This window comes from Felis catus, chromosome C1, assembly GCF_018350175.1.
Source record: "Felis catus isolate Fca126 chromosome C1, F.catus_Fca126_mat1.0, whole genome shotgun sequence".
In the NCBI taxonomy this organism is placed as follows: domain Eukaryota; kingdom Metazoa; phylum Chordata; class Mammalia; order Carnivora; family Felidae; genus Felis; species Felis catus.
Window position 1 is genome coordinate 12,884,238 of NC_058375.1, and position 70,559 is coordinate 12,954,796.

At 54.2% G+C, this 70,559-nt stretch overlaps 1 protein-coding gene across 1 annotated transcript; it reads left to right on the plus strand.

Annotated features, from left to right (window-relative positions):
- The first annotated feature begins 15,162 nt into the window (after positions 1-15,162).
- On the plus strand, positions 15,163-39,160 carry LOC123379430. Its single transcript, XM_045034871.1, has 4 exons — positions 15,163-15,249; positions 17,815-17,975; positions 20,156-20,209; positions 37,830-39,160. Exons 1-4 carry the CDS (start codon positions 15,163-15,165, stop codon positions 38,248-38,250), a joined length of 723 nt encoding a protein of 240 aa, XP_044890806.1. The 3' UTR covers positions 38,251-39,160.
- Positions 39,161-70,559: the final 31,399 nt, after the last annotated feature.

Consider the following 70,559-nt stretch of genomic DNA (forward strand, 5'->3'; position numbering starts at 1 on the left):
GGTGATTATTGGTGGGGGCGGGTTTACTTTTTTTTTTTCTTATTCTCGACACCCAACGTGGGGCTTGAACCCACAACCCCGAGATCAAGAGTCGCACGCTCCGTTCACTGAGCCAGCCAGGTGCCCCCAGGTTTGCTTTTAACAGTGGTAATAGTTGCCCTGACTTAGAAATTACTGGGTGCCCACTCCTGTCCATAGGCTTATCCTTCTATTCATTCAATAAGTCTCCTTTGAGTGCCTACTATTTGCTAGGCTCGCTTTTTAGTGCTGGAGACCACGGCCGGTTTGGGAAGCTTACATTCTAGAAGGGGGTCTCATATGCTATCTCTTTCTGCTATGTTCTAGCGGAAGGAGTTATATATATCATTGTCGACTATATATTTATACTCACGATACTACATCGATCTAATTATATTAAACTTTGTTACATGGTATAGAATTTATATGATGTTATGCTATATTGCACACCACGTATGACATACGACATCATGTATCACATAGTACGTATCCCATTTATTCTTCAGAACAACCCTGCCGGAAGGGGGGAGGGTCTCAGCATATCCGTGCTGTAGCTGAGACAACAAGGTTGAAGAGAGAAGGGATGGGCTGAGTGCCCACAGCTCAGTGAGCAAGTGGGCGATGCTCGAAGAGCCGGAGGGAGGAAGGTGGCTTTTGGAGTGGGACAGGCCTGGATCCGATCCCAAGAGGGAGCGCTCATAGGCTGCCAGCCTCTGTTTCCCTGCCGGGATGGCCGGGACCCTCCCCTGGGATGATGTGGTTGCTCAGCTCCTGGCTCAGCCCCCGCCCAGGTAGGGGCCAGCCTTCCCCATGGCGGTGACTGTGGGCAGTACGTGGCCCGGACCACAGAGCGGCTCGGTGGCAAGCCCCAGACGTCCGCTCCCCTGTGGTGTCCCCTAGCGGGAAAGACCGAGCAAGACTCAACAAGCACTGCCCCGCCCCCCACTCCGACCCGAGGTGAGGCAGGCAGCCCCTCCAGCTCATTGGCTGTCACTTGCCCCTGATGAGCAGCAGGTGTGAGGGTTAAGAGGACAGACTTGGGGCCCAGGCTGCTGCGTTCCAATCCTGGTTCTGCCCCCTGCTCACGGGGCGAACTTTTCCCTTGTGTGACTGGAGGGAGGACCGGGGATGGATCAAGGCTCAGGACGGAGGGTGTCCCGTGGATGGTCAGCACCTGGTGAGAAGGTGGGCTGGTGCCCGACCAAGACAAGACACAGATCCCCCGCCACGGGGAATTTCCAAGGAGTCTCGAAAAGGAAGCTCCGGGGGGGCTGGCGACTTTTGTCAACGATGTCAGGAGTCAGGAAAACGTTAGTCTGGGAAACACAGTCCTCCGCCCAGTGCTCTGGGAGCAGAGAGCCCAGGAAGCCCACCCTTGACCCTGACCCCCTCTTGCCTCCAAAGGCCCCAGTGGCTCATGTGTATGAAGCAGGTACCTACGGGGTACAGTTTCCGGGACCACCACTCTAATCACCCGTTCCTGGCTCTGTGGGGGAATACCTTAAGTCAGATTTACTTTCCTTTTTGTTTTTTTAACAACTCCTTGGGTTTTAGTATATTCACAGAGTTGAGAAACTATCACCATGACAAGATTTAGGACGTTTCATCTTTCCAAAAAGAGTTTCCGCCCCATTTAACCATCACCCCTCCCCTCCCCTCCACCTCCCCAGCCCCGACAACCATTAATCTGTTTTGTGTACAGTGGCCTGATCTAGGCATTTCGTCCAAAGGGAATCATACAACACGTGGTCTTCTGTGACTGGCTTCTCCGGCTTTATTTATGGACTCCTACGTGTACGGTTAGGAGAATCTCCTAGATCATCCAGCCCAAATCCTTCTATTTCAGATGGGAAAGTGAGGCCCAAAGAGGGGGGAGGTCACTTCTCTACGGCTGGGAGGAGAACTAGAACGGGTAACTCCTAATGCCCACTGTGACCCTCTTTTCCTCATCTGCCTCTCCCCCCCCCCCCAGGAAGTGTGTGCCAGGGGCAACTTAAAGGTATGATCCCTGAGAAATAAGGACTCCCCTTTTGAGGGCAATAGGTAAGTAGGTGTGTTCATTCATTCATCCATGCATTCATTCACCAGCAAATATTTGTTGAATACCAATATCCTGCCGGGTCCAAGTCCAGGCAGTGGAGAGACAGAAGGGAAGGACATAGAGAAGCCTAGTGCTTGAGACTATAGACACGTAACCTGGAAACAGACATACAGAAAAGGAGCGTCAGGTGTGGCCAGCGCTGTGGACACCATAGAAGGGAAGTGAGAGAGAGTAGCTGGCCTGGGGGAGGGTTGCCACATCCTCCCGGGCGGGCGGAGAAGCCTCTGGGAGGAGGGGACGTCTGGTGCAGTGGGGTCAGCTGTGCAAACGTCTAGGGGGGGAAGAGAATTCTAACAGGAGGGAACAGAGTTTGGGAACTGAGCGTGGAGAGGCGGGGCTGCAGAGAAGGCCAGGGTGGCTGGAGCGTCCTCGTGGGGACAGTGGCGGGAGGTAAGGTTCACTTTCCCCCTGACCCTCCCAACACCACGTATCTGTCACAGTGGCCGTTGCATGTTTATGGCAGTGTCTCCTGTGTTGGCCTGGATGGCTAGGTCTTTGAGCCCGGCGCCCCTGTGCCTGGTTGACCCGTGGCTGGGTCAGCGTTGTTTGAATTGATATCTTCGCAGGAATTCCCAATATAGGCCTTTCGGAGAGCAGGTCTGCATGAATGAAGGTGGGGTGGGAGGCAGACCCCTGCAGGGTGTCAAGGGAGGGGAGGGGGGCAGAACTGGGTCGCCAAAGACCCGCTCGGCCCATCGGCCCTCGCCTGCTTGCTGCATCTCGACTTTCTTGCTTGCCCTTGTCCTTGAGAACCAAGTTGTTTGGGAAAGAGAAAACCAGTTGCGTAACTGTGTCCGTTGGCAGGCATGTTCTAATTTTAAAAAATGTGTCACTCTCCAAACTGCGCTTCCCTTAATCAGGCAATTACTTTATGATGTAGTATAGTTAAGGAGAGGGGAAAAACAAAAAAAAAAAAAAAAAAACAAACCACAAACCACCAACCCTTGAAATCCCAAACATTTTCTTGCAGAGAATTAATTTGGTACATGTTTGACTTGAGCTCAAGAGTGTCTTTTGTTTCCATTTCTAAATGACAAAAGGGACACAAAAGAAAGGTGATAATTTGGTATTAATCAATCTTCTTCATTAAAATTAGCTCCTCAAACCAAGGGTGTCATGGAAAACAATGTATGTCGGGAGAAGGGCTTGGGGGTCCGGCGAGAGGTGGGGCATGAGGACATCTGCAGGGCCCCAGGGTTATCACGTGGGCATGGCCCCAGGGGGCACAGGACGGGACAGGACGGGTAGCTGGCTCTGAAATGGTAACCATCATGGATTGAGTGCTTCCCCCATTCCAGCCCTCCATCCAAGCCCTTTTCAATAGCCTACTGTTTCCACCCGGAGCAACCCTGTGATGTAGGTATCACTACGCCCATTTCACAGCTGAAGGCACTGAGCTTTGGGAAGGTAAGAGCGTCTGCCCAACCCTTGCAGCTGGAAGTACGGAACTGAGTCTGGAACCAGACTCCGTCCCTGTTCTGTCTTCCCAGCCCTGCGTGCTCTCTCCTCTGCCAAGTCCAGGGCCAGGGGCAGGCAGATCCCACAGGTCAGGAAGGGCAACGAGGAGGGCCTAGAGGTAAATCAGAGACTTGTCCACTTCTGCCACGGAAGGTTCTGCCGGGGATGACCTGAGTGGAGAGGCAGATTCGAGGCATCTACGAAGCTTCCGTCCATCACCCAAGGGTACCCGTTCTCCCCCTGCCTGCCCTCCTGGGAGGCCTCATTCTAAATGTTTCTTGTGCCCCTCACTTCATCAAAATACCCGGGTCTCTCTGTCCTTCCCCTTGGCCTCCTGGGTCACAGTGAGTCAACGTGCCCCTTGTCCTGTGCGATCTATGTGTTGTGAAACCCACGAAATCTCAGAAGCTAGAGATTTCCGCTTCCGTACAGGCTTGCGTTGGAAGCATTCTGACCTAGAATGGTGGGGGTGGGGGGGTGGAGGGGGTCTGTTTTCCATAATTTGGATCTATCCCTCCTCTCTCTCTCCAAACCCCAGCACTGAGACTTTTTCTCTTTCTCCCCACGCCCCCTCCCCAACTCTTTATTGTGTAGAGCAGTGGAGAGAGCCAGTTTGGCTACATCTCCCTACTTTCTTCTTCCGGCTTGGTCTAATCTGCTGCACGGGGCCAACTGCACATGACGGGCCATCACTGGAGAGGGCGGGGAGACTGGGAGATGAGCCGGCAGGGAGACAGCATTTTCACCGGGAGGAGAGGGTGGTGGGGAATCCTCACTTGGTAACACATCTTGTCCCTGTCATGAGATCCCATATGTTTCAACGGTAACACTGCCACCACCAGGAAGGCGCACAGCACCCTTTATCTGCTACAGCGCAGACATCCAAAGGGCCCACTGAAACATTCCCCGTCAATGGATGGTTGGCTGCCGGTGGCCCGAAAGGCTCGTGAGTGGGAGCAATGGGGTGCCCTAGCCCAGGAAGGACCCCAAGGCCTCTGATGAGTTGAAATGGGAACCTAACCCTTAAACAGGCAGTATTTACGGTGCCCCTACTGTGTGCCAGTTGCTGTGATAGATGCTGTCATTGTGAGCACAGCTCATCGGGCTTTGCCGGCATGCAGTTTTGCGGTCTTGTTGGGAAAACTGCACTTGACCAAGCAATTAAAACATTGTCAGGGTGCAGTAATGTATTTCAAGAAGGCAGGGGCTTAATATAGGGGATTATGTATTTCCAAAACCACCGGAAGATCTGAAGAAGCAGGCCCTTGGCTGGGCCTCTGGGGTTGACTCTCAGAACCATGCAGGCCTGGACCATGAAGGGGGCTGGGACCTCTGAGACCACCCTGGAGGCCCCGCCATCTGGGTTTGGAACCACCAGCACCACCAACGACTCCCCTGCACACCAGGAGGTGGTAAAGGACAAGTCCACGCTGCGGTCCAATGATTAGGGAGTCAGCTCAGGGAGTGTCACGACCACACGCTTCCATGAACCCCAGGAGGCTGGCAAATCAACCTGGGAATTTCGTGCAGGAGAGTCACAGCTCTCCTCACCAGCAGAGAGGGTCAGAAGCTACAGAGACAGGCCACTCACCTCCTGTCTGCCTTCCGAATGTCATGCAAACACACATTACTGGTAGAAACTTCATTTGTATCTGAATCCAAGCCACAAAGGAATCTGGGAGATGAGGATCTTAGCCTTCCAGACCAGAAGATGCAGGGGGTACAGAGAAGGGCTGGGAATACATGTCATGTGTCCATAGCTGATATCCAGGACCCATCATGAGGGTTGAGAGACAAGGCCCCCAGGGTGCTGTGGGCGATCATGCTGGAGTGAATCCACGCTGTGGGGTCAGAGGCAGCTCCTCTCATGAAGGTGACTTCATGAGAAGTCATGAGACTTCATGAGAAGCCGAGATCTGAATGGTGCATTTGAGGTGAACAGCTTGAGCAAAGGTCCTGGGACCAGGGATGGAGGGAAGGCATGGCACGTCTGTAATAGTTTGGATGATTGGTCAACCAATATCCACTTCCTTTTTCCTTCCATGTAGGTAATATGCACTTTCCTGCCCCACTGATGTCGGACTTGGCCACGTGATTGCTTGCTTGGGTCAGATATGATATGAGCGGAGGCCTGGCTTGGCTTGGTTTATCATGTTCTGGTGATCCACTATGAGAAGAACCTCCCCAAACTCCAGAAGGAAAACTTGTGAAGCAGAAATTAGCCCACAGCCTGAAGCAGAGCAACTCAGCTGAGCCCAGCCTAGCCACCCTGCAGACCCACGGACTTGAGAATAAATGCTTACGACTGTATGCCACTGAGCTTTGGGGTGGTTTGTTACGCAGCATTAGTGTGGTCATAGCTGACTGATACAAAATACGTGCTATTAGTAGAGAGCCATCCAGTGTAGCTGGAATGGGGAGGGGAGCAGGAAGCGAGTGTAGGTGCAGCTCTGGAGCTGGCAGAGGCACTGTAGACCCCGTTAAACATACAGGGAGTTTCCCCAGTTCCCACAGGGTCAAGCCAAGGCCAAGAGAGGTGAAGGGCCAATGGTAAGTTAGGAACAGAGCTGGGGCTGGAGCGCAGGACTCCTGGATCCCACCTATACCTTGTCCTCTATTCCTCGCATCTTACCGATGACAGCAGGAACGACTCAACCCCACCAAAATTCAGTATGACCCAGTCAGGTCTCATTTATCCAGCACTTCCTGATTTAACCCTGTTAATATCTCCATTTGCACATAGGAAACTGGGGATCAGAGAGGTTCCACATTCTGCCCCAGGCCGCACCCTACTTCGATCCAGCGCCCATGATCCTGACCCCTGGACACCAATGCCCTCCATCAGCCCAGTCTCTGTGGGCCCCACGGGGCACAGGCTCCTCCGTCCGGCTGTGCTGAACTGGACTTCCTGCTCCATGGTCACCGGCTGCTGCCTCTGTGTCCCTCTGCAACCCCACTCTGACTCAGGCGGGCGTGGGGGACTGCTTGCTGTGAAGGAGGGGTTCGGATCCCGCGGTGGCTTCCTGGTAATTACAGGTTTCTTGGCCAGCGGGCAATCACGGGAGGCCTGTGGCAAGATCTCCTTCTCAGAAGGGGCCCATGAAGAGGGCTTAGCCTGTGTCTAACGGGAAGTGACAAGGACGAGGGCCACTGAGGAGAGAGTGGAGGAAGGGAGGACACAGGCAACTATTATTCTCGGGGCGTCAGTGGAAGGAGAGAGGAAAACTCCAGAAATCCAAGTGGAGGGCTGCCTCTGGTCCAGCCTGGGCACCGGGTAACCCGGGTGTGCCTTCCCAAACTGGGCGCTGCAGAGCCATGGGGCCCACAGAGTGTTGGCACATGGTCTGCAGACCAGACAGCCCCTGGGTGTGGTGCTCCCCTGTGCTTTCTAGCCCTGTGCTTCCTGGGCATGTGGTAGCAATGCACCTGCCCGCCCCCTTGTCCTTGGCTGAGCCATGTGACTCGTCCCGGCCAATGAGCCACAAGTGAAAGGGACATGTGTCACTCCCACACTGGAACATTTAACCGCTGGAGCAGACCCTCCAGAGTTCTCAGCTTCCTCTGGGAACGGCCTGTGGAGAAGAGGTTGTGAGTGATTTCCGTGAGCCAACGCCCCCGTCAACCTGCAGGGGACACACAGTATGGGGGAGACATCCATCCCTTTGTGGTCACGAGCCAGGAGCGCTGGAGGGATTTTTGTCACTGCGGCACAGCCGAGTCCAGCCTCACAGACAAAAATGATCCAGCGAGAAAGAGAGATTCTGCAAACCCGATCCATTTCTCAGAGATTTACAGGATACGTTATCATCGTGAAGGATCTGAGATGTCCTGAAAGAAAAAAGAAAGAAGAAAGAAAGAAAGAAAGAAAGAAAGAAAGAAAGAAAGAAAGAAATTTGTTTACCTTGGATAAATTCAAGGTTTTCCAGACTTAAGAGTAGTGGCCCCCAACCCCACTCTTGTGGGGCCCCACAAATGTCCAGTGAACTCATCTTTGGGAAAGGCCAGTCTGGGAAGCCCGGAACACACGGCAGCTAAAAAACCTTCCAAGGTGCTGTCCCAGACTCAGACGTGCACCTCTGGGAGACTGTCATCCCCGACATCCTCCTGGGCAGTGCCGAGGGGGCATAGCAGGGAGGGGTGTGAACCCTCAGACAGGAATCAGAAGAAGCTGCCGCCAGCTCCCTACGGACGGACACGGGAAGTGTCATCCTTCCTCTCTGAACCCTAACTGTGCTTCTTCCGCATCCAGGCTTCTGGAGAGGATGAAATGGCCATGTCTAGTGCCTGGCACATCGGACGTGCCTGCTCGGCCCACTGCAGCTGTCCCAGATGTGCAGACAGCTGTCTGAAGGGTGGACCACAGCCACGCAGGGAGCACAGAGCCGGGATGCATTGCACCTGCCAGGGAGATGGAAAGATTGGGAGAGCTTGACTCTGGCGGTCCGTAGGCACATCCGTAACATCGCAGACCCCACTCATTGCCCCAGGACGCCCCTCTCTCCCTGCCAGGGTGTCTGTTTCTACCATAGTTTTCCGGCTGAGATTCCCAGACAATCCCTAGAGCCTACCCACTCCCTGCAACCCCGGGGATGCGGGGTTCTGCCAATGGGAGCCTCTTGCTGGGACTTGCACTGGCCAGAACCCATGGAAATGAACCCTGTTCTTCCTGCCTCCAGCGAGGCCACTGGGGGTCCTCAGGGCTCAGCTCTCCTGGTCCCAGCCACCTCTGGCTCCCTGGAGGTCTCCCCCAAGACCTTTCTCTGGCCTCAGCCCTGGCGAGGATTCAAGCTTGGATGTCTGTTCCTTTGTCCTGTTGGACTCAACGTAACACCAGCTCAGAAAGGGTTGCTCTTTTCTCTGGATCTCAGTTAAACGTCTGCCATGGGGGAGCATGGGCCATACTGGTGCTTTGCAAATCTTGTTCTTAGCCATGGACTCTTTCCTTTGAATGACATCTTTGATGGGGCCCTGGGGTATATGACCCTTGAGAGCACAGCGCCCCGGGGGGAAGGCTGTCACCTGCTTCCCACTCACCCTTCTCACCTCCACCGCCACCCACCAGCCATCCTGTCTTGGCCTGAAAGTCTCCTGGAGATCCCCCCAGCTCACGGGCCGTCCACAGGTCAACGAGACAGACCCCCCCGCTGCCTCACCCTCCCTTCTCTCCCGAGACCTTGCGCCCTCGAATCACCTGAGGGCTCCCCTTGGGTCTGCCCACGCCCCAGAGGCTGACACGGCTGCCCAGGGGTGCCGGGGAGCTCACACGATGGTTGTGGAGCCTGGGGTCCGCCCCCCATGCCCTGCAGGCTAGCCCCCTCCGCCGAAAGAACAGAGTCCGCACAGTTAGCTCCTGGAGGTGGGGGCAAGATGCGGTCTGCTGAGGATCCCTGGTTGTCTCACCACCTTACCCAGCCGAGACAGGGCATCCCAAAGTGCCTGCGGGCAGGGGCTGGGCCACGCTCTCCGCCTGCCCCGGGAACCAGGCTTGCAGATCTCCACATCTCCAGAAGCCCTCCTGCACCAACCCCTTCCTGACCTGCTAGCTGAAGAGAGGAGCTCGTTAGATACAAATTAGCATTATTATTCAACTCAAGTGCCCTGTCAGGGGCTTACACGAGGGAGCCATCAGGGGCCAGGTCTATGGGTCTGCTTGTCCTTGCTGGAGATTTTAATAATCTCCGAAGGTGGGTTTTTTTTAATGTAATAACGATGATGCTGATGTTGATGGTCAATGAAACAGCAACATCCCCTCCCAAGCGGCTTCAGCAACGTGACTCATGGTGCCCAGTGGGGTGGCCAGAGGTGGGGGCAGGGTGCAAAAAATCACCCTCCCCCCCGGGAGCGCCTGGGTGGCTCAGTCGGTTAAGCGTCCAGCTCCAGGTCAGGTCACGATCTCACAGTTCATGAGTTCGAGCCCCGCGTCGGGCTCTGTGCTGACAGCTCAGAGCCGGGAGCCCGCTTCCGATTCTGTGTCTCCTTCTCTCTCTGCCCCTCCCCCACGCACACTCTGTCTCTGTCTCTCTCTCAAATCTAAATAAACATGAAAAATAATTTAAAAAAACACCCCCTTAATAACCGTGAACAAGCGTGATAACGCACCTTGTGGGTGCATTTTGGTCTGCTCCTTGCTTCTAGAATCGTGCCAGCGTGATTATTCTACTCCCTGCACGCCCCCCGCCCAGCATTTCTTCAGGAGCAGGGGTATGTCCAAGAGTTTGACACTAATCTCTTTGGGGGAGCTCCGTGAGATGCTAACTGATCCCCTCTTGCTCCTTTTGAAATGGTTCCCCTCCCATCAGGTCATCTGAGCTTGGCCAGAGAGGGAACAGCCGTATTATACTTAACAGAGCACCCCCCACCCCGCATCAGGGAGAACTCTTTTGGGAGCAAGTGACAGAAAAAATGAATTCAAATAGACTCAAACAGCAGCCAGAATAAATGATGTTTTAGGCCACAGAACATCAATGTTTGGAGGAGAGCTTCAGGTCTGGTTGGATCCAGGTGACTCTAAAAATATGATCAGGATAGTATCAAAAATATAAATATTTTTATTTATACAAAATATAGTAAGTCCCACTATAAAAATGTTGATCTTTCTCTTGTCATCGCCTGGCCCTGCTTTCCTTTGTGTTGACTGTGCTCTCAGGCACTTCCCTCACCGTGCCAAAAGGGCTGCCAGTAGCTGGCTCCAGGTTTCCGTCCTATCCTCTTAGGGGGGAAGAGTATTCCTCTTTTTCACCAATCCCTACTAACGTCCAGTATTGATTCTCGCTGGCTCCCACTGGCCCCAGCTTGAGTCACATACACATCCCTGAATCAATCATTACGGTCAGGAGAGAGAGAGATGCTCTGTTTGGACAGTCCTGGATCACATGTCCATCCCTGGAATAAAAAGGGAGACAGCCCCGGTCCAGCCACCCACACCAAGAAGGGCAGGGGGCGGGTTAAGTACCCCCCTAGGGAAGTCAGGTCGCTGTTGCCAGGAGTAAGGGGCCTGTATTCCTGACAAGCAAAACCTGGAAAGATATTTGTGTATATGTATACCTCGATGGATGTATATTTTTTTTTCTTTTCTTTTTTTTTTTTATTAATTTTTTTTTTCAACGTTTATTTATTTTTGGGACAGAGAGAGACAGAGCATGAACGGGGGAGGGGCAGAGAGAGAGGGAGACACAGAATCGGAAACAGGCTCCAGGCTCTGAGCCATCAGCCCAGAGCCCGACGCGGGGCTCAAACTCACGGACCGCGAGATCGTGACCTGGCTGAAGTCGGACGCTTAACCGACTGCGCCACCCAGGCGCCCCTCGATGGATGTATATTTAACCAAAATTCAGTTTGGGGGGATTTCTACCCTCTGGTTAGGACCACTCAGAAAAGCTTTACTATTTTCAAAGGACTACGTGTCAGACATTTGAGACTACCCAGTATCTGTCACCTATACTCCATCCATTCTCTCCCCAGGCTACACAGGATTAGTTTCTTCAGTGACCTTCCATGTGACATGGTTTGGAGTCCCTCTCCCCAGGCTCTCTCTAGACCTAATTCCCTTGGCCGTTATCTTGTTCAAAGTATGGTGCCATTTGTCCAGGTGTGGGAGTGTTATAGTATAGTATAATAAGATAATCACCTCCTACATTCTACATACTCTATCTTTATTAATATGGCCAACATGCCATTATTGTTTGAGTCCCTATATTTTATTGGTGATTCACAAGATATTTACCATCTTCTAATACCCTTGCGCTTTTCACATATCGTAACTGTCTCATCCTTTCTCATACAGTTGATTTCTTCTGTGGTTCCTAATACTCAACTAGAAGCTGAAAATGAAGAAAAGTAACACTTTTGGAGCACCTCCTACGTGCCAAGTACTTTCAACTATTTACTCCAACTATGTGTACTTCATACACATGCCACTATTCACTTCTAACAATCCTACAAAGTAGGCATGGCGGTCTCCAGTTTACAAAAGTTGAAACCGAGGCTCGGACAGGACCCTCATCTGCAGAGAGGCAGATTCAGGAATTCGGGATTCAAACCCAGAATAGTCTGGCCCCTGAGCCCGTGATCTTACAGCAACACCATGAGTTACTCCCAATGGCACGCGTCTGACTCGAAGGCCAGGCAGGCGGGCAGGCCACCCCCGGGGTAGACTTCACTGGGCACATAAGTTCTGCTCGTGGTCCCAGCTGTGCCCCAAACCCATCCCATTGGACCGCCTCTGACCGCCCTTCCGGATGCTCCTTCCCATACGCTGCGAGAACTTTCATAACCTGAAAGTTCCCTGTGTCCATCTGCTTGCTTGGCACGGCCGTGTCTGCAGGGCACCGTGGGCAGCAGATGGGGGTCGGCGAGTCTGGGGCCAGCGAGCCGTCTTGGACAAGGCACTCGGAAGAGAAAAGGCCAGTGAAGTCCACTGCTTTCCTATTTTAAGTGGCTGTTTAGGGCTTTCAAAACCACTAATCAAACCTGCCAAAATCTTTAAAAAGGGCTTTTAAAAAATTTTCTCCTCATTTATTTTTTTAAGCGTGTTAAAAGGTTCATTAAAGATCCGCAAAGGATGAAGAAGCCCTCCTCCCGCCGCCCTCCTCCCTCGCTCAGTAATTAAGCACGCGGCTCCCCCCACATTAGCTTTCAAGCCTCCCCCATCGGCAGCGGAAAACGCGGACAGGAGTTCAGAAGCGTCTTGTTAGTGTGTCTGCCTCGCAAGAATCGCTCACTAATGGGAGATGCTGGGAGCTGGTAATTTGGTAAAAAATGTGTTGTTATTGTCAGCAGCCGGCTTCTCCGGCTCTCGCCTGGGCCCTGCCTGTTCCTTCTCTTGCGTTTGGAGCTCGGCTGGGAAGCAATCAAAGAGAGGACGGCCCTCTGGGAGTTTTGCCACCCGAGAGGGAAGTCCCCAGAGATCTCGGCAGGCCGGTCATCGGGCCCCAGGGGCCGGGAAGTGGGTGCTAGACGGACCGAGCGGACAATTGTCAGAGGGCGGGCGGAGCGCGGGAGTCTCTTGTCGTGTGTGCTAAAGGTGAGCACCTCGAGGGGATGTGAGGGAACCACAGGGCTCTGGGCTTTTACAGCGAGTTCACGGGCTTCCCCAAGGCGTTTGGGAAACCGCGTTCCCCGGAGGGAACCGCCTTCCAGCCCTGGTGGCAGCGAGGGGCCTCCCGGGAAGGGCGCGACCCCAGCGTCAGAAATCCTAGCCCGAGACCCCGTTGCTGTCTCGGAGCCCCCCGGGGCAGGCGGTTTCGTCCTTTGGCCTCGATTTCCCCACGTGTGAAGTGGAGCTAATGATGCCTTTCTCGCGCGATCCCCGTGAAGTCACATGGCCCCGGCGGAAATCAGGCTGACGGATGCTGGTGGAGCCTGGGCTAAGAGCAGGACGCTCCGCTAAGGTTCTCGAAGCACCCGTTGCGTGGGCAAGAGAGCCGAGACGCGGAGAGGTCGAGGGTCGCGGAGAGGTCGAGGGTCGCGACAGAAGTCACGCGGCTCAGGAGGGGCGTGCGATCTGAAGCCAGGCACGTGTGTTTCCGGAGCCCCGGACGTGCTGCCCGCTTCTTGCGGTGACTGTGACCGCCGTCTGTGCAGAGAAGCTCCGTCCCTGCCCGACTTGGCCGAAGCTTCCGTACCGACATTCTGCGAGCGGTCGGGCTGCAGGAACAGGAGAAGCAGAAGGGGCCAGTTTTCCGGGCTGGAGCAAGGAGGGAGGAGGCGGGGAGGGAGGGAGAGAGAGAGAGAGACTGGCTGCGGCCCCCACCGGCCCCCGCCCCCCCAGCCCCCGCTCCTCGTCCTTAGAGGGAGGGGTCTCAGAGGCTCTGATGAGTAGACAGGCCCCGCCCCTGCCCAGCGTCAAAATCCACCTTCTCGTGGGAAGCACTAGCTGACCCTGCACCCCGCCCCCATCCCTGGTCCCTCCTGTTGTCCGCTCTCCATCAGCCGCCTAGCGCTGCTGCCCCCGTGCCCCCCCACCCCATGTTGCCCTGATGAACTTCTCTCCATTCTTGGGGTTTCACGTCAAATGTCCCTGCCTTAGGGACGCACCCCCCCCCCCCAGACGTATCCCTAATCTTCCCTCCCTCAGGGTCTCTGGCCTCACATCCCTTGGTCTCCGTCATAACCGTTAGCGCCTTTCACAGTTTGTTTTTTGTGGGCTTCCTCTACCTCCTTCTGTCCAACTAGCGGGACAATCCTGGAGGACCGTGGCCGCGTCTGTCTCGTTTTGCCGGGGGCGTGTCTCCGGGGTCAGACGGGGAGCAGGTGCTTGGAAAGTACTGGGTGCAAGAGTGAGGCCCTCCGGGAGGGTAGGGACTTAGAAAGTAGTCCTAGGCTGCCCTGGCAGGTGGCAGGAAGGGAGATCATCCTGGGGGGCTGGCGGAGGGGCGGGGAGGGGATGGCTTGGGCACAGGTGGAGGGGAAGCTGGGTGCAGGGCAGGAAGCCGGGTTTGTGCAAATCGCTGTGCCCCGGGCCCCAGAGGAGGGGGCCAGCTGTGCTCTGGTGGCCTGGGTGACAGGGTGGTGGAGGGTAGGGGTGGTGACAGCCGTATGGGTGGCAGCGGTGTGGCCGTGGGCCCACCTGCAAACCCTGATCCCAGTTTCCTGCCTGTGTAATAGCAGCTGCAGCCGTGCTCCTCTGCCAGACAGAAAGAGGAGGGAAAAAACGAGAAAGAGAGAGAGAGAGAGAGAAAAAAAAAAAAAAAAAACCCACACCGATTCCCTGGGAAACACATTTGAAAACAACATCTCATTGAACAAGGAATGTGTGCAAGGCCCAGGCGGTGGCGGGCGGGCTGGCGGGCGACCTCATTTCCGAGCTGACACGAGGCCCTCCCGCCGCCAGGAGCTGCGGAACCGGCCCCCGCACCGGCCTCGCCAAGCCCGGCGTCCGCCCGGCAAGATGTTTCTCCTGGAAGGAAGCCCTGATGCCCTGCCAGACCCACAGGGGTCTGATGAGCAAACGTTCTCTCCTGTTCACCACCCCAGGTCAACAGGCCTCCCTGCTGGGGGCGAGGCTCCTGGCTCCGAGCCCCACGCTGGGAGCAGACGAAAAACACACAGACCCGCCCTCCAGAGTGTGGTAGTCAGGGGGGAAGCAGACGGTGGAATCCGTGCGGAGCTGATGGGGACAGAGACTGGCCACAGAGCCGACGGGCCCCGGGACCCCATCCCCCATGTGCTGAGGGGGGAGCCTGAAGGTCAAGGATCTTAGGGGTGGCATCCAGGGTGGAGGAGAAGGCCACGGGCACCAGGAAGGACCAGCACCCCATGGTCATACCCGACTTACCCAGTGCCTCCGGGACCACAGACAGGCCAACGTGTCCATAGATGACAGGGGGTCAGCACAGATCCAGGGCTCCCCAGCCCCAGAGGCATCGCAGGGAGAAGGAGGGAATCCAGGGCTTTGCATGTGGTTGGCACGGGCTGCCTTCTGGGCTAACGGTGGCGAGGAGGTGGGGAGGGGCCGTCCCTGAGGCTGTGGACGTGGTGTAGACTCGGGGTGGTGGTGGCCGTGGGGACCGTGTGGTGATGGAGACCCTGAGGGAGAGTGAACATTATGGGGACAGTGTATTGAGGGACACACGGGGAGAGTGATGATGGTGGGGACAAAGGAGGTGGTGCAGGAGAGGGGGAAGAAGTCTGGATCTTTCTCAGACAGGCCCGCGCTCCGGAGCGGCAGTGTGGTCAGCTGCGAACCTCCCTTGTCCGCCTCCCATCAGCGCGGGCCGAGCTCCCTTCGTAGCAGGAGCAACGGAGTTCTTCCCAGGCTTCCCAAGCCGCCGCGGCTCTGTCCGCCGTCTTCGGCCAGTGCCTGGCACCCACGCAGAGACTTCCCAAAGTCCCTTGGATTTCAGGATGGTCCTCCAGAGACACAGTCATGGCCTGGCCGTTTGGGTGGGGGGGGGGGGTCTCGAGAAGGCGGTTCTTCCCTGGCAGGTTCATCCACAGAGGAGACATCGCCATCTGGGGAAGAAGAGGTCACCTTGCACATTGGGAGAGAGGCCAGCTTGGGAGGCAGAGGCTGATATCGAAGATCAGGACAGGATCCTGAGCAACTCAACCACCAGCCTCCGGTCCTAAGGTCACCTCCTCCGAGGAGATCTCCCTGATGGCCCCTTGGCTCCGTAGTCCCCTGCTGGCCTTCTCTGCAATCCCATAGTACCTTCTGAGCCCACGATTATGGCACAGTGTTTTGTAATAATTGGCCATATGTCTGCCTCCCACAAAGACTAGGTTCTCTTCAAGGGCAGGGATCAAATCTTCCTGCAGATAGAATCCGGGGTCTGGCATACACTCTGATACACAGTGGTGGTCGGTGAGTCGAGATCAAGGGTTATAGGGTAGAGTTTGCCTCCTCCCATCTCCTCTCTGATTCTCTTGGTCATTCTGGGCTGCTCTAAGAGATTACCGGAGACTGGGGGGCTTCAACAGCAGGCATTCATTTCTCCCAGGTCTGGAGGCTCAATGTCCAAGAGCAAGGCACTGCTGATTGGGTTCCTGGCGAAGGCCCTCTCCCAACATGCTCTCTGTGTCCTCATGTGGCTGAGAGGGAAAGGGCTCTGTTCTCTCTCCCTCTTCTTACAAGGACATGAAAGAGAAGACCTAGGCCGGCTGACTAGTGACTATGTCCCCGACATGGCCTCAGAAAGAAGTTCCCGCTCCAACCTCAGACCACGCCTCCTCCCCTTGAGTAACTTATGTTTTCTAAGAAAGCAGGCTATCAATTGATGCACTCTTCCGAAGTCTAAGGTGGGACGAAGGGGAGTGTGAGAGGCGTGGAAAGCGTGAGTAGAAGAGGGAGGGCGTCTCTCAGGTAGGGGCCAGAGGCAGGAGCCCTCAACCCCTGGGAGCATTTTACCCCTCCCCAAACCAATTAAATCAGAGTCTCTGGGGATGGTGTTTGGTGCTAGGTATTTATCTAGCACAGCAAGGCTGACAGCCAATGGTTCATAGGTGACCAGTGAGAAACGTTCTGTGTACACTGAGGCCAAACACGTTAGAGACCCTCAGACACAGTGGTTCTTAAACTTCAGGTGCATCAGAATCTCCTGGAAGACTTGTTCAAACACAGGTTGCTGAGCCCCACCCCCAGAGTTTCTGACTCAGTGGGTCTGTGACCACCAGGCCCAACATTTGCATTTTTAACAAGTTCCAGGTGATGCTGATAATGGCTGATCTGGGACCACACCTTGGCAGCCATTGGTCTATCCTTCCCCAGCCAATCGGCTGAGGCCACGACCCTTCCCCAGCCAATCGGCTAAGGCCATGATCCCTATAAAACCTTTGTGCTCTTAAAACCCGCTCTCTCTCTCCGGTATCTCATCGCTGTCAGTGCAGGTAGGGGATTGAGCTCGAGCTAGCTCGAATAAAAGCTCTTTGCTTTTGCTTCAGACTCGGCTCCCCGGTGGGGTGGTCTTTGGGGATCACGGATTCTGGGCATAACAGGCACTAATCCCATCATGAGCCCCACCCTCTTGACCTCATCGGAACCTAATCACCTAATCCAGCTTCAACTGGATAAGCCAAGGCCAGAGCAGGGTGGGTGTGGATGTCCCCTAAGACTCTCCGCCCAGTGCTCATTCATGTTCTGGACTGCTTGACGTCCTCATTAGCATGACCTTTCTTTGCCTTTAACAAGATCCAAACTGTTCTAATTGTTGGCTACAGACAGTCTGGACCCTGGGGAGGGAGCACCAGGCTCCAGGCAGGTAGGAAGAGGGTAGCCACTGGGACAGTGCCGATGAGGGCCATATCCCACGATGCCTTGGAGAATGGGCTCCCTAGAGGAATTTAGAAAAAGGCAGACTGGGTTGTTATCTGTTCCTGTATAGTTGGAATCCACCTTTGGCTCCTTGAAGGAGTCGGGGGGGTGGGGTTGGTTCCTTCTCCCTCCTTCCCTTCCACACACAGTTACAGTGAGCTTACTGTCTATCAGCACCCATGGGGCACCATCATTCACTCACCCACTCACGCATCCATGTTTACTGAGCATCTACTATATGCCAGAGACTGTCCTCATGAGGAGGATGCAGCGATGAGTAAGACAGATGCTGTCCCTGCCCCGGGAGCTCGTAGGCTAGTCGACACAGAGAAAATCTGAGCCAAGAGCTTCCCAAAAGAGGGGGAGGCAGGAGGCACCCACAAATAACCAAAGCAGAAGGAAGAGAGGAACAAAGGACACGGGGGGCTTCAGAGGGAGATGGACGTGAGTCGTGGGTCCAAATCTAGAGAGGTATCTTACCGTGTAGGTCTCGGCTTCCTCATCTGCGAAATGGAGATGCCTGCTCATCCTGGCCACCAGTAAAAGACAGCTCCGAAATTCCGGAAGAGGAATACAAAGCGGGGGTGGGATTCCAGGCAGGACCGATGCACTCCAGCTGGGGGAATCGCGGGAGTCTTTCTCCAGGAGGTGAGTGCCTGGAGAAGCTCCCCTTGGCCAACAATCCAAAGGGGCTGGCTGGGAAGGGGGAGGCCCGTCAGAGCGCCTGGTAATGAACCCACGATTAATAAGGCCAGTAGGACGGACAGCCACACTCCATCACCAGCCTGTTGGTGTTCAGGACCTGCATCTCTGTTTGAAATTATCATGTTTGTCTGCCTTCTTATTGCCATCTCCCCTAGCCAGGTCGTAAGCCCCCGGAGGGCAGCCCCCGGGTCCCCGGCACAGAGTGGGCAATGGGTCCGACGCCTGTTAGTTGCACCGTGAATGAAGTTGTAAACGAAGCCATTCTGTGAACCCCAAGGGCAGCCTTATGCTGAGGTCATGGATCTCCTTGCTCGTGACCTTCCACAAACTGAGCTGCTGGCTCTTTAGGAACACTTGACCTTAACGATACTAACGTATGTTGAGCTGGTGCCTTTCCAAACCCCCTTCCTTTGAGGGGCACACAACAGGCTCCTTCCTGTCATGTCGAAAGTGGCTCTGTTAGTTCACCTGTCCTGGCAGGGAGGGCAGGAAGAGGGATCACACTTCCAGACCCAGGAAAGGAGGCTCGGGAAGGTGAAGCACCTCGCAGGTTCATGGGGCTGCTGGGCGGTTGGGGGTGGGGCGGGACAGGCCACATCAGTCCCCAAAGCCAGGGCTCTGTCTCCAAGCCCAGAGCTCCTTCCGGGAGCCCCACTTACCTCCAAGGTCCTAGACACTGACCCCTTACGCCTGTGGAGGGGCCCCTCCGTTTCTGGAATTTCTCTTCCGCCAAGTGCGATTTTACCCGCTGTGGGGGGGGGGGTTGGGGGTTGTGCAAGCCATTCTCTTCCCCAAGCCTCGGTTTCCCTACCTGTGCGGCATGCATGACTGTTTCCACTTTACCTGCTTCGTGGGAAGATAATCACGCAGGCCCCAAGGCCGACGCCGTGCGGTGCAAAAGGCAGGTGCCAACTTGTTCCCTTTCCTGTCTGGGCCGCCACCTGCCAGTCACGGGGAGCAGAGGCTGCCTGGATGGCGTCCTGCAGATGAGGGTGTGGAGGCCAGGCAGGGAGACCAGGGTGGAGGGAGGGCCACGGGGTTGGGGCAGCAGGGAGGGGAGCCCGAGGGGAGAAGGGGGAGGTGGCAGCCCCCAGAGCCGAGCGGGGCTGATCTTAAACAGGAATGAGAATAGCACATCCTTGTTATGTCATACAAATGATAAACGATAATAATAATAACACTGGTCTGCGTGTAATGAGAAGGACTCCAGAGACTGCATTACCTTGGTAATGGGTTATGAGTGTCAAAGACCCATTTGTTTCTCGAGGGACGAGCTGAGGATCGCATTGTCTCTGGCTCCGTGTATCTCTGTCTCCGTCCCTGTCTGTCTCTCTCCCACGCACCCACCAAGGATCCTGCTCCAGGTGGGGGTGGTGATGGAGAGCGGGCAGGGCTGGGGGGAGGAGGCGTGGGGCTCAGAGAAGGGGTGTGGTGGGCATTGTTGCCACTCATCCAATGCGTCCCTTCTCACCATATGGGTACCAGCAGGGGTGCGTTTCCTGCCCCCCCCACCCCCACCGCCTTCTGGTTGTTGGAGCCACTGAGCTGTCAGGAGGAGGGATGTGGGTCATCTCGGGGTGGGAGCCCTTACGAGCTGGCACAAGACCGTCCAGAATCGCCTTCTCTCTGCTGCAGTGATGGTGGAGGGGTGGGTAGACTGGAGCCGTCAGCCTGGTGCAACGTGGAGCCTCCACTGCAGTGGACGCACAGCGGGAGAGAGCAATGACACTTAGTGGACGTGAGCCATTGAGGCTGAAGGTCACTGCTACTGGACCCTCCCCCACCCCGCCGTGACCAACACGGGCTCTGCCTGGGGGCCACGGTCTAACAAGAGAAGCCCCAGACCACAGAGCTGTGCAGCTGTCCCGAACCACAGCCACGTAACGACCAACTTCCTGTCCCCAAACCTGTACCCCAAACCTCCCAGACTAGGAGATGGGTCTCGGACCTAGAACCGTAGGATGGTCTCATCCTCACATCCCTTCGTGGGCTGCTGGTACCATCGTTCCAGGAGTTAAGAGTGCTTATTCGGTTCAGGAAATAAGAATCAGGCGGGATGTCCAGTATCATGGAAACAGAAGGCAATCTATCAACTGAATTTTGCCTTTTCAATTACTTTTTAGGTCACGAGGCGTCAGAGACTGGAGTCAGAGCCTGGTGCGTTGGCCAGGTGCTCAGTAAGTACGGTTTTCTTTCTTTCTTTTTTTGATTTTTTAATGTTTGTGTATTTTCTGAAAGAGAGAGAGAGCGAGCAGGGGAGGGGAAGAGAGAGAGGGAGACACAGAATCCGAAGCAGGCTCCAGGCTCTGAGCTGTCAGCACAGAGCCCGACGCGGGGCTCGAACTCACAAGCCGGGAGATCACGGCCTGAGGCGAAGTCGGACGCTTAACTGACTGAGCCACCCAGGCGCCCCATCGCTTTTCATGCCGTCCGCTTACTCTGAGTGGGGACACTGGGGCTCGCGTGTTCAAGGTCATACAAGACAAACGGTGTTGTTTTAAACTTCCCTGGAATCTCCCTGGCGTTTCTTGCTACATCTCCCCCAGACAGGCGGTCTCTGAGAACCCGAACGTTGCCTTCCTGTCTCGTTTAGGGAGGCACGGGGGGTGGGGAAGAGGATCCCGCGAGACCAAACTTCACATCTGGGTGTAAATCTTAGCGGCTAGGTAATGATGCGCACCCTTCTGCCGGGTGGGCAAAGATTCGATCAGCTCTCCTGCCTTCCTAGTTAATCATCCAGAAGCTTAGCTGGTGTCTCACCCGCAAAGTTTCCCCCTGCGAGGGGAGAGCTGGTGCCCGGGAATTCTTCCCCGTAACCTCTCCACCTCTGCTGTAGTAAATAACCCACTCTCTGTCTTGCTGGCCGGGAGGTGCCATCCTTCAGACCTTTAATCTTGTCCCCAGCTCTTTGCTGGATCCGTTCCCGTTGCCACACGGCTCGGCATCTCCACATAGATTGTGCTCTTACTGCTTCCCCCTTCCCATATATCACACCCTCACGTAGTCAGCCTAATAGCCCTCGCAGCCTAAAAGCATAAATCACGTTTAAAAAAGGAGCAAAGTGGTTTAGCATCTTAAGCTGGAATAATAATAACAGGAAGTAACACGGACGGAGGGTTTATTCTGCGCCGGGGACTGTTCTAAATGCTCCAGACGTGTTAACTTATTTCTTCCTGGAAGCCACCTGCGGAGATGGTCTCACGCTTTTTCTGCGGAGGGAACTGAGGCACAGAGCACGTAAGTGGCTCTCTGAGGTCACACAGCAGGGGTTCATGCATCGGGGCCCGTATCTGAGCTCCGTACGCTGGGCCCTGAAGTCTTCCCTCTTGATCGTGCTCTGTGTTCTCCCCCGAAAGGAAATGGAGGGGGTCCTCAAACCCAGCCCTATATGGAGACTAGACACAGAGAGGCAAAGCGGCCTTCGGTGGCTCCCATGGAAAGTTAGTGGCGGGCACGCTGATGATCCGCTCCCTGGTAGGCAGTCCTTCCCCAGGCTTCCCGCATCCCTCCTGTGGGGCAGCCTTGGATCCAGGCAAGGCTGCAAGCCTCTGTCTTCTCCGTTCCCTGCTGCATCGTGCCATTTTGTTTTCTTAAGTTATCCCCAGAGACCCAGCCCCCCCCCCTCCGTGGGTGCATCCAATCTGCTGTACCCAATGGCCAGAGGGACACAGCCCAGCCACTCGTCCTGTAGGCGGGAGCTGCCAGCCAGAGAGGAAATGCTAAGAGAGGCCGGGGGTCCCGCTGGGCAGGGGCCCGGCTGAGCTGGTTAAAATTCTTTGAAGGGGAACAGCACTTTATTCTGCCCCTACCTAAGCCTGGACTCTGGGGGCCTCCTCTCCAAGCATCTCTGCTTTGACACAACAGGTCCTTAAACAGAAATCTCAACTTGCCAAGGAGTCCGAGAATGGAGAAGAAAAAAGAAAAAAAGAAAGGCAAAAGCAATTTTCAACCAGGAATAGGTGACTCTCAGGGGTCTTTTGGCCAACAGGTGAGAACCAGAAAGAGGAAGAAAGACCCCGGAGTTCTGAATGTACCTCCTTGCCGACATATCATGGAGCATTAAAACTAATCAGCTATGCAACGATTTTATTATATAAGCCAATAAAATGGGAAAATTACATTTTCACTGTTCACTGTTAGGCTGAGGCTTTTGAACCTTATATTTTATAGCCTCATGGTTCTTGAAGAAGATTTTTTTTTTTTAATATATTCTCCTACACTGAACAGAGTAACTCTTGAATATGCCACACGCATGCATGCGATCAGAGTATTGTTCCTAATTCTTCCCTGGCCTGCCTTCCCCTTCACGGTGTGACTTTTGCAGGGGAGGGGCCTTGCAGACATCCCTGTGGCATTGACCTTGGGCGTGGCCCTGTGACCTGCTTAGGCCAGTGGCATGTGGGAGGGAGGATTGGTCAGGCACTTCTGAGATGAAGCCTTAGCACATATTGTCTGTTTCTGTGTGTCCTTCACAAACTTTCTGCCCTTCCTCAGGGACAGGGAGTGTCCCGGGTGGTGTTTGGTCTTGGGATGAGAAACTCGGGGAGCAGAGCTGAACCCGGCCCGCAGCTGAGCCTGAAGCCGAGACCCAACCCTACTGAGTTGTAACTGGTCCACAGACCCGTGAGCACAAAATAATTGCTTGTTTTTATCAGCCACTGTGATTTGGTGTTATGCTGCTATGTTACAGAAAGAAAGAAAGAAAGAAAGAGAGAAAGAAAAAGAGAAAAAGAAAGAAGGAAGGACAGGAAAGGAAGAAGGACAGGAAAGACAGACAGACAGGAAAGGAAAGACAGACGGACAGACAGACGGACAGACAGGAAAGGAAGAAGGACAGGAAAGACAGACAGGAAAGACAGACGGACAGGAAAGACAGGAAAGGAAAGACAGATGGACAGGAAAGACAGGAAAGGAAAGACAGACGGACAGGAAAGACAGGAAAGGAAAGACGGACAGGAAAGAAGGAAAGGAAAGACAGATGGACAGACAGACAGGAAAGGAAAGACAGACGGAAAGACAGACGGACAGGCAGACAGGAAAGGAAGGAAAGAAAGGAGGAAAGAAAGGGAGGAAAGGAAAGAAGGAAAGAAATGAAAAATCTGACTAATACAACACATATACTTCTGGATGCAGAGAATCCTCAGAATCTCAAATTTGGGAGAAACTTTTTTATTAGCAATAATGACCATCATTTATCAAGGGCTTATTAAGTGCCAGATAATTTAGATGCAGTATTGCTTTCAAGCGAGCAAATAGAGGCACAGAGAGGTCGGGTAACCTTCCCAAGGTCACTTAGCTACTCAGTGGTGGAGCTGGGATCAAACTCAGGTCTGGCTGGCTCCAAATGCCTCACTCTTCCACACTGGCCTTGCCTCTGGGGGTTGGGCAGCCTCGATCTTCCCTGGCCCAGGCTTCTCTGACATTGACTCATCCTCCAAGATCTTTGCCAAGATTCCCATCAGCGTACCGTGGTGTTGCTTAATTAAATAAAAAGGACTTTATCTCCCCCTCCCCAAAAATACATATATATATACTCAATTTTTTAACGTTCCTGGTTATCGGAAATTCTTCCTTATCTGGAGCCAAACCCTGTGCCTCTCCAGTCCTGATTTTTTTCTGCCTTTGGGGCCATGTGGGAAGATGGGGTTCTCCCGTCCACATCGCTTGTTGTTCAAATATTGTGAGACAGGTTTTACATTCACCCCGTGTTTTCTCTTCTCTGAACGAAATACCCCTACTTCCTTAACCGTCCTTAAGAAACATACTTCCATCGTGAAATACCGTATACAGGAAAGAGCACGAAATACAAACGCACCGTTTAATAAATCTCTCTAAAGGGAGTCCCGTATAGATGAACCGTCAGAGGCCAGGAGCTACAACTTTGGCACCTCTTGAAGATGCTGTGTGTCCCGTCTGGTCATCCTTGTCTCTCACCCACCATCCTGACATTTATGGTAATAATTTCCAGCCTTTTGCTTAATGTATCATTATCGGCATGTCCATCCCTAAACCATACGGCTTAGTTTTTGCCTGCGAGCTTCAGGCAAATGGAGTCGCAGTTCTTTTGTGCTTCGTAAGACTCATCGATGTTGTCGCTTGCGGTAGATTTCATCTCTGATCCTTGCTGCGTACTACTCCACTGTGTGAATACATCACGATGACCCATCCTGCTATCGGTGCACATTTGGGGTGTGTCTGAGTTTGGGCTGTGACACACGGCGCTGCTATAAATATTCTGAGACCTATAAATATTCTGAGATATAAATATCCTGAGACCTCGGGCATACATCTAAAGGTTTCTCAAATCACAGCCTGCGGCTCGCTTCAATTTTGTCAGATGATCCCTAGCTGCTTTCCAGAGCGACAGGACCCGAGGCGTCCACCCGTTGGTAGTTTCTGTGAATGCCCGTTATTGTCTCAGCTGTTCTTTATGCGGCTTCGTTCCAAGTGGCTTTCTTAGGCTCGTGACTTGGTCTCCACACATGCACACAAAACGAGTTCACAATTCACGACTCTGACAACTCAGGAGTCATTCGTAGAGGCAAGAAACCCCACTTGACTAGGTTTTAGAAGCTACACAATTTATTAGGATAAATCACTGTGCCAGAGAAGATAAGAAACGGGTTCCATTCTAATTCCGTGCTTGCGTGAGCGCCTGGAAAGTCACCAGAAGTATACCTGAGCCGCTGCCTATAGAAGCCCGGGCTATGGGTCCCCCTCCTCGCTCCCCGTCCAGCCCCGGGATTATACGGCCGCACCCTTAGCAATGCCCGCCCGAGTGGCCCGGGTGTGCCCCGCTGTCTCTTGAGCTGGGGCTCACCTTCGTGCCTTGCTTTGGCCAATGGAGGATGTGCAGCTGTGACACGAGCAGAGACCTGAAATGCATCTGCGTGCTTTCTTTCACGGCTGCTGCTGCCATTGCCACGGGCCCAGGCAGAGAATGGGAGCCACGTGGAGCACAGCCCAATCAGCCAACTAATTAATGAGCTAATTAAGTGTCGTGTGCCACTGAAGCCTGGTGGTGGACACGGAGAAACGGTGAACCAACACAGCCACTGTTGTGTTAGTCACAGCCACTGTGTGTTGACCAGTTGTCACCTGCCGGGTCCCATGAAGAACCACGTATAGAGTAGTCTGTAGAACCCCCGCCCCACCTCTTTGTAGAGGACACCATTCCTCTACATTTTGCAGGGAGAATCTGAGGCTCAGGGACTTGCCCAGGTCACAGAATTAGTAAGAGGAGGGGCCGACATTTATACTCGGTTCTCTCTGATTCAAGAGTTTGTCACCAGCTTGGGGGAGTGGTAGGAGGAGGCTTTTAAACAAATGTTTAAATTAAACGGCCTCAGAAGCATCTGGGTGGCTCAGTTGGTTAAGCATCCGACTCTTGGTTTTGGCTCAGGTCACGATTTCATGGTTTGTGAGTTCAAGCCCCGCATCAGGGTCTGTGCTGAGATCATGGAGCCTGCGTGGGATTCTCTCTCTCCCTCTCTCTCTGCCCCTCTGCCACTCGAGCTTGTGCTCTATCTCTCTCCAATAGGTAAACTTTAAAACAATCATAAATCGATAAATTAATGAATTAAATGACATTAGAAGACACAGGGGTCACACACTCAAATGGCCAGACTGAGATGAGCAGAGGGACAGTCAAAGGGGGACCTTTTTATGGGCTCCCTCCCCACTAGGCAGCTCAGGCTGGCCTGGCTGGAATCCCACAACAGGGCCACTGACCACAGTACGTTTGAAATAGGTGGCACTGGTTGGAGTCCCAACCCATCTTTTTTTTTCTTTTAAGTTCATTTATTTATTTTGTGAGAGACAGAAACAGCGAGAATGGGGAGAGGGGCACAGAGAGAGAGAGAGAGAGAGAGAGAGAGAGAGAGAGAGAGTGAGAATCCCAAGTGGGCTCCATGCTGCCAGTGCAGAGCCCAAGGTGGGGCTTGAACTCTCGAAACCGCAAGATTGTGACCTGAGCCACAACTGAGCTGGACGTTTAACCAACTGAGCCACCCGGATGCCCCCCAACCGGTCTTCTTACCAGCACTGTGTCCTCAGGCAAATCATTTAATCACCCAAGCTCCACTCCCTCACTTGTCAAATGGGGGGAGTGAAGTATTCTCCCCGAGCCTTGATCCGGTTTGCTGTGAGGACTGCTTGCTTGTAGGGGGAGGTGTGGAGTGTGTTAGTGGCAAGAGCCCTCCACAGCGTTGGTGGCTGCCGTTTTTATCGGTCTGATTACAGTGCGGGTCCCCCTCGCGACCAGGCCAGGTGCTCAGGCCTCCCCACCAGCGGCATGGGTCCCAGGGGGGCCACAGGGAGAGCTGGGGGCATGAGGTCCAATGACAGGCCACAGGTCACGGGGGTCTCAGGACCCACCTTGGGGTTGCCTGACCCCACGATGGGTCCCAAGAGGGGGTTAGCGTTGTTTCTTTGCCTTCCCACCCTGGCTGGGAAGATGGGGTTTGGGGGTGAGGCCGGAAGGGGGAGCCCCCCGGGCGGCCTGACAGCGGCCTGGTTGCTGGGTCGGCCATCTTGAACGTCCTGTGCACCCAAAGCAGCCGGAAGGGGGGCCTCCGTCTTGACCTTCAGCTTTTATGGGCTTTAGCTTCAGCAAAAGCCTCTTTCGTTTCTCCCCGGAACAGCCTCTGACAGCTCTCCTCACTCCTCTGTGTGCGATGGTTTCTTTGTTTGGCTGAATAAAGAAGCTTGTTACCGGAGAAAATGCCTTGGCAAGTGTCAGTGGAGATATCTGTTTCCTTGAAGAAACTCCCATAAAACCTTTCAAGCTGCTGCTTTTGAGTCCCAGAGCCCCTTGGATCCAAAGGCCTCTCCATTTTCCTTACTTTCTTCAGCCGTTGCTTGGTGATTTTCCAGGTCTCCCGGCCGCAGCAGGCAAGATGAGCCTCGCTCCTGGAATCTCTGGGGCATGTGGTAGATTGGCTTCCATCAGTTTGCTTTCCTCACAGTTGACTCGAGGCCAAGGCCCCAGCACTGGGGAGGGGAGAGGTCGGCAGGGGACGGTCATCTGTGGTCACCCTCTGGAGGTTTCCCAAGGCCCAGCTGGGCCTTTGTTAAGTTTCTGGGGTCTAGGCATTAACGCGAGCTCACGAGAGGGCCCCACACGCCCTTGTGTCTCTCTCTGTGGACTGTGGTCCCTGCTCATCAGCAGAGACATAAGATGCACTGGTCTCTTGTTCTGGGTCCTTTGCCCACCGTTCCCCTCCCTCACCCCCCCCCCCAGGCCCTGTTCTTCATTCCTCACGGACCTTTCATGCAGTCCCTGGGGCTCACCACTCTCTCCCACCTCTCTGTGCCTTTGTACGCAGGGCTCCTGTCCCTGGACCCCTTTCCTCCTCTCACGGACCCGGTGTAATTCCAATATCACCCTCCTGACCACCAGAGAGGCCTCACCTCTCCCCCTGCACCTGCTTCCATCTTAGCACTGCTCACCCAACCCTGTAGCTGTCTGCGTGGACAGCCGCCTCCCACTAGGCGGGAGCCCCATGGAGGTCAGGAGCTGGTCACACCACACACACACACACACACACACACACACAGTGCCTGGCACTGTGCAGGGGCCGTGTCAGCTTGGCTTTGTAAGGCTTCAAGGACCAGTGGTGTCTGTGATGATTCTGGTGATGTACGGGGGAAGGGGCTGGTTGCTTCGAGGACAGAAAAGGCAGTGAGCTAGCATAGCTGTGCCATCATGCCAGGTTCTGGAATTTTCTGGGCTCATGAAAAGCCAAAACAAATGCTCAGCCATAGTCCAAAAATATGTAGGATGACCCACCTTCTCTGGGACCTCCAGCACCTAGACCCCTAGGAGAGAGAACCTGACTGTCTTGTTTGTTTCCACCACGAAGGAAGCATCGTTCCCGAGCAGAGTCGCACCCCCCCAGGTCCACACGGGACACGGGCTATTAGAGGCTGGGGCACTGACCCGGGTCCCGCTCAACATGACTGGGGCACAGCAGGGTCTCCATGCTCAGAGCACAGGCCAGAGCCACCCTGAGGAAAGATTCTCTCGTGGTATCTTTCCTCAAAAGGGACAGCGGGCAAGGTGACTCTGGGGCCCCTCTGCAGAGCCACACAGCATCCATCATAAGTGGAAGGAAGCTTCTCAGAAGGGATCTCGCTTTCTGATGGGAAGACATCTGGCCTCATCAAGAAGACGGAGGGAGATAGACATTCAGTCCCTGTGGCATTTCAAAACCTGCAGGTGGTCAATGGGACCCTTCCCTTTAAGCCCCAGTTCAGGGCTGCCATAGACGAGGTCTTAGTACCCGGAGTGCCCTGATTCCTAGCGACAAAAATAACGGACAATACGCCGAGCACTTGGTCTGCATCAGGGAGGCATTATGTCATTTGATGATCCCCCTTACAACCTGCTGAGGTCAGGTCCTACTGTCTCACCTCATGGGTGTGGAAAGGGGACTCAGGTTGGGGGAGGGACCCACATGAGGGTAGGGAAGGACCAGGTCTCCAGATCAATTTGATTCCAAAGCCGGCGCTCTTGACCTCTGTTCTTTATTGCCCAAGCAGCACGTCCTGGTGGCCCCGGGCTCCCAGACCCACATGCCCCCCCGTCCTCCCTCTGCCTGGTCTAGCTCCTGAAAGCTGCATCCCGTCCTGGGCCACCCGAGGACAACCTCCCATCCCATCTGCCTCGTGGAGTCCACAGACGACTCCAGGAGCTGCTGTTCCATAGTGCCTGCTGCCCAGAGGGCCTGGGACCATCCTGGTCACCCACAGAGACTTCACGTCTCAGCACACCCCCGCAGCAGGCTCACTGATGCCTGGAGGGGCTGTTGCCTTGGCCAATCCTCCTTGCACCTGTCTTTGTTCCTTCTCTAGGATCTGGACTCTGCTCACCCGGTGGCCCATTGGGCTGGGGTCTAATACACCACTGGGCTCTCCAGTTATCATCCCTGTGGAGTGAATCTGGCCACCATCACCCTCGGACGCTGGTGAGAGGGCTTCCTCCCTCCATGGTAGTTCTCATCCTTACCCTAGCTAGCCCCTGACTCCCAGACACTGACTGCCACCAACTTCTAGGCTCCGCCCTTCTGCCAAGCACTTCTGAGAGCAAAGATGACCCTAATAATCCAGGTTGCTCTTTGCTGAGCCAGGCATACGTGCCAGGCAAATGCTTGGCAATTTCATGGTTTCTCTCTCCTAATCGTCACTGGGTTTCATAGGCCCCATTGTACAGATGAGGACATCGAGGCTCAGCGAGAGTGAATGAACTCTGCTAGGAGGGCAAGACTTGATTGCAGGCGGGGAGCCCAGGCCTTGTCCATCTCCTGGATGCTGAGAACGGATCACCTCCTCAAAGATGGGTCATTTGTCTCTGGCGTTGGTGCTCTAGGGCGGGACTAAACTCCCCTGTGTCGGATTTTCTCTCAGTACGTGTCCTGCACCGACAAGGACTCAGAATAATATCGGCAAAGATTCCAGCAACAGAGCGAGGGATTTATGTGGGAATCGCTACACTTTGGTGTAACAAGGGAGGGGCCCCATCCTCCTTCTCCATGTGTAGACCGGCTGATGACAGTGTGCAATGTAACAAAAATAGTGGCCACAGTCTAGGCCGACATGCTAAGTCCTTCCCACACGTTGGGGCTGCAGAAAGAGGGCTCATCCCCTGGATGATGTGGACACAGAGCGCAGCATCAGGGATCCAAGGGACAAAACATCTCCTTGCTTTTCTCGGAAGCGCCGACATCTGATCTGTCCCGAGGTCCGCCCAGCCCAGCCCCTACCTTCCACCTTTCCTTGGCCAAGTGAAATAATGAGAGGTTTGCTTTGTTGCAAAAGGGGGGAGGAAAAAAAAACACACCCTCAACAACCAACAAGAAATAATTAGCACACATTGTGTCATTAAACACTAGACTTTAATTAAATCGCATGGAGATAAATACCTCTAACGACTGGAAATCTGGAAACCGGAGACAGCAAAGCACTCAGCATAATGGAGTAATAGACTCCTCAAATAGCGTCAAGTCAGGGATTCCGACTTGATTAAGAATCTGACTAAATTGGGTTGTCACCCTGTATGCTGCACCTACTACCTGAAAATTGCTCATTATCTTCCCCATTTGATCTTCTTGGAGCTAACAAGCCTTTGCGGAAATTGGTCCAATGATCAAAGGACCCATTTATTTGGAATTCTTCCCCGCGTCGGGGTCCGCATGGCTGGTGTCGCCTTCCTCCCTTTTTTTATTTGTGATGAATCATCACCTGGCAGCAGCCAGTGGGGAGACCAGGCTGGAGGTGACCTCTGTGATTTCCGTGACGATCGTCCCTTCCGTAACCCTGACTACGGGCACCAGGGCGCCCGGCTCCAGAAGGCAGCACGAGGCCCCTCTCCCACCTCTGCCCCCGACTAGCCGGGAGCCACCAAACCCAAGCGCCCCCGCTTCCTCGCACGTGATGTCTCCGCCTGATGTCTACCCGCTGCCCCAGGTCAGCACACCCTGTCCGGAGAGCGCCGCGTGGGGACGTCCAACCGCTGTCCCCCATCCCTCCCTGGCCGGAGCGGCACTTCTAAAGCACAGCTCTGATTACACCGCAGCAAGGGCTCCCCATTTTCTCACTTGGCTTTCAGAGCCGTCTCCGTTCTTATCCCAGCATGCCTCTCGAGGCTCAGACGGATGGTCTGTGACGTGCCTCTGCAGAAAGCCCCTCTGCCCCAGCCACGCTGAGCTGTCCCTGTTCCCTAACACAACCGTGCCCTTGCTCACCTCTTAACCTCCGCTCATTCTGTTCACTCCACCTGGGATGCTTTTTCACGTGATCCCAGCCTGCTGGCCATGTGGTATGCCCTCCCCAGGGCCTGCCTCCAACCTCCCTCGGCCGTGACCCCTCCTCTGGGGGCTAAAACTTGGAGGCGTTCACTCTCAGGCCACTGGAGTCCTGAACCTGCCTGACGGTGCAGCCCGGAGCCTGAGGGTGAGATCCCTTTCACTGAACCACACCTTAAGACGAGTCTACTATGGGGCACCTGGGTGGCTCAGTCAGTTCCGTGTGTTTGATTGGGGCCCAGGTCATGATCTCACCGTTCCTGGGATCAAGCCCCGCCTTGGGCTCTGTGCTGACAGCACGGAGCCTGCTTGGGATTCTCTCTCTCTCTCTCTCTGCCCTGCCCCTGCTCTCTCTTTCTCTACGCCCCAGGCATCGGAGTGGGCCCTGGGGAGAGAGCAATGATCTTCCAAGTGTTTGGAACGTGGAGAGTGAGGGATATGGGGGTGGGGGTGGGCCAAGGCTCCGGGGACATGAAATGAGACGAGAGAGCAGGCGGGGCCTCAGTATGCAAAGCCGGGGAGTGGAAGGGCTTTAGGTCCCATCCTCCCCGCAGGGAGTCTCTGAGAGCCTCTGAGCCTCAGTGTGTGCATCTGTAAAAGCCAGGCTGGGGCTAAACTACATTCCCTCCTAGTGGGTCTGGGATCCAGGTGGCACTGAGGAGGCTTGGCCCCCTCCCTCGGGGGTTCCTTCAAGAGAGAACAGTCCTGTCTTTTACCTTCTTGATCACAAGCGGTTTGAAGACGGGGACTTTCCAAGACTGTCCCCGGGGCCTCGGTTTCTTCCTCTGCAAAGTGGAGATAATGACGTCACCTGCCTATAGGCGTGGTGCGGGGGCCTCTAGTAAAATGATAACAGTCATGGTAGCGAACGTGATTTTTTTTTTAATTTTAGATAGAGCAGGGGAGAGGGACAGAGAGCGAGAATTCAAGTGTGGCCTGACGCAGGGCTCGATCCCACGACCGTGAGATCATGGCCCGAGCCAAAATCAAGAGTCTGGCACTCAACCGACTGAGCCACCCAGGCGCCCCAGTAAAGAACATGATTCTAGTGGTTCCTGCCCAGTTTGGCCTTCCTTCTGGCCTTCCTTTCTTCCTTCCTTCCAAAAATGCTTAATGAGGACTCACCGGGGGCCAGGCACTGTTCTAGGCACTGGGATATGTCTATGACTACAAGGGAGAAACCTAGCCTTGCCAAGGAGCTTATCCAGCAGGGAAAGGGCAGACTATACATCTCTTATAAAGGAGAGCTAGCATTATACCTGATTTACAACGAGAAAAGTGAGGCCCAGAGAAGATGAGTGACTTATGGGGCCTTGAACTGTCAATCAAGTGGAAGGTCTGGGATTTCATTAATTCACATGCACGGAGAACAGAAAGTTCTCAGTAAATGATCGTTTCTGGTGATGGGGATGGCCATGGTGATTCTGCATACAGTAGGTGATCATTAAAGTTTCTGGAGTCAAAATCATCTGAAACTAGCAACATAAGCCGAGCCTGTCCGCCAGCCCCTGAGAGACAGACAGGGCAACCCCGACCTCCCCTTGGGTTCTCGGTGGGGGGGGGGGCGGCGCTCTGGCTCCACAGTGACAGTCCGTGGGTGAGGGGACCCCCGCTCCTTTGAGGGTGCGGCCTCTCTCTCTGCAGGGAAAGCAAGGGAGGCGGGTGCTGGGCCGCGGGCAGTACCAGAAGCTGGAATCGAGGGACAATGGTAAGACAGAGAGGGACCGAAGAAAAGAACCCACTGCAGAGGCGAGTCAATAATTCACACATCTCCTTTAAATATTTAGCTCTCTGGCTGCTTAAAATGTAGAACCGCATCTTTGAATACACATATATATTTTGTAGTTTGGGCACAGAAACACCGACGCCACAGACAGAACGGTGGGGGTGGACGGGCGCGGAGATCTGGAAACCCTGGGGGACGCGCAAAATCGTTTTGCACGTAGGAGAGAGTGCAGTATTGAAATCCGAATCACGGCCATCCTACGTTGAGCGCCTACTGTGTGCTGGGCATTGTGTTACATGCTTCTCTGCTCACATATTCATTCACTCATCCAGTCTTCCAGCTCTGGGGCTGCAGAGCTTACATTTATGTTTTTTTTAAGTTTATTTATTTATTTTGAGAGAGAGAGAGAGAGAGAAAGCGGGAGTTGGGGAGGGGCAGAGAGAGAGAAAGAGAGAGAGAGAGAGAAAGGGAAAGAGAGAATCCTGAGCAGGCAGGGCCCAAACCCACAAACCGTGAGATCATGTGACCTGGGCTGAAGTCGGATGCTTAACCGACTGAGCCACCCAGGCGCCTCTGAACAGCTTACATTTAAATCTTGGTTCTACTTCAGCTAATCTGCTGTGGGCGTGACCCTGGGCATGCCGTTAAACCTCCCCGTGTCCTGTCTCCACTATAAAACAGAACGAATGCCCGTGAAGTGCCTGAAACAGTCTCTGGTATGTTCTAAGAGCCCAGTGAATATTATTACTATGGGCATAAGCACCATTCACTCATGTATTCCTTTGAAGAAATATTTACTGAGTGTCTAGCTTGTGACAGGTACCGTGGGATACGCTGATGCACTCAGAAAGATAGTTTGTGCCTTCAAGAAGCGTCCGCTGGGGCTCGGACATTAAGCTAATAAAAAAAAAATCAATGAACAAAGTCCATTCAGATTGCGGTGAGGGCTGGGAAGAAGATAAACAGGCTGATAAGATCGAGGGGAATTCTACTGGCCAGGTGGTCAGGGCAGACCTAAGCTGAAATTTAAAATATGGAAAGGAGCCCACAAATGAGAGCTCTAGGCAGAAGGGCAGCAGGTGCAAAGGCCCTGAGGTGGGAGGTAGTTTGATGTGTTTGAAGAAAAGGAAGGTGGGCTATTGTAGGTGGAGAGTAGCATAAACTTTTCCAGAACTTCCCAGGGGATTTGGAAAACTTGAAAATGTGGGAAAGGAAGCCAAGAGAGGTGTGGAGATTTGACTAAGGGTTCATAGCTAGTGTTGGAAAAACCAGTCTGTCTGACTCCAGGGCCTGTGTCCCTAATGAATGTCTGCCAGCCCCTGGGAGCACAGGCCCCCACGAACGCCGCCCAACTTGGGTAAGTCCAGAGTGAGTTCATGGTGACTCTGAGTCAGGGAGTGTCCTGAGAAAGAGGCAGCGGGAGCTCTTGGGGGTCTGACTCAAGCCAGTCACCCAGAAGATGAGGCCAAGGGGAGGCCCCGCTGGACGGCCCTTCACGAATACATCAAAGGCACCTGCAGTGAGCATCCCCCTGGGCATCAAACCAGCCACACCAGGCAATCTGAAATTGTAGTGTGGCAGCAGGAATGGGATGGACAAGAGGGAAGTTCATGGAAACCCCGTTATGTGCCCGGCACCTTACTGGTGTCTCCGTGTATCACTTAATCCTGAGAGTAACTCAGACCTGTCCATGTGGCTGTCCTTATGTGGCTGTCCTTATGTTAAAGACATGAGGCTTGGGTGCCTGCACGGCTCCGTCCATTGTGTATGACTAGGTTTTGGCTCAGGGCACGATCTCACAGTTCATGATTTCGAGCCCTGTGTCAGGCTCTGTGCTGACAGCACGGAGCCTGCTTGGGATTCTGTCTCTCTCTCCAGCTCTCTCTGCCCCTCCCTTGCTCGTGTTCCCTCTCTGTCTCTTTCTCTCTCTCTCAGAATAATTACATAAACTTATTTATTTCTTTTTGAGAGAGAGAGAGAGAGCACGAGCAAGGGAGGGGCAGAGAGAGAGGGAGACAGAATCCGAAGCAGGCTCCAGGCTCCAGGCTCCGAGCTGTCAGCACAGAGCCTGACGTGGGACTCGAACTCACAGACTGCGAGATCATGACCTGAGCTGAAGTCGGATGCTCAACCGACTGAGCCACCCAGGGGCCCCTGCCTATTTCCCTTTTTAATCTCAAATGTCCACTTTCCTTATTGGATCTTCGAATCAGTTTATGCTCTACCCTTCTGACTGTAATGGTTGGAGCCTCAGGGCAAGCATTCATTCATTCATTCATTCATCCATCCATTCAGTGTCTTCTCTCTGCCTGGCTATCTTCTAGAGGTCGGAGCATTTTCTTGTGGGTAACCACACGCATCATGTTGATTTTCACTTGCCTTAATGTAAAACAGGATTGCCTGCATTTCAGATTTTGCTAGTTTATCTTGCACGGCCAAAGGCCCAGTTATCTCTGCTTCACTAAGTCTTGAGATTGGTTTGGAACTTGAACATACATTCTTTGAGACCATTAAAAGTGGTTTAATTGGCTGTTCAGGGATGTCCTCCACTCATCTCTCCAGATGGATCATCTCTCTCGTCTCTCCCAAGAACTGGGAGCCTGGAAGCCCTCACCTGGATGATCCACACCGCTACATTTATTTCTCTTGCTCTGGGCCCCAAAGCATCAGGCTTTGCGTTGCAGATCCAGCCTCTGCTGATGGATGCGTCTCCAAATCCTGCTTCACGCCCTTGCCGGGGCCCACAAAGCTACGGGGTGATGTCAGCCTGTGTCCTCCAAAGAGAAGCCAGAGTCTTTTAACAAATTCAGCCCTTGCCTTGACGAAGCGTAGGGGTCATCCGAAGGAGGGCTCCAGGAAGAAAGATAGACAGCCCCCTGGGATTACGTAACATAGCAGAAAGCCAGGGGCCTCGGGAGTCAGATTGTCCTAATCCACTGGTTTGTCGCCATGTGCATTTGTATCAGACGCAAGGCTTGGTCTGTAGGTGGCCTTCCCCAGCTCCTGGTCGTATGATCTTTAGTAAAAGCACAAACACCGCCCTTCCCGGCCGCCACCAGTGTGTTTGGTTCACAGGCTCTCTGAAAATTAAGCGAGGCCATCGATGTGACAAACGACAAGTAGTTGATCGATGCCGGTGCCATGGCTGGTTTAGAACAGCAGAGTGCCCAGTCGTTTGGAACCGGGCACCTCATCCTTATTTACTGTTATTTGTTGCAACGTATTTTATCTCGCTCGTCCCTAAGGCTCCGCACGATGCACGTGTGTGTATATTTGTACGCATACACAAGAACGCGCCCACACAAAATAAATGGGTGTGTGTGTTGCAAAGATGAATAGGGAGACAGACGAAGTAAACTCTGGAGAAATACAGATAGAGACATACACACACATTTCTAGATATTTTCCTGAAGTCGTCCCCAGATCGCTTCCAGTGCCCACGAAAGCATTCGGTAGACATTTAACACAAATGTGTTGAAGGAAGACATTTCAGAATCCATGGCTCATGGATGCGTATGTGACAGAGACAGAATGTGAGCATGCCTCTGCTCGGTTGTAACAGTCACTTGAGGGACAAAGCCGTATTTGTTATGAGATAACCAGAAAATAAATAGTGAAAACACCGAGTAAAAGACCAGAAAGCGAGTCTGAATGTCCTAATCCTCTTTTTTTTTTTTAATTTTTTTTAATGTTTATTTTTGGGAGAGAGAGACAGAGCGTGAGCAGGGGAGGGGAAGAGACACAGGGAGACACTGAATCCGAAGCAGGCTCCAGGCTCCTAGCTGTCAGCACAGAGTCTGATGCGGGGCTCGAACCCACGAACCATGAGATCACGACCTGAGCCGAGGTCGGATGCGTAACCGACTGAGCCACCCCGGTGCCCTCCTAATCTTCTTTTTATCTTCCTTTTTCCTTCCAGTTTGGGTTGCCAGATAAACAACAGGACATCTAGTTCAATTTGAATTTCAGATTAAATAATAATAATAATAATAATAATAATAATAATAATAATTTTATAGCATAAGTATATCCCAAATGTTGCATGGTCAAATATGATATGGGACACACATATGCTAAAAAACAAACAAACAAACAAAAACCCTATTCATCCTGTATTTTATTTGCTAAATTTGCTAACCCGTACCTGGCCATCCTGGACACTAAGTCCCTAAATTCCACTTTTTTTTGTTTTTCATGCCGTATAAGGGCTCAAAGGCCTTCAGTGTTGTTTTTTTTTTAATTTTTTTTTTAACGTTTATTTATTTTTGGGACAGAGAGAGACAGAGCATGAACGGGGGAGGGGCAGAGAGAGAGGGAGACACAGAATCGGAAGCAGGCTCCAGGCTCTGAGCCGTCAGCCCAGAGCCCGACGCGGGGCTCGAACTCACGAACCGTGAGATCGTGACCTGAGCCGAAGTCGGACGTTCAACCGACTGAGCCACCCAGGCGCCCCTTCAGTGGTTTTATATCACCTGTGGGATAAGGTAAAAACCTTTTAACCTGGTGCCTGACCCAAAAGCCTCTGGGGCCTCCCTGCCCCGTGCAGAAAGGATGCCTAACCACTGCCTGGCACAGTCCCCACTCTGTCCAGGCCCGGCCTGCAGGCAGCTGGGGGATAGGGCGTGAGTACTTCGGTCTGTGTGTTAGCGTACCTGTCACATTAGCCGCTTCCCCCCAGACAGTTACCTATCAGCTGGTCACAGAGCCCTGCTTCTGTATGCATACAGCAGCGTCCTCACGCCTAAATAGATGGAAACCCAGCAAACCTTTTCCTTTACCTTTTCAGGGCACTAAAAATGCAATTACCTTTCCCTACTCATGGAGGAGCTCATAAAGAGCCTTATCAGAGATAGAGCCTCTGCAGCGGGTAATGGGCCATAACTCACGGCCTGGGTGCCGGGATGTCAACACCCACCGCCTGCAGCCTGTTTGGGGAGCGTTTCCCTCCCACCGGCGTCCCCCCTGCCACATGGCCCAGCTGGACACCCCCAGGCTGCCTTTGGAGGTGGGGACAACACAAGGCTGAGAAGCACTTGAAGGAGAAATGGAACCTGCGGAAGGCGGAGAAGGGGGACCTCAGGAAAGCCGGAGGCGCGGGGATGGCTGGAGCTCCCCGGCTTCCCGGGGACCATTCCCGAGGGTCACATCATCTGGAAAAATGGGAGCCACGGTCGCGGCTGTCAGGGTGGTGGAGACGCACTGAGGTCGGCGCGGGGAGCGTCTGCCCACACGACCTGCCCTCCGCGAACACCCTCTTCTTTTTCCCAGTGTGCAGCCGGAAGCAAGACGGTGCGGCCGCCTCCTTCCACGGCTCTCCGCGGGATGGCCTCGATTTGAAGCCACCCTGAATAGGTGCCGGGCCGATGCAAAGACCGGGGACCCTGCCCCCGAGCCCCCTTACCTCCCAGCCATCCCGGAGACCTCCCAGGGCCTGCCGCCTCTGGCTGGGCTGGCCTCCGTGCCCTGGCGAATCACGGTAATGCCAGGGAGGCTCAGCGTGGCGTTCTCCAAAAGTGGCCTGTCGCTCGAGAAATTCTCTCCAGCCGTCATCCCGCTGACTTCTCCAAACAACCTGAGGCTGGGCGCCATGGTCAGCCCCACTTTGCAGCCGAGGAAGCCGAAGCTTAGAAGTCTGAGTTCACCAGCCCTGCCGGTCACTGTGCTGGGCCGTTTGATTCCAGGGCTGTGACCTTAACCACTGGGCCCACAGGAGTCTGCAGGTGGATTTTGGCTTCATGTGCACAAGCTCGAAAATTCTGTTCTTTCCTCCCCTTTTCATCTTAGGAATAGAGAGGGGTCCCCAGTGCCTCCATGCCCCTGGCCCACCCGATGCACCCCAGGTTTGCTTCAAAAGCAGCCGAGCCGCTCTAAGAAGCAAGTTCCCCCCCCACCCCCCACCCCCACATCGGGACCCACCCTGCCTCCCCAGCCTTACAGCCGAAATCTTTCTCCTGGGTGTTGTTTTCCTTTATTCCTCTCTGTGGCTCTGGCCCTTTCCCCCTGAAAATACAGTTTGCTGATATTAAAAAGAAACACACAACCACTAAACGCATTTGATATAGTCTTTGAAGTCTGATGGCCTCGGGCTCCAGACTGATAAGCAGGAAGATAGTGTAGGCCTGTGCTGGGAAGACAGCACCTTTGGCAGGGACGGTTCCAATAGAGGGGACAGAGGAGGGAAGCCCGAGAGAAGGAAGGCTGGGTCCCCTCTGATGGGAGGTGAGGCCCCCATGGGAGGGGGGTGCGGTAGGGGATGAGCACAAGTCCCTGAGGAGGTGGCCCCCGTGGAGGCTCTCTGCAAGGGATTTGATCTCTCAGAGGCTGGGTGATTGGGCATTCCCTCTCAAGACGGGGAGAGGAAAAGAACGCTCTGTGCACCCCAAGGCCTTGGGGGGCATCTCTGTGCCCAGGGAAAGGATCCGGATGGGGAACTGGCGAGGTTTTCTGTGTTCACGTGTACTTGAGGGACACAGGTACATATGTGTTGTGGGTGCTGGTGGTGCCACACTTGGCCTCCACTGACCCCCCTCCCTACCACGCTGCTGGGTTGGGGACCTCCCCTCAAGGGCAGACACTCAGAGCACCCGGGGGCCATGATGCCCTGTCGGGACAACGGTCCCCCAAGCCCAAGAGAGGAGAAAAAGTCTGTCTGCAGGGAGCTGCCAGGGTGATGGGGAGACCCAGCCTTTGTCCCTAGGAAGTGCCCAGTGAAGCAAGGGCAGGAGGACCCGCATAAACATGGAAACCTCCGGCCCAGGAGCTGTCAATCCCCAGTGTCAACCCACATCCACCAAAGCTGGCATTTATAACCCAGCCCCCAAACTTCTGTTGGGCCAGAGAGGTGGACACTCCAGCCCCCAGCCCCACTGGGGCTGCCTCCGATGAGGCCTCCCATAAGGTTTGGTGTCCCCGGATCCATATTCTCAGTTCCCTGGCTGCCCCTGGTCCCTCTGAGCCCATCTCACTTCCACTTGAACTCCCGCCTTCCCACCCGTCCCCAAGGCTCCCACCCCGTCAGCCACAGTGTCCTCACCATGCACACAGCCTCTAGTCTGTTTGCATGCCCGTCACCTGTCCAAGGACGACTCCTGCTTTCCAGGAGGAAAAGCACCCAATGCAGAGCCCGGCCATGACCTTCGTGCCACGTTTGTTAAATGCACACTCTGTGCTGGGCCCGTGTGCATCATCTCATCAATAGGTGGCTCTGAGAAGCCCGAGGACCTGCTCCCCCATTGCTTGGGTAATTCCTGTCATCCCTTGGGTCCCTGCCCACACGTCCTTTCCTTAAGACATTCTCTCTGAGTCCCCCCGCCACCCCCCACACACACGGTGTCCTATACATCTTGGAGGCACTAATCGCAGTGGTATTTAATCCATCATTCCTCTGGTGGTTCACTCCTCCCCAGTCCTCCACAACCCCACAAGGGAAGGGCCCACATCTGTGTTGTTGACCACTCTCTCCTGAATGCTCAGCATGGATCCCGGCTCAGAGAGCACCCCCAGTAAATACTTGCTCTTTGAGGAATCGGGGGCTTGCTGATTTTGCATACCTAGAACACTCTGGACTTCAACTGCCTCAGGGATGCATGGGTGGAAAATAGTTCCCCATGACCAGCTCACTGTTTATTTCTTAAATTTTTTTTGACATTTATTTGTTTTTGAGACAGAGAGAGACAGAGCATAAACAGGGGAGGGTCAGAGAGAGGGAGACACAGAATCTGAAACAGGCTCCAGGCTCTGAGCCGTCAGCACAGAGCCCGACGCGAGGCTCGAACTCATGAACTGCAAGATCACGACCTGAGCCAAAGTCAGACACTTAACCGACCAAGCCACCCAGGCTCCCCTTCCAGGTCACTGTTAAGGTGACTTATTCCTGGGTCCTAGAAAATAACTTTTTAAGATTCTCCTTTCTAGGAACCATCGACAAAATGAAAAGGCAACCCACCGAATGGGAGAAGATATTTGCCAAGCATACATCCGATAACAGGTTGATATACAAAATATATAAAGAACTTATACAACTTAATATCAAAAAACCAACCAACCAGACTAAGAAATGGGCAGAGGTCTTGCATAGACGTTTTTTCCAAAAAAGACATACATATGGCCCACAGACATACGTAAAGATGCTTGGGACACCCGGGTGGCTCAGTCAGTTGAGCATCTGGCTCTTGATTTCGGCTCAGGTTATGACCTCAGAGTTCATGGGATCGAACCCCGAGTCAAGCTCTGTGCTGGCGGTGAACAGTCTGCTTGGGATTCTCTCTCTCAGTGCCTCCCTTGCTCGTGCCCCTTCTCTCTCAAAATAAATAAATCCCTTCTCTCTAAATAAACAAACATTTTTTAAAAAAAAAATGAAGAAAAGATGCTCAACATCACTCACCATCAGGGAATTGCAAGTCAAAACCACCATGAGATGCCACTTTACACATGTCAGAACAGCCAGTGTCGAAGAGACAAAAAATACCAAGGGGGAGCCGGCTTGTGGAGAAGAGGGAGCCCACATACACCGTTGGTGGGAATGTAAATCAGTGCCACCAGCGTGGAAAACAATACAGAGGTTCCTCGAAAAAATAAAAAATAGAACCACCAAACAATTCAGCAACTCCACTTCCGGATATTTATCTGAAGAAAAGGAAAACAGTGACACAAAGAGAGAAATGCACCCCTGTGTTCCTTGCAGCATCATTTACGAGAGCCAAGATATGAAGGCAAACTAGGAGGCCACCGACAGATGAAGGGATAGAGAAGATGTGAGATGGATCGATAAAAATCTACAATGGAATATTACTCGGCCATAAACCAGAATGAGATCTTGCCATTTGCAACAACATGGATGGAGCTAGTGGGTGTTATGCCAAGTGAAGTAAGCCAGACAGAGAAAGACACACACCGTATATGATTTCACTTCTACGTAGAATCTAAAAAACAAACCAAACAAACAAAACTGTGTCACAGACACAGGAAACCAACCGTTAGTTACCGGAGGGGGGATAGGTTGGGGGGGCGTAGGTAACATAGACGAAGGGGATTAAAAGGTGCAAACTTCCAGCTATAAGTAGGTCATAGGGATAAAATGTACAGCATAGGGAATATAGTCAATAATATTGTAATGACTTTCCTATGGTGACAGATGGCAACCAGACTTATGGCGGTCATTCTGTAGTGTATAAAAATATGGAATCACCATGATGTGCACCAGAAACTCATAGGATATGGTGTGTCACTTATACTCCAATTTTTAGAATTCCATTTTCCTTCCCCCAATTAAAGCAACACTGTCCTACCACTTTATACTAATCAGGTTGGGGAGAAAAATTGGAAAATTGGATAATGCCGTGTGTTGACAACAACATGGGGAGCATCATGTTCTGGAAGAAACCTGGCAATATTTAGGGAAATGAAGTACCACATACCACGACCCCCATCCTACTCCCGGGAGATCCAGGGACACCCTCTCAGGACACAGTGGGGCAGGCTGGGTGAGCACCTTTAGGAGACCAGTTGTCTCTCTGGAAGCCTCTGCTGCAGTCAGAGGCATCGGACGAGATTTATACACAGCAACACGGGTAGATGTTAAAAACACAGAGTTAAGTGAAAAAATTAAGCAGCAGAATGAGATCTATAGCCCACTACAATTTATGTAAATTAAAACACATTCGCACAATAAACAGCACTGTATATTTTACAGGAAGCATCCATATCTCAGGACATACATTAGAGGGGGGCTCGGGAACAGGATCAGGGGATAAAGGAGAAAATCGAAACCAGGAGTGGGACCGTGAAGGAACGTGGTGATAACAGGCATGAGTTCAGGAGCGTGGAGGACTTCCTAGCTCTCCCTTCAAGGTAAAGGTAACAACTGACTGGCCACCCAACTTCCTCCTCCGCTGCTGTCCTTGGTCCCCAGGGGGCTGGAATAGATCCGGACAAGATTTCTCAGCCTCGGCACTGTGGATGTTTTGCTGTGGGGCTACCTTGTGCACCGTAGGGTGTTTGCCAGCATCTGGCCTCTCCTGCCAGCTGACAGGAGCACACGCTGAGTGTTGACAACCACAATGTCTCCAGACATTGCCAGGTGTCCCCCGGGGGAGCAAAATCACCCCTGATGGAGAACTGCGGGGCGGGAATCAAAGTCTGAAAACGGTGCCACATCTTCTGGGTGAGCGGTCCACACTTGCTTTACCAAAACCCACACCCAGAGTGCCAGAGCCTCAGGACCCTGGACAGGGCTGGGAGCTCCATCTTGAAAGCTGCCCTCCTCCCTTGCACGTTTCCATCAAGGCTCTGTGGAGATTCCCGTGACAGCCCGCAACCGCGTCCGCCTTGGGCTTCCTCCTAATTTTAACAGGCAGCTGGATTTGCATAGGACATTTGCATCTGAGATTACCCATGGTTCTCTGGGAGACACCGTCTATAGCAGACGGTGGCAAAAAAAAATACATAATTCCATTTCAGCTTGCAGGGGAGGAGGGAGGAAGGAGGAGTCCTTCAGGGAGGGAGGGCACTTGTAGGAAATTTCAGTGCTCTATCCACTTGGTGAGGGGATGGGAAGGGGATATTCTACCAGTCACTGGGTGGAGGTGACTGTCCATGTCCCGGCATCAGTATGCGAATTAGTGGAGGGAATAGTGAAAGAAGGGGGCTCCTTGAGACTCTATCAGGAGGGGGCTGCTGCTGTTTCAAGAGGAGGCCCGCAGAGGGGAGGGGTGGATGGGGTAGACTGACTACAGATAAACAAACGGACCCAGCCCCGGCCCCCCAGTGCCCAGCCACCCACCAGCACTGCCTGAGAGCCCACTCTGCCAGACAGTGCTCCCTGGCTGTTTTCCACTCACAGGCATATTTCAACGCACAGCCTCAGCCTCTTATTTAGAAGAGGAGGAAACAGAGGCTCCCAGATCTCATCCTGGGTAAAGAACAGAGCCTGAAGTGGAATGAAAATGTGCCAGACTCTAAAACGAGCCCTCTTTCTAAGCCCCTTGGTGGGCTCTCACTGATTCGCCAAGTTGGTGAATAAAGCAAGGGTATGGAAGATGGGGCTCAAGAAGGGCAGACAGACTCTCCCTTAAAGGTCAGCAGCTTATACTTAGTCCAATACATAGCCCGGCCTGGATCCCATAACATAAAGACAGACACCTGTGAGCCATGACCTAAATGCCAGGTAAGGTGTGGATGTTCCACATGGGTCAAGGCCAAACCAGAAACTTCCCCATGGAAATCATACTCATCCCCAGGCACTCTAGGATAGTCACACTCTCCACTTCACTGCCCCAGGGCCTATTATTACATGTAATTTATTCTTTCTATATGTTTCTCCCCAGTAGCTCAGGAACATCTTGGGGACAGAGATCATGACTGGCTCATCTCTCTATTTCCAGTGCTCAATAATTACACGTGCTATAAACTGAGCCAATTTGGGTCTGGGAGCAGGTAAGTAGCCAATCCATATAATTCCATGGATATGGAGGTATTTCTTGACTTTCCCGGAAGGAAGATCATAAATGAGACCTTTCCCTAAATCAAGTGTAAGAGGAGGCATTATGACCTGACCACATTCTACCTTGTCCACAAACATGCTGAAGACTTGTCAAGGGAACGGAACTTGTCCGATTATCTCTGCATTCTCGGTGCCAAGAACAGGGTCTTCTTGCATGTAAGAAATAGAAGATGGATGGATGGATGGATGGACGGATGAATGGATGGATGTTTGGATGGATGGGTGAGTGGACAGCTGATGGAAAGGAAAGAAGGTAGATAGATATTGATAGGTATGTGGTTGTATGGTGGTTTAATAGTTAAATGAGTGGATAGATGGATGGTGGATATATAAATGAGTTCGTAAATGGACAGATGAATGGATGGGACAATGGTGGATGGTTGGGTGTTTGGATGTGGGAGAGTGAGCAAGTCAGTGAAAGGATGAATGAATAAATGGATGAAGATCAGACGGGTGGATTGATGGTTTTCAGGGTGAATTAAGTGTACATGGGTAGGTGGTGAACACGTAGATGAATCTACATGGAATGGGTAGGGGAATGGTTGCACCAATGAGTAAATTGTCTTTCCATCTCCCTATATCATGCTCAACCTTCTTAAGTAAAGTGGCTTTTTGTACTCCTTTTTTTCCAGATCCCACCCTTAAGTCCCCCTGCCTCTCCTGCTCTCTTCCATCATCCAAGCAGGGGCTCTAAGATGCCAGATGGAAGTCTTCCCAGGAAGTTCAGCTCCAGTCCCTGCCTCTGTGCTGAGCGTTCCACGCTGTGCAGAGATTTAATACTTAACTCCAGCCTCTCCCCGCTCCTTACCTGCCTGAGGAGGTAGAGGCAGCAATTTGCATATTTATTAAATATCTCTTAGCAGGATACACAAGCCGCATTGCTACATCCCGCTCCCGGAGCCGTCCTGCTGGCAGACAAGACTGTGTGCCATCAGCGCTGCATCGCCACCCATTAAATAGCTGTTCCAGAGCCCAGGAGGCAAGGAGGGTGGTGAGGGGCCGCAGGGCAGGCGGGGAGGAGGAGGTCCTGGAGCCCAGGATGCTGCGGTCTCACAGTTGTTCAGCAGTGAGGAGGGGGGGTCTCTTCTTGGCCCAGACGGAGAGGGCTCTGCAGGCATCTCTTCACATGGGCACCCCTGAAATCCCAGCCCTGTGCTTAGAAAATTCCCAGAGGAGGACATCTAGACGCATCTTTGTTTTGTGTTTCTTCTGCTGCTCAATTTCTTCGAAGCCCATCCTGTTGTCTAAACAGAAGTGGGCCTGCCTTTGCATAAGCCCATTGCCGGTGCATTGTCTTTGGTCAAAATGGGACAAGTGTCCACCATGGCTCAGAGCACCCCTTCTCAAGTAGTGATCCTAGGAGATCCAGCCTCAGGTCTAAGGATCCAGAGCCCTGGGCACCAGACATCCTCGGCGTGGATGTCCTTCTGGGGACCAGGACCTCCCTGCTCTAAATGGGGACCGACCTCTCCCCTTCAGACTGGGTGCCCTGCCTCTTCTTCTTGTCTCTTGTTACAGTTCCTGGGTTGGGGCTCAAGTCCAAGGATGTGGTTTCTGGGGTCAAACTTTCCAGGTGCTAATCCATGTCTCATCTCTTACTAGCTGGGTGACAGAATCTCCCTGATCCTCAGTTTCCTCATCTTTAAATGGGGGTGATGATAATACCCACCTCACAAAATTATTGTGAGGATAAGTACAATGAAGGATGTTGAGGGATTAGCATCGTATCTGGCTCTGGGCTGAGTATTCAGGAAACATCAGTTGTTATGGTTATGGAATCATACAAAGCTGTACATGCAAAGTGAGGCTGGATACTTGCTCATCTTCCCCCAGGGAGAAGAGAAGAGTAGTAGGACTTGTATATCTCATAGTCTGTCTGCTGGGTTCTGCTCCGAGCATGATCCTCGTGGCCACCTTTGAGGTAGATATTCCAAACACTCCCACTTTACAGATGAAGAAACTGAGTCCCAGAGGGAGGAGGGCAACACATAAGACTACATGTTTGTTGGGGACCACCGTCCCCCTTGGTTTTCTCTTCCCAGGCAAGTCATGAGGGAGCCCTGCCCTGGGAACAGCTTAGGACCCAAGGAAGAGGAGGAGGAAACCCGCAAACGGCTTTTGTCCCCACATCCCACTGTCCTGGATTGGCAGGAGCCAGAAGGAAGGGTCTGGGCTGCAGCCTCATAAACCTTCCTGAAAGTCCTCGTAAATGCGAGGCCCAGCCAGCTTCAAGTCTCTGCTGCAAAAAGCAAAATCCCTGGTCATAAAGTAATCCCCATAAAAAAAAAAAAAGAGGAAGAAAAGAAAAAAATCTATGCAGTAAAAATAGTAAAAACAGTAACAGTCTTGAGAACAAAAGGGAGAGGAGGCTTAGCTCTCATGAGCTCAGGCCCCACCCAAAAGCACCAATAGTCCAAGTGAGGCAGAGTGGGTTGCGGTGGCTGGGGTGGGGGATACAGGTGTTGAAGAATGGTGATGCTTCTGATGGTGAAGATGGTAGCACTGAGGTGACTTCTAGAAAAAGTCCACTCATACCCACCCCTGACTGAAGCTGCCAATGTCTCAAGATTTTCAGGGTTAGGATCCCCATTGTACAGATAAAGAAACTGAGGTCAGGGAGAGTAGGAGCTCTCCATCAGAACTCAGGCCTGCCACCCCCTCTAGGACTCTCTATATAATGCTGGTCTTATGAGCCAAGTCCTTAGTAGAGATGGGGGGCCCTGACTGCCCCTTCCCAAGAAGGAATCCCAAGGCAGGGGAGGCAGAAGCAGCTGTGGGATCCTAGGTGAGTGTCTGCACATCCTCGAGTTTCTGATTGTCATCTATTCACGGAAGATGATTGTTCTTCCCTCGCCTGGGGGATGGACTGAGATGAGAAATGTGTAGGTATAAGGATCTGTACGTGCTCAGGGGTCCAACAGTGGGAGCTCTGGGAGCCCAGGGTGGGGGTGTAGAATCTCAGTGAAGTGAGGCTCCCAGGCCAAGGAACCAGGATCACATTTGGGGGTGAGGACAACTCAGTACCAGCAGAAACCGCCTTTGCCCCTTGTCAGCACCTGCCCCACCACACACAAAGCAGTCCTGCTCAGCTCTGAGCCTCCCAGCCCTGACAATTCATGCCTTCCTCTTCTCCCCCCGCCTTTACATTCCCAGCCTTATCTCTTCCCTGTGCCTCTCTCCTTCCCTCTCTGCCCCTTTCCTGGCTTTTGTTTGCCAGGCTCCAGCCTCTCCACCTTTTGGTGGTGCAGACAATCTCCTTTGCTCTCTCGCTCCACGTTCAGGAGACTATTGTCCTCCTGACTGTCAGAGCCGACTCTGCATTTCCCCATTCAAAATGACATGCACTGGCCTCTCCTTGGAGCCTCTAGAGGCTTCGTCCGGGAGCCAGACTCTGGTCCAAAGCCTGTCCAAGCCTCATCCCTTGGGGAAGCCTCACTTGGGTCCCCGCCCGTCGTCCTTCCTTGAACCAGAGTTGCCCTTCTCCCACACACCCTTTCCCACACCCATCACCTACTCTGCAGGGAGTGAGCTCTGTCAGAAACCATCCCAGTCCCAGCGCACCTGCTTAGTTCATCCTCCTCCATCTCCCCCGGAACAGGAGGAAAGGACCAGGGCTGCTCCTGCCCAGTGCCAGGAATTTAGGAAGAGCGTGTTTTGAGTGAATGAGCCTCCAAAAATGAGCTCCCTGACACTAGGGAACTCTTAGCCAGAGAACGTGTACCCCACTTCTTGGTTCACCTCCACCACCCTCACCTCCAAAGCTGTTCCCATCAATTCTGCTCAACAATACTGTGGGGAGGTGGTTGCAGGAGAGTAAGCTTCCAGAAGCCTTGGTCTCACCCGCCACATGTAAAATAGGATACTAGGACCTATTCCCAGGGCTGTGGGGACGTCTACATGAGTTAATACATGTGAAGCACTTATATCCATGCCCAGAGCACTGTAAATAGAAGTGAGTGTTTGTTGCTGCCATTATTATCGGCTGTTGTGCTGCCGTAGGCTCCCTTCTACCCCCAGCCTCACTTTCATCCATAGCTCATTTTTTTTTCCAGCCCTGGGGAGGGAAATGACTTCCAGATGTTAGAAACTGGAGTCTTTATAGGCAGGTGACTGATTTCTTGTAAGAACGCAGAAACAGTAGTAACAACACAGGTAACGGTAATGACCAGCTACTGTTTATTGAGTGGTTACTACGTGCTTCCCATGAATAGTCTCATGTAATCCTCACCAGATCCGACAAGGCAGCCACCCCCATTCCCTCCGTCTCCCAGACGACAGGCCCTGACTGGTGTAGCCACTCTCCCCGGCCCCTGGACAACTACAGGGGCAGGGCATCAGTCTGACTCCATAGCAGCGTTCTGGCTGCCTCAAATTGCCCCCTTCCCCCTTGCTGGGCCTCCGTTTCCTCATCTGTTAAATGGGTGCCAAACTGACGGGGACTGGGATGTGATGAAGACGGCATTCCCAATAAGATTTGCCAAGGAAGCCAGGGGCTGCCAAGCCTGTCCTTCCTGGAAAGGGCTCAAGTGCCCAAGCTTGTCCAGGGGGCCCCTCCTCATAGGGTCCCCTGACACCGGGGGCCCAGAGACAATGGCTCCACCAGTGCTCCACTTCAGAGAGACCAGGGGATCAGTGAGGCTGACGGGACAGGGGAGCATTGGAGCCCCAGGTAGCATTGCTGATAGCCAGGCTCCTGGGAGGGTGGTTTGGGGCTCCTCGGGGGGGCTATGGGAGTGCGGGGACAGGGCTCTGAGGCCAGCAGATGCGACCCCAGGCTTGGCAGACAGAATGGCTGAAGCCCAGGGAAGGGCAGGGAACCCAGTCCTGTCATTGCGCCTCCCTCCTCAGCCACTGCAGCCGTTAGTAATAATAACAATCATACCACTAGTGACCATCAGTAAGTCACCCGGAGCCCCTTCACTGCCAGACACCTGCTTGGTCACCTCACTAACTCCACCCCCCCCCCCAGCAGCCCTCCGGGATGGGATCGCTTCACCAGCCTTCTTGCACAGGAGGGGGTGATGCAGACGGTGAGATTGGGCTGGGCTCACCCGGCTCGTGGGGGGGAAGTGCTGCTTTTGAACTTGGGTCTGATTCTGAAACCTAGGTCCTTTCTCAGAAGCTAGACTGCCTCGTCCAGGACCCATCACTTATTTTCTCACGATTCTGTGTCCCCTCTCAAGCTTGGCACAGACCTGGGCCCACGTGGGTGGGGTCATGGTGACAGCTGGGGTTGGACAGACCTGGGTTGGAATACTGATGCTGCATAAACAAGAGTGCCATCCGCATGACACGCAGGCGTGTTTGTGGGCGAGGGCGTATGCAGTTGGCTGGTTAAGGGGCTGGCACCACCCGTAACCCACCCCAGACACAGAGTAAATATTGACTCATTCCTCCAGCCTTAAGCATACCTTGCATTTAGCCAGAACCCATTTGCATTTTGGGACCTTCCAACCTGCCATCCTCTCTGCCTGGAATCTCCTCTCTTTTCCCAATTGGCTGTTTTCTACTCATCCTCCTACGTGGTTCCTCAGGAAGGCTTCTTTGATTCCCTAGGCTGAGTTAGACGTGCGCCCTCCCCTTCCGGCCCACACAGCACCTTTCACACCTCTCTCTTCCTGCTAATTGTCAATTACACATCTGTCTGGAGTGTTGTGAGGTCCCTGCGGGCAGGGAGGGTGTCCTACTCATCTGGCGTCCCCGCCATCCGCAGCACTTGGGAGGTTGCAGAGCGAATGAGCAAGGAAGCAGACGAATAAAGAAATGAATGAGTGGGTGACGGGGGCATCAGCATGAGCCGTGCCACATTCAGGGTCAGAGACGTGGGTGACACAATCCCATCCCTGTCCCCAGGCACCCCCACCCCCACCAGTGTTCCTCTCCTCAGCGTTTGAATTTGCCTGTTGTCCTTGCAGAAGATGCTGCCTGGTCGTGCATCCAGAGGGTCAAGACCACAGTGACCTCTAGACGCTGTGGCCACTGGCCAAGGATGCAATCTGGAGGTCATGGGGCCAGTGCGACATGAGATATCAAGGGATAGGTGTCCCTGAGAGACCCTACCTCCTGTGAATTTGCCTGGATTTTCACACCACTTGTCGATTCGCTGAGAGAAGGGAGGACACGTGTGCCACAATACGTGGCTGGAGAAATCTACATGCTCCTTATTCCCAGCATCTCCCCCCGCCCAGATCCTCCTGCCAAAGTCCCAGCCCAACCCCATCCTACTTCTGTTAGAGAAGTAAAGTCTACTTCCTTTACTTTGGACACCAGCAAGGAGGCTTCTGGACTTCCAAATGCTGTCTTCCAGGAAATTGGAGTTTGAACATGATCCCTTGGGCGATGTGTCCAAAGGAGAAGTTCTCGCTAAAATCCCACATCGTAAAATGTCAGGATGTCTGCGGTCTTTATTTATAGACAGATTGCTTTTCAACTTTTCTCACTCCAACATTTCGATGTGTTATTCCTGAAGATAAATGCACATTATGATTTCATAATAGAAATTGCATTTCTCCCCCGTGTCACCTCTAAGCATGTATATACATAAATATGGCACATTGCCTCCGACAGTAATTTAAAAGGCACTTTGGAGAACATATTGATCATGACCGGAGAACGGGGCTGGCATGGTCTCGATTTCATCGAAGTCCGCCTCCTCCCAGCCCCTGCCCTCCCTCCTCTTCTTTGTTTGGGTCCTGAAGCTGGGGGACTTATGATTTCCATTTATCTTTGTACATCGGGATGTTTGTTTATAGGCACCAGGGGCTTTGGGAGGAGGGAGAGACGTGAAATTTTATAACTCCAAAGTGTAAACAAGGAAGGAAAAATGTAGCCTTCTACCAGAGTGAGTTCCCTGGAGGCAGGAATCCTCTATTTCACTCCCTCTTGGAGTTGAGATGGTATAGCCTGGATACTGCCCACTGCTGGGCGTCCACTCTCCTTTTAGCTCGTCACATTCTCCTACAGTTGGATTCCTGGCCCAGCCAGGACACCCTCCTCTCCACTCATCTGCCTCCCAGGGACCTCAGGCTCCCCCGAGAACACTCACCTCCTCCTAGCCCTATGAGCCACTCCCCACCATTCCCGGAAACTACTAGAAACTCACCTCTTCTAGGGAGCCTCCATGACTACTCAGAGCTGCACCCCAGCATCCCACTCTCTCCATGGCACGCTCCACCCTCTGCCCATGTTAAAGATCATTTATCCTTCGGCTACTTTTATGATCACATTGTCCTAGGCTGGGTAGCTCAGAGTGTGGGAGGAAACCATGTGGGAATTTGTGGGGCATCTGCAATACACCAGGCAAGTTCCCTTAGCCCATATCATGTAGTTTCTACAACTACCTTGAAGGGTTGTGTTTTATTCTCCCATTTTACAGAAGAGAACACTGAGGTTCAAAAATGTCAGCCTACCCATTCAAGGTCTTGAGGCACCAAGTGGAAGATCCTTGATTCAAACTCTCCAACAGTTCATAAAGGTGGGGCTAGGGTTTGGAGGGCTCCAATTTTCAAAATACCTATTACTTTTCCATTCCAGGTCAATAGTCCCAGAGCTGTCCACTGACAGCATCCATGACCTGTCCAAGTGTTCTGCAAACACCCAGCTCTGTTCATAAGGGGCCCTACCAGCACCTCACGCTCTATCTGGCCCTCCTCCTCAAACCCTCCCATTAGCCCCTTTCCTCGGCCTGCTCCTTAAGCATCCATATTTCCCCCCACCTTCTTCTTGGACCTCCTTTCTTCCTTTTACTTCTCCTGGGCTCTCTCACCCCCCACCCCCCATCCCCAGCTTCAAGGATCCCTTTCCTCTCGGCAACTTCCCAATCCCCATTCCGGCTCAGGTCACTCTCCTGACTAGCTGTCCACTGAGGTCTCCATTGGGGTGTCTTGTAGGTTTCTTAAACGTAATCCCGCCAGGACTAAGCTGAACATCCGCCGGTCTTATGGAGGGTACCGTCACCCACACAGGTTGCTACAGCCAGAACCCTGGCCATCATTCTGGACTCCTTCTATATTATCACATCCATTCGTTACCAGCCCTTCGGTCTTTCCCTTCTTAATACATCTGGACGATCTCTCTTCTCCCTGTCTACTAATATTATATATCGGTTCGGGCCACCACTCATTCAGACTTGTCACGGCAGTGCCCTCCTAAATCATCCCCCAGTCCCCACTCTCGCGCCTTCCAATCCATTCCCCATATTACAGCCAGGGTGAGCTTTCTCAAGCAGAAAACTGGCCCCGTCATTCTCTTGTTTCAATCCATCATGGCGCCCTGTCGATGGCCAATGGGGGCAGTTCCTGTCGTGTCCTCCCTCTCGTGCCAGGCGCATGCAGTGAGCACTCAGTAAATAGTCCCCCAATGGATTCTTTCCCGCTTCTCCTTGGATCCGCTCCCTGGGCTTTGTCCTGGTGAACTTTTCCTTCCAGAGCCTCTCACGAATGATTCTCCTTCAGCGGCTCAGCCTTGCTGTGCAGCCAAGAGCGTGGGGGCTGAATTGGCCTTTGCCTCTGCCATTAGCGGTCTTCCCCTCTCAATTACATGGTAATCCCTGTTAAAATTACAAATTTATTTATAGTTTCTTTTCCCCCCCCTTTCTTTTTTTTTTCCCCACCCGGCAATTTTTATGGCTCATCGGCCATAACAAATTCTACTTCATAAAGCAAAGGCGCACGTTATTATTACCTTATGGAAATAGGCGGCGGCAGCTGACTCCATTCCCGGCCGGCGTGTTGTCTCCACGAATCCGTAATGGTTTCAATCAATACCCCTGTGGGATTTGTTCCGCTCTTTGAGGCCGAGAGCGTTTGGACCTGCATGTGGTGTCTCTGCCTCCCAGCCAGCTGGCGGCAGTAACCCCTCCCAGGGACTCTGGATTCGGTGGTTGTCCTGGTGTTTCCATTTTGTCCAGGAATAAAGAGATCACACTTGGCGTGTGATATTTACCGAAAGCTCTCCGGAAGCATTGTTTTGGTCACCATACGAAGCGGGGGGCCGATTATGACCCCAGGGTACAGGTGAGCAGAGGATGGCTCAGAGAGCGTATGAACCGAACCGAAGGTCGACGTGACATGAGCAGGGGCCTCTCTGAGGGGAGGCACGGACCACCTTCTCCCATCTGCTTGGCTATGGGAGGCGCTACAAATGAACCCTGCTGGAACTCTGCTACTCTGTCGGCTTCTCCCTGCCTCTGTCTCCAGACCTGATAGGACTGGGAAGAAGACACATCCTCAGAAAATGACAAGGCATCCTGACGGTCGGGCACAGAGCTAGAAATGACTAGCCTCTTCCGGCCTCACTTGGATGCCTCCGAAGACAGGGAACTCACTAACTGAAGGGCTGGCTCACTCCTGAGAAGACCCCCTCGCACGTAGCTTTCCTTCCATGGGGACCCGAGCGGGCACTTCTGTAACTTCTAGCCATAGGTCCTCGTTTGGCTTTTGGAAGCCACGGGAGCTGGTTTAATCCTCCTGGTCCACCACAGCTGCTTGGCTGCTGCAGACGGAACATCAGAGCTGGAAGGGGTTGGCGGAATTCATGCCTCCCCCCTCACTGGGCAGTGGGGCTGTGGTTATCGCAGCCCCAAGCCAGTCGACGGTGCCTCACTTCCCTCACCCCCTGGGCAGGCCCTGTCACATACCACACTTGTCAGAGACCTGACCCCAGAGCTGGGGCTCGACCCCAGCCTCCAGTCCCCTCATTCACTGCCTTCGGTGACCACAGTCTGCAGAAAGTAGGGCGGAGCCGGGATGGGTCTGACTCCAGCGATTCGCCCCTCCCCCCGGAACCCCTGGTTTACCCCCCCCCGCGCACACAGCATAGCCCCAGCCCGGCCTGCGCAAAAGGTCCGGTGCTTTGTTTCAACCACATCTTTACCCTCCTAAGTCTGGTGAACCTGGTGGCTGGAGGGGGTCCAGCGTGCTGGCTCCGGGAGCCTTGGGAGCCACAAGGTAAACGTGGGATGTTGCTCCGGGATGCGGAAGGGGCGCGCCGACTCCCAGGTCCCGATCACCCCCAAGCCAGGCTGGGAGCCCTGCCGTCCCTTTCCCGGCCCACAGAGGAAACCCTCGCTGAGTCCTGAAGGCGGCCCGGCGGTGCAGAAAGGAAAGGCGGGGACTCCCGAGATAGAGAACGCCAAGTTCCAGCTCTGCTTCTCTCAGTCTCCAGGCGTGTGGCCTGACTCGAAGCTCTCCTCTTCTCTTGGCCTCCATTTCCACCCGTAAAAGAGAGAGAGAAATATCCCAGTCAAAGGGCCGCCGTGGGGCCTCGAACAAGAGAAGTTAAGGGGTGCACCTGCTACGGTGTTGGAGCACACCCGGCTCTCCCGAGCGGCACTGGCCTCCCCCCTCCCGGCCCCCGACACCCACCCCCTTGTCCTCGCCGCACCCCCTCAGACCTCAGCCTCCTCTGGCTCACACAGGAGGATCGCGGTTACCACGGCAACCCGAGGGCAACTCGGCTCCTGGTCCCTCTGGGTCCCTGCACCCAAGCCTCCCAAGCCCAGCTCGGGCAGCTGCCAGGGCAGGGGGACAGCGCCAGGGGCCACGGGCTCCTCTCGGAACAGACCCTCGACTAAGAGATTTTAAGGGGTGTTGGACTCAGGGGGGGCTTAATGGCTTTTCTTACTTGGCACAGGCCCTCCCGCCCCCCTCCCTCCCAGATCCCATCCCTTCCCTCACGAGGAAGCCTGGCCAGGGTCCGGGCTGGTGTTCGGAGAGCTCTTTCTGGTGGCAGCCCCCTTACCCTCATGCCCTGCTTCCTCCAAGCATGGGCTCAGCAAACCTTTTCCTGGGCTGGGCAGGCTGGGTCTGGGTGAAGACTTGTCTCAGCTCACGGAGTAGTGGCAGGAACTAAAATCGGAGAGGCCCGGGTTCAAGTCCTCACTCCACATTTACCAGCTGTCTGAGCCGCCATAACAAAGCGCCACACGCTGGGGCCTCAACAGCAGACTTTTGTTTCTTACAGTCTGGAAGGCTGGAAGTCCAAGGTCGGGGCACTGGTTCCCTCTGAGGGACTGGAGGGAGAATCTGCTCCAGGCCTCTCTCCCACCTCCTGGGGTTTGCGGGCAACCTTTGGCGCTCCGTGGCTTGTGGCCGTGTCACCCCGATCCCTGCTTTCATCTTCAGAGGGTGCCCTCCTTGCGTGGTGTCTGTGGCCAAATTTCCCCTTCTTATAAGCACCCCGGGCATAAAGGAGTAGGAGCCCTCGCTTCTCCGGGCGGAACTCATCTTAACTAATCGGGTCTGCCACGACCCGACTAAGGTCACACTCGAAGGTCGTAGGAGTTGAAACTCCGACGTGTGCATTTTTGAGAGACACAGTCCACCCGTAACGCTAGCCAGGTGGCCTTGGGCAAGTGACATCACCTCTTGGGGCCTTAGAAGGGCTCGTCTTGAAAATGAGAGGAAAGGGGCGCCTGGGGGGCTCAGTCGGTTGAGCGCCCGACTTCGGCTCAGGTCATGATCTCACGGCTCATGAGTTCGAGCCCCGCGTCGGACTCTGTGCTGACAGCTCGGAGCCTGGAGCCCGCGTCGGATTCTGGGTCTCCCTCTCTGTCTGCTCCGCCCCCGCTCGCACTTTGTCTCTCTCACTCTCAAAAATAAATAAGGGTTAAAAAAAAATAAAAAAGAAAAGAAACTGAGAGTCGGCGTGGCGAAGTCCTCGTGCCGTGGTTGAGAGGACCGGATGGGACGATGCGTAGACATCGGTTAATCCAGGACTAGAGGAGGGTAGAGTTGGTGACCGGTGACCGTCGCTGTTGCTGCGAATTCCGGTTTGGGGGAGGGTTCCTTGCCCCAGGGAGCGTGCTCATTGGTCCCTTTTGGTCCTGATTCAGGGAGTAAAGACATGCATTGGGGTCTCCTTACTCCCATCCAGCCTCCAGGCGACCTCTGTGGGGCCACACCGTTGGCATTCGCTCACCAGTTAACGCCACCAAGGCCAGGCGCTCTGTGCATGCTCTTTCGTTTCATCTTTACAAAATCTTTGCGTTTTCCTCTTTGTATTTTGTTCCCATTCACTGGATGAGGACACTGAGGCTTGGCGAGGTGGTGTGGCTTGCCCGAAGCCACGCGGTAAAGGGAGCGAACGGTGGGCGCCGGGCTCACCCATTCAGAGCCCGCATGCGCCTGGCCGCCGGGGGTTCGTGCCTGGCACGGCTTCGCTTTTCTCTCCTGCGTGAGCGCTTCTCGGAGCTCCTGTGGCCCATCCCCGGAGGAGCCCTCGTGTGCTCCCATGCTGTCATCAGCCCGCATGCAGCCCCTGGTTATAATTTTTTGTATTTATATCTTTCCTTTGCTTGTCATCAGGCTGTTTATCGGCACGCAGCGATGCACCGTGTTAAATATATATGCGTCTCTGTGTGTGTGTGTGTGTGCGCGCGCGTGCCTTCCCAGTTATATTTATGCAGCTCCTCGGAGGATTAATTTAGCCAAATAACCGAAGCTATTTAGGTAGTTGACATTCACACTGTGAAGGAACGCGGGCGCTAAGTCAGCCAGGCACTGGCTTTGCTCCCAGGCCTCCCGAGGACTCAGTTTCCTTAACTTGGGGTGAGCGCGGCGGAGAACGCAGGGGCTCAGCGAGTCCAGGGTTCGAATCTTGACTCCGCGATGGGGAGCTGCACGACCCTGGGAGAAATCCAGCACGGGCCTCAGTCTATTCAGCTAAAAAAGAGGTCTTCTTCTCACTGAGCTGTCGTGGCAAACTTGAATCAGTTAGATGAATTTAAAGTTCCTTTTCCACAGCAGGTGCTAATTTGTTGGTGGTTAGCGTCCTTCTCTTTTTTCTCCTTTCGAGCCCTCTGTGCAGCTCCAGGAGGCCTGCAAGGTGCAGTTAAAATGCCCTGGCTTGGTCCCTGAGGCCCTCAACCTTGTGGTCTTTGCTGATCTTCCTTCCTCCAGAAGGTACCCTCTCGCTGTGCCTGGAAGTGCGGTTCAGTTGGGGTGGCTGATGCTGTTGGTGCCCTTTCGATCTCTCTCCGGTGCTCACCGTTCCTGTGCATGCCAGCCTCACAGCTACCCCCGACCAGCATGCAGGAGGCTTTTCTCTGGGTTCCAGAGCCCATTCACTGGCCGGGGGTGGGGAGTGGGCAGGGTGGAAGGGGGTGGGGCAGGCCAGAGGTGGGAGCAGCCCTCAACCACACACCAAAGGGAAGGGGGCGTGTAAATACCCCAGCTCCCTCGCCCCTTGGTCGGAATGACTCATAGGTCTGTTCTACATTCTCGCACACTGTGCCCCAGCGGGCTGGACCCCTGCTGGCCCACAGCAGACGCCAGCTCCATAACACTCCTGGCTGGCTCTCTCCTCTTCCTTTCCCTGTCTCCCTCCCTCACGCTCCTAGAAGTATGTGTCCAGGATGCCCTTCAGAATAAATTCTATGCACGCCAATTGCCCGAGGGTCTCCTTGTAGTAAAACCCAACCTAAGAGCAGGTGGGGTGGTGGGTGCTAAAAGTCTGGGCTCTGGGGTCCCCCCCACCTGCCTTTGAATCCTAAGCAATGACTTAGATTTGCTGAGCCTCACCTCACCCGTCTGTGGTGTTAGGGGTGGTGGTCCCAGTGCCTGACCCCAGAGGCACGAGGTGATGGAGTGAGATGAAGGCTGTAGCCCTCTTCCTCCATCTTCATGGAGCTTCTACTGTTGATCGATGTGCATGTGGTCTTTCTTCAAGGAGACCGCCTACCCGTCCAGAAGATCAGCTCCGTGGGCCTCTGATCGTGCTCCAGCTGTTCCCATCACCTTGCATGGCCGTGCTGTCTAGCTCTATCCATCCTTTAGGGCCCAGGGGGCTTCTCAGGGCAACTGTGGCCCCTGATTGGACCCTGCTTCCTCCATGATTGTTCAATGAGGCCCATCCTTGGGGCGGTGGGGGGACCAGGCTGAGGTCTTGGGCCCCCGGCCCACATCCGCTCAGTGTGCCTCGCATGGTTCTCCCCTCTCTTCCTCCTTGTCAGGTTCCAATGAGACGCACCCAGGGCACCTGCAGCTCACGCCCTCCCTGGCCAGAATCGGCAAGCAAGAGTCCAGCTGACGACCTCTCCCGACCTCACCATGGCTACGTTCACAGGCCCCCTCCCCTCGGCCCTGACTTCCTGCCACATAGTGTGGACTCGTGCCCAGCCTGCCTGGTGCCGTGCCTTCGCGTCTTCGGGCACGTCCAGCCTCAGATGTGGAGAGCAGCATTGTGGCCGTGGCTTCCTTTGAAACCTCCCTCGAAGTGACTGAGACTGTTCTGGACACAGCAGGGGGAAATCAGAGCCTGTCGAATTGAATGGAATTAGGAACCAAGTGTCAGGGGGCGGGGAGGGGCGGGTGGTCAGGAGACCCCAGGCCAGGCTGACTTGCCCCATGGCCTCAGGGAACCCCTTGCCCTCTCTGGACCAAGCTTTGCCCATGCACACTCTGAGAGGGGTGGGCCGGGTGACCTCCGGGGAGCCCCGGGCAGAGCAGAAGGGGCCTCTCACGGAGCACCTAGCTTTTGCCGATGTGTTCGGAGACACGGTCTCATTTCATCTCGGTCCCGCCAAGTGGTTATGAATTTCCCCATTTTGAAGCAGAGTTTCTGAGGCCAGAGTGGGTGGGAGTGGGGTTGGGAAGGCCTGGAAGTCTCTGCCTTCTCCTCTGGGAGAGGCCCCCTGCGTGGGGAAAGGCAGGAATGGCTGGGGGGGGGGGCGGGGGTTGCACAGCAACTGTGCCTGAGGGAGCCCCTGCAAGCAAAACCCCTCCCCACCTTCCACTGCTGTCCTGGTGAGAGCCCTCGCTCACCCTGCGCCCCCCCCACCCGGTTTTTTTGGGTTTTTTTCTAGGTTGCAGATAGGAATCATAATGATACCTGCCCCACTGCATTAACGTGAGAATTCAGTGAGTTAACACCAATGAAGGACTCAGCCTTGGGACTCAGGCTCAATAATTACCAGGTGCTATTACTATTTAAGTTTTGTTTCTATCATTCTCTGCCTTCCTCCGCGTTGCATTCCTCCCCGCAAGTGCGGGGCCTCAAAGGTGCAGTTTCCCCCCTGTACCTGCCCGAGGTCCCCCAGCCTACAGCAGGGCCTGTCCCCCAGGACCAGACCCCGTCCTCACACAGCTCAGCTGCCCATGGAGTGCCCGCCACGCACCGGGAGGGTGGCTGCACTCAGGTGGGGCGCTGGGCTTTGCCCCACGGGTCCCACACGGGGTCATGGCCAGCTGGATCCGGGGTCAAGGCCGGCATGAGTCTGCCCAGCCTGGGAACACTAACAAACTCGTGTTGACTGTGTCCCGTGCATCCAGCACTGAGCCTCACGGACGTCCTCTGAGGCCGGGGCTATCATCATGCCCATTTCACAGATGCAGAAACAGAGTCTCGAAGGTGAGACAACCTGCCTCACATCAGGACGTGGCCAGATCCGTCGGACCCCAGAGCAGGCGCTAGGAGCGCACCCCGTCCTCCCCTTCTGGGTGGTGATGAGGCGACAGGCACAAGCACGTCCTCCTTATTGATCCCCTCGGCTCTGAGGACCGCTGCTATCGCACCTGCGGAGAGGAGCAGACGCGGCCCAAAACGGTGGCCGGCAGGCGGCAGAAGCCAGAAGCCGACAGAAGCCTCGGGGGCAGGTGTCAGGGGCCGTGTGCTGGGCGACAGCTCCTGATGAAGCTCCCTTCTCCACGAGGCCTGGGCCCGCAGCAGCTGGGGCCGCTCCCCGTGCCCCGACGAACCCCAAGCGCGTCTCCTTCCCTTGTGAGCTGAGCGAGCCAACCGGACGCTGCTGTGACCAAAGCACCCGCACGCGGCCCTACGGCTCAGCGACATCGCCCCGGGCCCCTGCTGTCCCCGTCCCCGCTCTCGTCCCATGGTGCTCACAGATGACTTCCTACGCTATCATCTGGGCAGAGGGAAACCCCTCTTTACCGGACACACCCCCAGCTTTCCCCCTCAGAGCCTGCCACTGGGTGTGGGGTGGTCTGACCTACTTGGAAATCTTTTACTGCAAAAAAGAAGCTGATGCTTTAGCTCAGAGGCAGCTGTATTTCCCCAGAGCAGGAAAGGATAGAAGACAAAGACAGTAGCTTTCCGGAAAAAAAAAAAAAAAGAAAAAAAAAAGAAAAAAAAAAGAAAGAAAGAAAGAAAGAAAGAGAAAAGAAAGCCCAGGAAATGCCAGCGGAGGGGGCTGAGGAGAATTCTGGGGCTTGTAAGGGCCCCACCGCCTCTGACCACAGCAGCACCTCCTCGGCAAGACCCTCTTAAGGAAGAACTGATAGGCCCATAAGGGTGTGTGGGTGGGGGGCAGACGAGCCTTAATTCTCGGGCTGCAAATGGGCCCATCCATTCACCCACGCGGCTCCCCCCCACCCCCCACCCCGGGCACCGGCTTCCTCCTGACCCGGCACTTCGGATCACAGAGGGTTCCATCCGCTCCCGGGGCTGGGATTTCTGTAAACGGTGAGTGAGCCGTGTCACCAAAGTGCGTGTTAAGCCATGTTTATTGCAATCAATAAATCACGGTCCCGTATCTGATCCAGAGACGGAAATAGCTCTCGAGCCCTGGCTGCAGGGGAGAGCGAGGGTGACTGCAGGCCCGGAGATAAGGCGAGCCCGAAGGAGGCCGCCTCTCCATAGCGACAGCAGGAGGCTGGCGTGCCCCACAGCCCGGGGCCCCTCTCCCCTGACGGTTCCTCCCCTGCGGGGTCCCTTGGAGGAACCTGAGGAGAGCGGAGGGCCCCCCTCGCCTCCGCGAGAGCAGGCGTGTGCCGCAGAGGGGCAGGGAGGCTCTGCACAAGAGCAGGACCTGGACGAGGAGTTCGTGGGGTCTCCTCTGCTGCTGTCTCTTCTCGTTGTAGGTGGAAGTCTGGCTCTGTCCCCCGCAGGTCCGGGAGGGAGGCAGGGTAGTGAGTGAGGAGATACAGAAAGTGTGCGGCTTTGGGGCGCCTGGGTGGCTCAGTCGGTGGGGCGGCCGACTTCGGCTCAGGTCATGATCTCGTGGTCCATGAGTTCGAGCCCCGCACTGGGCTCTGGGCTGACAGCTCAGGGCCTGGAGCCTGTTTCAGATTCTGTGTCTCCCTCTCTCTCTGCCCCTCCCCCGCTCGTGCTCTATCTCTCTCCTCTCAAAAATAAATAAACATTAAAAAAATTTTTTTAGAGGGTGTGCAGCTTTGCCCGGGAGCGGGGGCACACCATGGATGTTTCAGATCACAGTCTTGTTATCACAAAGAGCAGGGTTCAAGTCCCGGCTTCGCCACTTCCTTGATGTGGTTACCTAGCCTCTGCGAGTGTCCATATCCTCGTGTGGAAAGGGGGGAAATAGTACCACCTGCCTCCCAGGGCTGTTGGGGAGCACAAGCAGGTCATGTGCATGGACGTACTCAGCCCAGGGACTGCAACGTGGTGTCTGCTCAGCAAATGGCACCGTGTCCTGGGAGGCTGCACGATGGCCCCAGAGATGTCCTCGTTCCAATCCCCACAGCCTGTGGGTGTTACTTCCATGGGGAAAAGGACTTGCCGACGATCTTCAGATGGGGAGACTATCCCGGCTGTTCCAGGTGGGCCTGATGTAGTCACAAGGGTCCCTATAAAGGGCTGGGGGAAGGTCAGAGTGAGAATGCCACGTGCAGCAACAGAAGAGCCAGAGAGAGAAGGTCCTACCCCCCCGTCCCGACCCAGAAGGCGGAGGAAGGGGCCCCAAGCCCAGGGATACATGCGGCCTCTAGAAACTAGAAAAGGTAAGGGAACGGATTCTCCCCCTGAAGATTCTAGAAGGAACCAGCCCTGCCAGCACCTTGGTTTGGGCTGCATCAGACTCATTTCCAACTTCTCACTTCCAGAACTGTAAGAGGACACATGTGTGCTGCTCAAGGCCCCGGGTTTGTGGTAACGTATCACAGGAGAAACAAGAGAACTGATACACCTGTGAAGTCAAGGGTGTCAGCGAGGCTGGTGCCAACTTCCAAGATGCTTCCCAGGGTCCCCTGGGTGGTGCACGTCACCGTGCCAACCTCGGGAGGTGAAATCTGCCTAAGGAGGACTCTGTGTGCGCCTCTTGGCATTACGCCCCTGGCAACCCCCCTAGCTAGGATCAAGATCAGTCCTAGGCTCCGGGGCATGGCGTGGGTAAAGCAGCCGACTGCTGTGGCCGTGAGCTCCAGCCCCGCCCAGCGAGAAAGGCTGGGGGTTTGTTAAAATGAGGAGGTTATCTTCTGACTCACGTTCTCCTTCGGACTGATGCATGGGCCCAATCTCAGGACCTACTCTGTTGAGGGAGGCTGCTCCCCCTTCCAAATCAGACAGACGAGCCATCTCAGCAGAATGACTCAGGCTTGTGGGAAGCAGTGGGCGGCCGCTTCCTTTTCCTTCCCTGGAGCTGCCGGGCGCTCCCGGAGGCTCCTTGTCTACGCGGGGAAGGACTGTGCGGGGGAGGGCGCGCGGGATGGGCACCGGGACCCGCTCAGGGGAGACGCCAGGGAAGAGAGGGATGAGAACACGAGCATAGGCACCAGTCCGGGGTCTCCGCCGGTGGCTCCCCAACTCTGGTGCCCAGATCAGCCACGGCAGAGTCACCCTGGGGACATGACCAAGGCCCGGAGATCTCTGCTGGGTGGTCTGCGGGGAGGGGCACTGCGTTGTTAGGCAGTAGGCTTGGGGAGCGCTGGTTTGCACACTGGTTTGGAGAAGCCGTGTCTACGAGGCCCACGGGAGGCTCGGGGAGAGAGAGAAAGGAGGCAGGAGAAGTAGACATGAGAAGGAAACAAGGGAAAGAAGAGGAACCGGAACAGCGGGCAAGGTCTTGAGTACAGAAGCCGCGGGGGCCTCTCTGGACGCCAGACTCCTTTACTCCTCCCGAGCCCCATGATAGGCATGCTTCCATTTACCACGACTCACCGTTGTTCAGTTCAGGATAGCGGGACCCGAGGAGGCTGTGTGGCTTCCCTAAGGTCAAGGTCACGCGCAGACAGTGGTCTGGGATCTGACCACATTCGTGGTCATCGTGCTTCCTGCGTGGCCCCTTGAGCGCTTCTGTCCCCTACGTACTCGGGCTGAATGACTCCGAAGAAATGGAAAGGACTGTGCCCTTGGGTCCCTGGGAGAAGGGACCACTTTCCAGCTGGAGTCAAGGCTGCTGCCGTGGCTCCTGGCCGTCCTCCTAATGGACTTCACCAAGAAGATGTGAAGTGTTATTCTCCAAAACAGAGCACCTGGGGAGCTCGCCAGAGAGCCTGCCCCTCTCTCCCCCACCTCCCAGGGCCACCTGTCCCCAGCTGCACCCAGAACCGCACAGAGCATTCGCCTCTGCTCCCTTCCACGTGTCCCAGACCGGTTCCCCCTCCGAGCCAGCTTCCTTTGGCCGCACATCTCAGCTGTGTGTCCTTCAATTATGGCTCCGGATTTGACATTGGGAATGGCTCTTCCCCATAAGCCTCTGTCCCCTTCCCCAAGGACTTGCCTCCAACCCACCCAAAGGGCTTGTTCTGCTTCAAGTGATGTGCCCAACCAGACCTTCATCCCCGCCTTCCTGCCCAGAGTAGCGTTGAGGATAGACGCCGGGAGATTTGAATTTTTTGTCAGTAGTCCTTGTACCCAGGACGTGATGTGGGAACTCGGGAGGAGAAGAAACTTGTCTTATCCACTCTTTTTTTTTTTTTTTTTTTGAGAGAGAGAGACAGAGCCTGAGCAGGGGAGGGGCCAGAGAGAGAGGGAGAGACACGGAATCCGAAGCAGGCTCTGGGCTCCGAGCCGTCAGCACAGAGCCCGACGCGGGCCTCGAACCCACGAACCGTGAGATTGTGACCTGAGCCGAAGTCAGATGCCCAACGGACGGAGCCACCCAGGCGCCCCGTCCTATTGGTCCTTATCTTGGGTTTGGTATTGAGGGGTGATTCCGCCCACCTCTAACCTGGAGCTCCCGGCGTGTGACTGGCGGGAGTAGAGCCCATCCAAAAGAGGCGTGATGATATCTCATCAGGAGATTCCAGCGGTGGGGGGAGGAAATAGGGCTGCTTCTCTCCCGCCCCCACCCCCTTACAAACCACCCTCAGCATGGCAGCCAGAGCCAGGATGATGCTCAGATACAAAGATGTCTACCTATTGCAAAGCTTCTCATTGACGTTTGGATGGGATCCTCTTGTGCTGTGGGTCTTTTTCTGTGCGTTACAGGGTGTTGGGCAGTATCTCTGGACTCTGCCCGCTAGATTCCAGGAACGCCCGCCCCCAGTCATGACAGCTACAACTATCTGCAGATCTTGCCAAATGTCCTGGGGCGGGGGGGGGGGCAGTCTTGCCCCCCAGCTGAGAACCAACGCCCCAGGACTGCAAACACCACAGAGGCTTCTCCGGCGGATTGCATCGTTGCTCCTAATCCTCCGTCTGGATTAGCCATAGGGCTTCGTAGTCCCTTCCTTTACAGACAGTGCGATTCCCCGTGGCCGCGATGTGGGGCCAGACTTGCCGCGGCCCGTGGAATAAGATTGGAAGTGACATCGTGCCAGTTTCCGAGACTAGACCCGAAGAGACGGTGCCCGTTCCGCTCAGCCATCGCCTCGGGAAGCCCGTGCCCGGAGCCCTCCCCCGGCCTCCCAAACACGGCGTGTAGTGTGGGGCAGACCCGAGCCCCGGCCACGGCCCGTGCCAAGGCCAGCCCAGCCCAGGCTACTCCCCGCCAACCCGCAGACGCGTGGGTGAGGACAGGCGATGGCTGCTTCAAGCCCTTGGGTGGTTGTCATGCAGCCTTTTGCGGCAAGAGCTGACTCACAGAGCTTCCCGTTGAAACCAGGAGAAACCCTGAGCGCCTTGCTCTGACCCAGGTGGCCCTGCATGATATGACCTCTGCCTAACTCTCTAAGGGGTGGGGGGTGGGGGGCGCACACCGGGCGCAGGGAAGGACCCACAAAAAAAGACTCTGAGACAGGACCAAGTTCAAGGGACAGCAATGAGCTCTGTGTCAGCCGGAGACCCGATGACAGCTGCATGCTCTGCCCTCAGAGAACCCGGGCTATTCCAGGTAGAGCGAGAATCGAGAGTCGGGACACTGCACCGTTATGCGCCGTTGGTGGGGAGGGAAATGGGTGGGGCCGCGGCGGAAAACGGTGCGGAGGTTCCTCAAACAATTAGAAACAGAAACGCCATATGATCTGGCGATTCTGCTGGTGGGTATTTCCCCCAAAGAGAAGGAAAACACTAATTTGAAAAGATACATGCACCCCTGTGTGTATTGCGGTATCGTTTACAGTAGCCAAGGTGTGAGCAACTCCAGTGTCCGTCGACAGATGAATGGATGGAATATTATTCAACCAGAAAAAAAAAGATTGGGACCTTGGCATCTGGGGCAACGTGGGTGGACCCACAGGGTAGTATTGCTGAGTGAAACAAGTCAGACAAAGAAAGACAAACACCATACGACGTCAACTGTTTGTGGAATCGAAAAAGCAACAAAGCACCCAAAAGCAGAAACAGACCCATAGATTCAGAGAAGACGCTTGGCAGAGGGAAGGCAGTCGGGGGCACGGCCGAAATGGGTGAGAGGGAGCGGGAGGTACAGCCTTCCAGTCCTGGAATGAGTAAGTCACTGGGATATGAAAGTTCCAGCAGAGGGAATACAGTCAGTGATGCCGTATGGTGACCGGTGACAGCCTACGCTTGTGAGCACAGCGTAACGTACGGACTCGGCCAATCGCTGTGCTGTGCCCCTGACTCTAGCGCGACCTTCTCTGGCGACGATGCTTCGGTGAAAAGGCAAACCATTTGAGAAAATAAAAATAAAAGCCAGGACAGGCCAATTGTCTCCCACACCATAAACAAAAATTACTATTATTATTAATTGCTACTAAGCTCTTCCTCTGGGCCAGACACACAGTATCTAACTCAATCTTCTCATGCTAATGAGATTCTATCATTGCACCCATTTTGCAGATGGGGAAATCGAGTCACAGCTTGCCAGAGCTCACACAAGTAGTGGTGACGGGGCAGGAATTTAAACTCAGATCCTGGGGCACCTGGGTGGCTCGGTCGGTTGAGCGTCCGACTTTAGCTCAGGTCCTGGTCTTGCGGTTCGTGAGTTCTAGTCCCGCATCAGGCTCTGGGCTGACAGCTCAGAGCCTGGAGCTTCTTCGGATTCTGTGTCTCCCCCTCTCTCTGTCCCCTCCACCACTCGCACTCTGTCTCTCTCTCTCTCTCTCTCTCAAAAATAAATAAATATTAAAAAAATTTTTTTTAACCTCAGATCCACCTGAGCCCTGAATTCAAGCTCTCAAGTCCCTGCCTCATCTCTCCCTTGATTAGGTCTGCATGCCCAGACACATTCCGGAACAAATTTCCCCTCAGGGGGCGGGAGAGATACGTTACTTTTCAAGTGCATGTCACCTTCGGGAGACAAGTGTCACCATGGTGCCATTAAAGCCTTCAGTGACTTTCGAGGCCGGCCACACACTCTCCGGGCTCAGTGTCAAACCCCCTCCTTCTGCGGAGGAGGGGGAGTTGTTTATTTATCTGGGGACAGGCCTCTGGGTTCACCTTATGGGACGGACTCCAGGAAGATTTTTAGACTCTGGAATCGGATCCCCTGCCCCACACCGGCGGAGGGGGGGTAGGCTAGGCGAGGGGAGGGGTTGGTTTTGCAGGAGGTGGGCCTCGGAGGAGAGGTCTCCAGGCAGACTTGAGGGCAGAGCGGAGCTTTAGAGGGTGTGCAGGCTGGGCTCCACGCAGCCTCTGATTTACAGCTCGGGGCCGGCTGTGTTTGCTTTCTGTTTTCTTTCATTCCTGGGTGGTTCTGATCTCCACCCCGTTTAACAATTTCTGCCTTTGTGCCACCTTCCTTTCTGGTCGCACTGTGCGGTCAGAACCTCTGGGTTCACCTCCTCTTCCAAGACGCCTTCCTGGGTTTATCCGCCGCAGGCGATGCCTTTCTCCATACCTGCACACTTGACCCTGGCAAAGTCCCTCAAAACCCACACACCCCAGGGGGGGGACTCATCTTTGTCCGGGGCTACTGCCCCCCTCTTGAGTTTTCTGTCTTAATAAAGGACATCTCCAAACCTCCAAAAGCCAGAAAAGGAAGGCCCCGCTGATGAAGGGTCGAGGCCCCCCGGGGCTGTGCGGTCAGTCTCTTGGGTATGCAGCTCGGCTGCACCACCCCCGGCCGTGTGACCATCAGCAAGCCCTTAACCTTTCTGAGCCTGTTTCCTGAACTGTAAGATGGGGCAACGCCCCCGCCCCCCTGCATCTTAGGGGTGTCCTCAGGAGTCAGTGAGACAATACACGGAGGATGCTTAGCACAGCACTCAGCACACCGTCTGCGCTCAATCAACGTTCACTGCGTCCTCCTGGACGCCTCTCTCCCCGGCTCCTTGTGTGCAATCCGTCGCTGCGCCCTGTCAGTCTGTCTCCTAAATATCAACTCCATCCGCCTTTTCTCCATCTCCGCGGCCACCTACCGAGCGCGGGTCACTGTCATCTCTCCAGGGCAGCTACACCTGCCTCCTCATTAGCCTCCCTGCTTCCTTCGACCCGCCTTCAGTCTATTCTCCACACAGCAGCAGCAGGGCGATCTTTTCAAAAACATAAATGGAACAGTGGGATCCTGTTCCTTTCCTGCTTAAAACCCTCAGTGGCTCCCCACCACCCCCCGGGACTTTAGAAGGCAGTCCTTCGGCATGATCCCCTCTCTCCACCCGCCTGGGTCTTCTCCTGACTCCTTCCTGCTCAGCACCAAAGCTCCTGGGAGCCCGATTCCCAGGTCAGGTCCCTGGCTCTGTGCCCCCAACGGCGCGTCCCGGGTGTCCACGGTCACAGCACGGGGCGCACTGGGCCACGATCGTCCCCGCTCCCCCAACCCCGGGGCCAGACCCTCTGCGGGTGTGGCCGGTTCCTCCTAAACAGCCCTGGGGGGTGGGGACTGAGTCACCGCCCCGCTCCCCACACCCAGAGCCCCCCTGCTCTGGCGTTAAGCCCCCCCCACTTCCTGGGAAAGGGCCTCCCAAGCTCCCTGCTGAAGGCTTCTCGTGGGCGTTTGTCGCTCATTGCTGGCTTTGCCTCTCGGGCGCGTGCAACATAGCCTTCCCTTCCGTGCAGTGAACAGTGCCCAGAGAACTCTTTCTGGCCTGACTCTGGGTCCCCTCTTGGTTGCCACCTCTGGCCGGCCAGTGTTCAGGCGGGTGTCCCCTGCCCACCCACAGTCCAGGGGACAATGGAAGAGAGGCTTTTGAGAACTCAGCACTTAGGTGAACACTCTTTTTCCTTTCTTTCTTTGAAAGAGGGAGAGAGGGGAACCTGGGTGGCTCAGTCAGTTAGGTGTCAGACTCTTGATTTCGGCTCAGGTCATGATGTTGCGGCTCGTGAGTTCGAGCCCTGCATCAGGCTCCATGCCGGCTTGGGATTCTCTCTCTCCTTTTCTGTCTGCCCCTCCCCTGCTTGTTCTCTCTCTCTCTCTCTCTCTCTCTCTCTCTCTCTCTCAAATAAATAAATAAACTTTAAAAAGAGAGAGAGAATGAACAGGACGATTTTTATATGGGACGATTTTTTGCACCTGTCTGCACCTGTTCCAGAAAACTGTCATCCCTGACATCGCTGTGGGAAAAGGAAAACTGTCTCTGCCTTGAAGCCACCAACCTAGCAGAGGGGCGGCCAAAGCATGAGACCTCCCAAACGTTAGAAAATCTAGCCACCTCCCCCCCCCACAAAAAAAGAAAAAGAAAAAGAAAAGAAAATCTAGCCCCCTGTTAGCCCCAAAACACATTTAAAATCCAAAGAGGAGTGTCTTTCAAATGTTCCCGAATGTTTTAAAATTTCCCAGACAGCCCTTCCATTCTGAGGACATTGTGGAAAGAGCTGTCTGCTCCCTGAAGGCCCCAGGGAAAACCATTCCCCTCTCCAAGGCTGGAGCCCACGGCGGTTTCCCCGCGCGGAAGGCAGTGTCTCTGTCGGCCTCAGACAAGCTGGAATCCACCCCTGGTTATATATCCAAAGAATGGAAAGCAACGTCTCAGAGAGCTCTTGACACCCTGGGGTCGTAGCAGCATTCTTCACAGAACGTGGGGGCAATCCAGATGTCCATCGACGGATGAACGGATCCCCCAAATGCAGTGCATACATATCACGGAAAACTAGTTGGCCCTGAAGAGGAAGGCTATTCTGACATCTGCTACAACAGGAGACCCCTGAGGACATTATGTTAAATGAAGTCACCCAGTGACCCAGAGACAAAGGCTGCGTGAGTCCACTCCTCCGGGGTTTCTGGAGGAGGCGAATTCTCCTAGCCACAGAGGGCAAAACGGGAAGGTGCCGGGGGCCGGGGGAGGGAGAAACGGGGAGTCAGGGAGTCGGTGTTTAACGGGAACAGAATTTCAGTTTTGTAAGATGAGAGCCCTGGAGATTTGTTGCACAAAACGCGAGCATGCTTGACACAAAGTGGATGCTTAGAAATGGCTACGATCGTAAATAAATCTGGTGTCACAGGTTTTTTTAACCGTAGACCGTACAGAGATTCGATCTGTTAATGTACAAAAATATAAAGAAAAAAACAAAAACAAAAACGAAAGAGGCCCTTAATTCCCAGAGCCTGGACATCCATTTTTGAACAGTTATAAAAATAAATGTGAAGTGCCTGAGTTGTTAGAATTACCTACCTACACATTATAGGGGTTCCCTGGGTGGCTCAGTCGGTTAAGCACCTGACTCTTGATTTCGGCTCAGGTCATGATCCTACGGTTCGTGAGATCGAGTCCCATGTCAGCACAGAGCCTGTTTGGGATACTCAATCTCTCTCTCTCTCTCTCCCCCTCCCTGTAAGTAAATAAACATTAAAAAAAAGAATACCTACAGGCAAAGCACGATTTATATCTCCTTGTTAAAATTTACGCAGAAAGGATCTTTTCACACCGTTCTGGGTCTTGCTTTTCTCCATTAATAACATACCTTGGAGATCTTTCTAAATCAGCACATCTAGCTACAATGTTCTTTTCAATAGCCCACAGTTCCAGGAAGAGGGTCCTTGTCTCAGCCCTTATTCTGGGTCAGGTGCTATTTCAAGCGATTCACATGTGCCCACTCATCTAATTTTCCCAAATGTTCTAAAATAGGTCTTCTTATAACCCCCATTTTATGCAGTAAGAAACGGGCCCAGAGAGGTTAAGTTACTGGCCCAGGTTCGTACAGCTGGAAAAAGAGCAGGATTGAAACCCGGAGAATCAGGCCCCAGAGGTACGCTCTCGGTCACGCTGCCACCCTGAACCAGCCGGTATTTTCTTGGACAAATGAACTATGCTTTACTAACCTGTTTCCCTATCCGTGGCATTCTGGGGGTTTTCATTATTGCACCATTATTAATAATGCTGCATTGGGGCGTCTGGGAAGCTCAGTCGGTTAAGGGTCCGACTCTTGATTTTGGCTCAGGTCATGCTCTCGCGGTGGTGAGATAGACCCCCCGAGACGGGCTCCACACTGAGCATGGACATGTGCTTCGGAATCTCTCTCTTTCTCTCTCTCTGTCCCTCCCGCTCTTGCATCCTCAGAGAGGAAGGAAGGAAGGAAGGAAGGAA

Coding starts and splice junctions, on each gene's coding strand:
- LOC123379430 (XM_045034871.1), top strand. CDS start 15,163: ATGGTGGGGACAAAGGAGGTGGTGCAGGAGAGGGGGAAGAAGTCTGGA. Junction 15,250..17,814: donor CGCTCCGGAGCGGCAGTGTG/GTCAGCTGCGAA, acceptor CTTACCGTGTAG/GTCTCGGCTTCCTCATCTGC. Junction 17,976..20,155: donor CGGGAGTCTTTCTCCAGGAG/GTGAGTGCCTGG, acceptor ATTACTTTTTAG/GTCACGAGGCGTCAGAGACT.